Source organism: Neopelma chrysocephalum, unplaced genomic scaffold (assembly GCF_003984885.1).
Source record: "Neopelma chrysocephalum unplaced genomic scaffold, ASM398488v2 Primary Assembly neopelma1_24, whole genome shotgun sequence".
NCBI lineage: Eukaryota > Metazoa > Chordata > Aves > Passeriformes > Pipridae > Neopelma > Neopelma chrysocephalum.
The window spans coordinates 50,516,212-50,588,300 of NW_020897693.1; the positions used below are offsets into that span (position 1 = coordinate 50,516,212).

Consider the following 72,089-nt stretch of genomic DNA (forward strand, 5'->3'; position numbering starts at 1 on the left):
AGCCAACCCTCAAACAGCTCCTGCCTGATCTGGGGCTGTGCCTCACTGCAGGAGGTGGACTAGCAACCTCTTGAACCATCTCTCTCAAGCACATGGCTGTGATCTCATGCTAAACTAAAATGAGGCTAATCTTAGCATAAATTTGCACTTATCCCATCTTTCATAAGCATAAAATGAAGGTGGAACACAGAGCACTTGCAGAAAAGCAGTGTAGCAGGGAAGATTAAATGTAGGAACTGACAGCAGACTTGGCAGCATCCACTCTGGCAACCTGCTTGGAAGGGAAGGCTCGGCCGAGGAGCTGCAGGTGAAGAGGCCCCATCACCCAGGCAGGGGGCTGGGGCAGCCATGGGGGAACAACCCTTCCAACCCCCTGCAAGGGCCCTGAGCGTGCTCTGCAGACCTGGCTGCCAATAAATCCTCAGCTGAACACCATCAAAAGGAAGATTTTAGAAGGCTGTGAATGCATCTCAAATGGTGTTACGACTATTTAAACTGTTCTGTCTGCCTGTATCACAACCAGGTAACTTTTATATAATTATTCTCTCCTCCTGAATAACTGAAGAGATATAATCTCTCTCTCCATATACACACACACACACACACACACAAAATATCTGTGTACTACAGATGCTCCCCTGCATTGGTGCACACCTACATCCTGATCCTCCCAGTTCTCACCAAAATCACAATGTTTTTAGATTCAGTTCTGATACAAGCGGATGGACCTCAAAAGTTTTAATTCAGATATTCTGCAGTCAGCTGCAAGCACATCAAATTCACCAAATAATTCAGGTAGTTTATTTCCTACAGATGACATACATCATCTAGGGAAGGAAACCAGATTGAATGCACATACACCCCCTGGTGCATTGCAGGCAACTTATTACTGCAATAATCACTCCTACTTGTCAATACAAGGATTGCTGCTTCTGTGCAGTTAATCACAGAAATAAGTTCTAATTCAGTAATCTCAATGCATACATTAAAACCCAAAAAGTTGAAGTATTTGCCAGTTTATTCGTATTAGTTTAAAAAAAATTGGCAGCAACACTATCTTCATGTTACAAAATGATTTTTGGCCTGTAGACAAAACCTGCTACCACTCACTTGATCATTATTTGCGTTGTCTCTCTTCACCAAAAAGGTACCTTTGGAAACAAGGCTTGTCAGTGGTGTAACTGCGCTTATTGTTGAATATAAAATGAGGCAAAAGACACAGTTGGTACAGCCACAGTTACGGGCCAGAGATCCGGTCCCTTCACATGTGATATCCAGAGGTTTCATTCCATTAGCAGTAAAATACAGTAGTCACAGCAGGGCTTTCTAACAGGGAAAGACGTGGCTCAGGTGCCTGCAGGAATGATTCATAGCAGGAGCCAGGGCAGGCACTTCTGGAGAGAGATGAGGAGCAAAGGGGATTCCTCCCTGCTCCCTCTTTTAAATGACATTGGCGCAGTTTCAGAGCAGAGCCATTTCCCCCACAGTGCGAGAAGTGGAACAGAGAACTCAGGATGGCAAGTGGGAAACGGCAGCGTACAAGACTTTCAAAGATAATATATGCTACAAAACCCCTATGGTTAAGACAATTAAGTCCCAAGACTGTTTCAAAGAGCTCCAGCTTCAAGATTTTTAATTATTAAAATCATGTCACTGAATCAAAAGAGGTCACTAAACCCAAGCTTCTGTATTCTGCTTCAGCTACAATTTAGAAGCGGGAGGTCTGTAGAGGAAGTATGGTTTATATGCTCAGTGTGGACCAGCTTGGAATGCAGCAGTACAAAAATTATTACAGATTAAAAGTTAGTGGTCGATTCTTCAGCACTCCTCCTTCCAGTCAGTTGTTTCAGTACATTCTCAGTCATATCTTGTTCTGACTTAAAAAAAAGATCAGGGCACGAGTTCCATTTACATGATTCATCAGGTGTTCTTCTGGGAGCTAAAAACAAAAATAAATTTAATTACTATTATATACTACTGCAGGCAACTTTCAGGCTGAATTATAATCAAATGTCATTTGGAGACATATGGCATAATATGGGATTGGCTCAACTCCATTATCTCAAGATGAGAAATAAAGCCCAAATATTGAAAGCCTTCAAGAAGGCACCTACCTTTGGTTAGTTATTCCTTTCAGAAGAGCCCATTTACTCCTCCTGACACTGGGTCCAAGTCTATATCATAGAAACAGGGTCTTGTAGGAAGTCCTGGCATAGTGCTCATCTGGACAAGAGGAGAGAGAATGTTTAAATGGCAGCAGCATCATTTTGTGCAAAAGATACTGAAGACTATGATGGCAACAGCCTTGCACATGAACAGATCAGCAGGATGCTGGTCATGGACCCTTTTGAAGCACATTGTGAGAACCAGGAACTCCTGGATGAGTAGACAGATCTGAGGTTTTTCCTTTTTATGATGAGGATTCAGTTTGGTTTCTGTAGCTGCCAGTGACTGAGCCCAAGATTTGGCAAAGTACTTTGATAACCAGCTGACCAGGTCACCGTTAGAGGAGTGTTCATGGACTTTGCTGTGGTGAGATAATTACTTGTGGCAGTTTTCTGGGTACCAAAGTGAGGATACATGTTTTAATACAACTTTGCCGACTGTAAAGTCTGACTTTGATTACAACTCTTAAAGAGTCTAGAACTAGAAGTGTTAAATAATTAGGAATAATTACTGTTGAGAGTTGAATCAGTTTGGGGTTTGTTTTGTTTTTTCTAAACTGGGATAAAGCTTAGGAAGAGATGAAGAGGTCCGTTCTCCTGACTGGAACATTTTCAGGAGGGCTGTGCAGTGGCAGAGCCCACAGAGCAGCCACCAGCACTAGGCCTGCCTCAGGCCAGTCCTCTCCGCTTGTGCCACCACCAAGCACCCAGTTTCAGGGATGCAGAATGCAAAGCTAGCAGGAACTACACTTGGCCTGATTTATTCACGCAGCTGAGAACATTTCCCCTTCCCTAACTCAGCATTTAGCCCAGCAGCACACACAGGCTAGACATGGATGCTCTACAAAAGTGGACAACTTGTGCCCATGTTTGGTAGTTTGTGTCAGTGATCATTAACTGCTGTAATAAAAAAGGGAGACCTTGAAAGGTCTCATTTTCTATCTGCATCACCCAGCCTCAGCTTTCACAGTCAGTATTGTTATGCCTGTCTCCATTAGATTAAAGATCTCTTTGGCAACCTGGTATTTTCTCCCTGAGCAAGTATTTTGCACGCTAATCAAATTACCTCCCCATCTTCCTTTTGATCATAAGCTAAGCAGCAAGGAGGCAAAGCTCTGCTTGTGAGGCTTTTTCTGCTGTTCTCAAAACTGTCTGGGGAGCTTTTGGAGTTCCAGCCCATTTTCCTATGCTGTTGACAAGTGCTAACTCCAGTCCCACAGGTCCAGCACCACTGCAGGTCTTTCACGGTTTATGCAGAGGCAAAACTCACTTCAGGTCTCCTCTTTCTAATGAATTCTACTGCTGCACCAGCTTTCTGTCAGAGCCACTGCCTTCCCAGATAGAGACTAGGGGGACCACGGAGAGGACCCTCAGTCCTCATTTTTGTGCTTAGCTGTATGAATATTTTGCCCTCAAGAACCTCTCAGGAAGGTGTTAAGAGGTTCAAAGTGCCCGGAGGGGTTTTCCTGCTCTCACCTGCCAGTCTCTGGTCATGCAGAGCAAGAAATTTCCTATTTATTTATGTATCACTGAAGAGTCATGGAGCTTTGCAGTTCTCCACCTCCAGACTCAGAGGGCCACAGCAGGAGCTGAGAGAGTGACATTCAACAGAGTAGGAGGTGCTGTAGATGTGCCTGACTTTGCCATTTCTTGCACTTTCTATTTTGAAATGAACAGTCAATTTTTCCTCCTTTCTTTTCATCCACAGTGGCTACTCTGCTACCTATTACTTAAAGGCAGTCTGCTTAAACCCCAGATTTTCATGCAGTACAGAGTAATTTCCATCCAGGCTACTAATTTTCTGTACAAGTATCTACAATGCTTAATGCACTCAGTTATTTTCAAAGCTGTACTAATGAACTTCTCCTCTATTATCCTCATCCCCTTTAATACCACATGTACTCAAAAAGAATTCACACTATTTACTTACATGAAAAATTAGCCCACATGATTATCATCAAACCCCTTGCAAGATTGCAAATAAAACTAATACCAACTAAACATGTATTATTTATTGCTCTTGTGTAACTTACAAAAAAATTGCTGTTTAGAAACTAAAAATATAGTTGAACAGAGGATTTGACTTCAATTCAGCAGCAGCACCAGAAAAAAAGCCCAACAAATCTGAGTCCAATGATTTATTTCATTTTCACTTCAAATCTAGATAACCTTTGAAATTATATTTACTGTAAAATCTCAGAGTATTTCATTGAAGGACAATAGTTTCAACTCTGAGCCAGAAAGGGAAAAACCAAAAACTCAGAACTTGGGAAAAAAATAAAATGTGACATCCTTTGTGATGACTTCAGATAACAAGAGTATGCACACACTGGTGATTAATTTCACCTCATATTTACCCCAAAAGCTTCTGCACAGAGCCACATATTTGTTGCATTTTCAGCTCTCAGTTCAATGGTTGCTGCCAAAAATTTATTCTGAGGCTAACACATCCCCTGCTGAATGGGTTTAAAATAGTGATCTGATTCAAAATGCTCTGGATTGCTTCTCAAGAGGACATCCATTCCCTGGGTTTGTAGACACCACAGAAGAGTGATCATATTCCTAACCAGAAGACCTACTGTTAACTCTAGCAGAATTAACACCATGATTTACCACATAGCCAAGTAAACATTAGGAAACTGGGAAAGGAGCAGAAAGGAAAAAGTCCAACTCCACAGAAACTGAAGACACCAGAAAAAGAGCCAAAATGTTTGGTTTAATGTCTGAAAACATCTTTCTCTTGTGTAGCTCATTAATGCAGTCTACCCTTTCCTTCTCCAATGCTTATGCAATAAATAATAAAAATAAATCATTGTTTGGATTAAATCTTGGCTTGCAAAAAATGCCATTTATAACAGTAAAAGGCATGTTATCTTCCATTCTATCCCAAAACACATATTAGTCTTTAGAATATGGACGAGCCAGACTTCCATCAGGATGAGGTTATTGTATTTATGCTGGGTAATCTGGAAACCCTTACCTACCATTATTAAGGAATTAAAAGAAAAGGTACCCAATATTTGGCTCTAGCAAGCATTTGAAGGAAGAATGGCTCCAACTCTTAAATCAGCAAATTTCATCATCTGAGTCATGCACCCCTAATGCTTTTGAAAGTCTATTATAATAAATATGTTGCCATTAGGACTTCAGAAAAAGCTTCAGGCCCAAAAAACAAGAAAAAGGCAGAGCTGTTTGCTCCAACTGCCTCATCCCCTAAAATACTCTCATTAGTTACTTAACATCTGCCCAGAAGAGATTCCCCAGGTAAGATTTCCAGCAGATCCTTTTATCCTAATGTTTTTGTCTATGGATGCAAACCTGAACTTGAGTTCATTTTGCAGGTGGCTCCTCTTTCTGCTATATCAAAGCTGTTCCAGGATCCTGTTTCCATTGTTGCTACTGTCTCCCCTCTCAGCTGACATTATGCCAATCACGTCAAAGAACAGAAACTAAAAACTCAAGGGCACAGTGAAATGAATTGTTGGAATTGATGTTGAACAGCAAACAGATGGTCAGCAAAACCATGAGAACCAAATGGGAGGGGAGCCTGATAAATGATTAATAGCACAGGTCAGCTTCTCTTTGGAGGTGTCTCATCCAAAGCTGTTTGCTTTGAAAGCTTTGGAGGAGTTGCCTTGTTCTACCCTGATCCACAGGTGCACGCAGAGCTCACCTGCAGTACTGCAAAGTGCTTTCATCAGGATTGCAAAGTCCAATGGCAATCAGGTGGGCCAAGGATTTTTTCCATGCCCTCTGCCAGATGATGTTCCTAGAATTCACTAACTACAGAGTTCACTCTCTTCTCAAAATCTATGAAGAGAGAGATGTGGGACCTGAGGGATACACCAGGGGAAAAAACTTAAGGCATCTAATACACTGGACTGCTAAAACACACCAACTATAAGGGACAAGGACTCTCCTAATTTAAGGTTCTTAAGAGTAACTGATTACTGGAATGCACATCAAGTTTTTTCCCCTCACCCCAGTTGAGGGTTCATCCTATCACATACCGTTCCCACTAGTGGATACAGGAATCCAGCTCCAACACTGGCCCGAATGTCTCGGATCGGCAGAACAAAACCCGTAGGTGCTCCTTTTTGTTCAGGGTCATGAGACAATGATAAGTGAGTTTTAGCCATGCAGATTGGCAGGTTTCCAAATCCCTGGGAAAAGAGAGAGAAAAGAAGAGAAATTAGTGGAAAAAAACAGTAACTTTTCCTGTACCCAAATGTAATTGCTCTATTCTGCCATTCTCTGCAGATGTCAGACATTTTATCAGGACATTTCACTCCTCACCAACTGCTTCACCCACAGCCTGTCAGATCCACTGACCATTCTGCATTCCCATTCCTTCTCTTTCAAACTCTCTGTCCCCCACTAAGTACTAAAGAAAGAACCACCATGGCCCCCAGCATATCCAGTGAGAAAAACACTATAGAAGTGTTAGATATAAAACCATGATAGCCAACATACTTTCTACTCTCTTCCCAAAACATTAAACAGCTCAGAGTTAAGGTTTTGTTCAGCTGAGGTCAGTTAATTAGAAATGTTTGGTCAATATAATTGCAGGTCATGAGGAAGTGGCAATTACACTCCTGTGGGGTTTTGATAGGCTTGTAAAGGAATATACAAGAAGCATGAAAGCAAGAAACTATATAAGGCAGTAGTAAATGAACTGCAAAAGCAAAATTATTTGAGCATCCTGTAACCAGCAAATGGCCAGTTCACACACTGTCTTCTCTTCACAGACCTTCAACAATGCAGAAGCAGGTAAAACCACAAGGATGTCATGCTAGAGAAGAGTAAAAGCAACATAGCAACCAGAAAGCACCACTGCTATCAGATGATGTGGAAAACTCACTTGCTTAGTGTAGATGGCGACTTTCTCCTGTGCTTCTGGAAGTAGCTCAATGTCTCTTGCCCCATAGACCTGCTGGGCAATAAGCCTGATCTTATCTACAATAGGGAGCTAGGAAAAAAAAAATACAGGCAAGTCAGTGTGGCCAAACTACAAAGACCTGCAGCATCACAGCAGCTTCACACCCCTTGTATGTATTGTGCAGTGCCCAACTGCAGATGTCAGACTTTATCCCACTTGCTGTAGAACAAAGCTATACAGTAATTTGAGGGTTTTCAAAACAGGTTTCAATATTTCAGTGGTTAGTCAACACAACAAGAACTAACTCTCTGTAATACTGCAAGTTCCTACCTCCATGTTATAGAGGAGCCTGAAGTTGCTGGGTGCCTGGGATGCTCTCTGAACAGCTCGGGCCAGTGCCAGCGCTCCTTTCCCTCCCTCTGCCCAGTGAGTGCACTCTACAGCATCAAATGCTCCTGCCTCCTTTGCCTTCTGTACTACAAGGGCCAGTTCAGCCTTTGTATCCGTCCTGTAAGGAGAAAAATCTGCATGTTTGTACCAGAATGCACACACAGTAAATTAACTGTTTGTTCCTGACAAGATCCAAAACCCATCCAAAGAAATCACAGAACCCTGCCATCAGGCAGCTGCTCATGGGCTATCCGGGGTGTAAGTGATGGTAGATACTAGCCATAAAATCCTAGGCTAATTCAAAGTAAAGGAATACATTTGAAATGACTAAGCAGAGCTCCCCCACTTATTCAGCATCTTCCAACAATGCAAGATGCTGCAAACAATACATCAACAGAACTGAAAACAGGAGTTTGTGCCAAACAACATACAAAATGCCACAATTTTATACCCATGCCTCACTTCCAAGTCCCAGCTCACTTACTTGAAAGCATTGACAGCCACAACTACTGGGACACCAAACAGCCGTGCATTTTGGATTTGCTTGTTTAGATTACTGCAGCCATTTGCCAACAGTTGAAGGTTCTGTAAAGAAGACAGCAAGCAGGAAGTGTGTTTTATCAGGGGCAGTGGAACTTTTATTCCAAATCCACTACATCCACAGCTAATGGTAAAAATGTCAAAACAGGAATGAAACCACAAAGGCAAATACCCAGTGGTGCTTTCTGAACAGTCCAGACCACTGTATGCTGCTGATAGAGACAGGAAAAAGAATTACTACTACTAATAATCACTGGTTTCAGCTGTCAAGCCAAGGTAAGAGAAACCACTTTTTGTTATTCTTAGTAAGTTAATACCTGTTCCCATTAACTCCCCACAGTAAAGCCTCAGTCTCCTCTCTGACACATTCCTCCTTATGTATTAAATATCACCAGCAGTGAATTTCATTACACCCTTTTGAAGTCTGTGGCAACAGCTTTCAGTTTACATGTATTTACATTTTGCAGCATCAGAGACTATTCCTGGAAATTCAGACATTTCATCCCTTCCTATGCAAAGAATAATCCAAGCAGAACCTCCACAAGTAAAAAAGCTGCAGCAATGTAAAGAGAGCCAGACCAATTATCCAAGTGTACACAACCAATAAAAGCACAAAGACAGAAGCTGAGACTTTAGTTCACTTTCCTCTCTTGCTTGCAAAGGTGGGGGGGATAAAATCAAAAACTACAGAACATAATTAGAGAGGTACTCTGAATATTTTCAGACAATGTTTCAGCCAAGCAATTATTCCATATTGAGAAGGCTGGGGACACAAGGCTGGGGACACAGAGTAGATATTACTATGAAAAATGGAGCACACAGACAATTGCATGAGTTAAGGAGAAACAAAAAGACTCTGAACACTGGCTAGATCAAGTACAATAAATATTTGAAAGAGCAGAGCCAAAGTAACATCATTAAAAAACCCCATAACATTACAGTTTGTATGAGGAAGTATTTCCATGGCAGCTAAAGAAACGACACACTAGTAACCCAGGCATGCACTGCATGACATCTTGATGTCATGACCACAATTAGCTGGTCAACTGTCACAACACCTTGAGATTACCTCTTCTGTGTATTCCTTCGGTAAAGGTACCCCAGCAGTGACCTGGGGGAAAAAAGGAAAAAAAAAATGGAGTCCCGTAAGTTTTTCATCCATGACACCTATCATGTCATGGATTCATATGATTGATTCATATTAAGTGGCATCAAGATACAACATTCTACTCCATGCTGATCCTTTTTTCGTAAGAAAAAAATAAATGGAAGAATAAAAGACTGCAGGATGCACTCCAGATAAAATAGATGACTGACTCTGGGACTTTCACAAGTGCCCCAGCACATAGGTAAATAAAACAAGCAGGTATGAACCTGTAATAAACTGCAGTGAAGCTGCTGACAAGCAACAGAAACACATTGATTCCTTTTACAACTTGAATCTCAAGACAATTTCAAGTGGATCAAACTCTACGGGGCTTTAAGTGACTGGATCAGAACAACAGGAACGACCCCTCAGGTCTACGGAAAACCTTCCCCAGTACTTACTGCAGGCCCTCCTCCGTGCATTTTCAGAGCTCGGATAGTAGCAACCAACACCACCACGTGAGGCCGGAGACCAGAGTAGCGGCACTTAATATTAAAGAATTTCTCCATGCCTATGTCTGCACCGAATCCTGCTTCTGTAACTGGAGCAGGAAATAAAAGAAAAAAAGCTTGTGAAAGGTTGCTGGGTGGAAAAATCATGCTCTGATTACATAAATCAGAAGATTCTTCCAAGACAAAAAAAAAAGCCCTAAGATGCTCATGATAAAAAAAGGCGGATCCCTCCCTCCAAAACAAACAAATGGCAAAGAAAATACCCCACACTCCTTGCACTTACCAACAAAACCGTCTTTACCCACAAGCTTCAGTGCTATTTTGTCTGCCAACACAGAGGAATTCCCATGTGCAATATTGGCAAAAGGTCCAGCATGAACAAACACTGGTGTTCCCTAGAAAAGGGGGGATGTGGGAGAGAGAGAAAGAGAAAAATCAGAGTACAATTTCACAAATCTCCAGCATCTCAGGAGCTAAGTACTGAGGCACCTGAAGGTAAAGAAAAACATTTTTAGAAAACAGATCCTAAAGCCTTCTGATCAGACATTTGTTATCAGCAATAAGGACTACAGGGCAAACAGGATTATTATAATCTGCACAAGTGGAGGTATTAATCCGCTTAGGAAAAGGATGGTTAAATCCCAGCAACTTTGAATTTACAATCTTTGTCATTCTCCTTCATCCACACCATTTAAATCCCCCAAGCACTTCCTGACATTAAAGACAACAGAACAAAGACACAGCAAAGTTTAGTGCATTTCCTCAGGGTCATCCCACATGCCAACGGCAGAAGGAAGCCAGCCTTCCCCCCCAGCCCTGAGCCTTAGACAGGAAACCACAGTAAACCTCCAACTCTAAGCTAAGTAGGCCCACGCTGATTGTGATGAATGAAATAAACCAGTTGTTTCTTGGCTCTGAGAATGCACTTACAGCAAATCATCTGTGCTCACCTCTAGAGTCTGCATGAGGTTTGGCTTAATAGCATCTTTCATCAAGACAGCCAGAGCTCCAGTCACTCCCTAAAAGAGAAAAGGACAATCAATTTCCACGTGTAGCGAGACCTTGAGACTGTTCCTATGTTGTGTCAAGGCTCTGCTTTTGTCCTGGTGGGCTTTCAGGACCAGAACCAGCAGTTGCTCTACACAGAACAACCTCTAGTCAGGGCAAGGCAGGAGAATGACCTTTACATTCCTGTAAGAGGATCTGTGATTTCTGGTGGGGGCAGCCTCTTGGCTGTGACCTTGCTGGGCCATCCCTTTGTAGCAAAGGCATAAAGAACAATTAACTGCTGTTTCAATGCTATGGAAAGGTTAGTAAATAAGACCAGTGAGAGAGTAACTTTTCAGTACATATGGTTTACTGTAGCCCATTCAGTGGCACAAAGCAATGTTCTTGGGTTTTGAAGGCAGATTTGTCTTGGACTTTTTTCCTTCTTCTTTTTAGCAACTCAGCTCCTCAGTTCTACACACTGGCCTTAAAATGTCATAACAAGCTGCTACATCCTGCTCAAGTCTCCTGTGCAAAAATAACTTTTAAAGTGAACCTTTGCGCTCATGAGAACAACCAGGCAGACATAAAAAGCAAACACTGGAGCCCAGGTTTCCTCTGAGGTGCAGTCACGTACCCTGATGAATTCTGATTCTAGTGAAAGATTATGATTTCATCCCCATATGCTTTGAGAAGACAAAAATGAGGGTGTGGTCACTTTTGTGACTGACACAGTCCAGTGGAAATCAAACCAGCTGTTACCCAGCACTTGCATAAGTAACTAAAATTGCTGTCACGAGTCCTGAGCCAAACGTGCACAGCAGTTATGAAAACCTTGAACCATGATCTCTTTTTCTTTCCTTTCAATTTCAAGTGGATTGCAGCACTCAATTACAGGAAAGATTATTTTTTTATAAGACATTCCGTGCTTTGTTTCATTAGTTTCAATCTTGCCACATGAAAGCTTATTTAACATTTAATGGATAAGCTTTAAAATTCAGTCATCTCCAGAATAATGAAAACTACAGAGCAAGATTTCCATGGTGACATTTCAGGCCTGTGTCACTCAGCAGCACATCAAGGCATCCCATCTCTAAAAACCTGTTGTCAGTTTTCGATTCCACGCTTCTTCCCAGATTTTTTTGCACTTCCTGGTAGCACACTCATGACATTGGTTTTATCACATCAGAAGGACCCAGGCTGGTCTCTGCAATCACCACATTTCTGCTTCCTTAAGGAGTATTTCACATGGCCCTAACGACACGAGCCACTGGCTGTCATCAGTGCAAACATATAACACACAAGAAAACCTGTTGGACAGGTGTGATACCACCCTCCATTCTGCAGTTTCAATGGACAAAAAATTAAACATAGTTAGATTAAAAAAAAGAGTAAAAAAAAATTAAATCTTGAGATGAAAAACCTCTATCACTGGATTCTACAGAAAACTCAAAGCAACTCCCAACCCAATGCACCATCTGCCGTCACTGCTGATGGGCAGTAGGAGACTCCTGTTTTCCAGAAAAAGGGTTTAACTCAGGTACTTAAGGTTAAACTGGCAGCATGCTAGGTGTAGGAATTAAAATCTCAAAGCTGCCTATAGAACTTTGGCACATGCCCTCCCTCATTCCCAACAAATGTATCACACAGGGATTTACAGATAAATGGTTCCCAGCCTAGCCCTTTTCCTGCAAGGCCAGAGTCAGGCCACAAATCTGCTGTTTCTTAGCTTTATCTTGGGAGGAAGTAAAACAAAGAAACAAAAACCCTTAAAACACAAGAAAACAAAAATCCCACAGCAAGACAGCAAGAGTTGGGTAAGCCTTAGTGCTGTGTCCACCTTGCCGGAAACACAAGTCAGGATACCCACCCTCTGGATTCTTCTCTCCCACTGGAAATGTTCATTCAGAAAATGCAGCACAAACCTCATTAACACCACATCATGCAAATTTGTAACACCCTTGTCTCTTGCAAAGCAGGCTGTGAAGTATCTGCTATACAGGAGAGCTCTAAGCACTAATACTGTATCTTTATTGACCAGTCCAACAGTCCTGAGCCTGTTCTCTGTCTTGGGGCCAAATGGCGGGGCACAGTTCACACAGAGGACTCAAACCCCCTTCCCTTCTCCAAACAGGGTTGCCATTTCAAAATGTTCAATGGAAGAAGTGTCTGGGGCACAGGGCATTCCCCTGAAACCACGCTGGAGCACCATTTGGGAGAGTGCTAGTGGACATGCTCCACGAACATGCCAAGAACTGTACTGTAATTATTGTATGGGCAGCTGCAAGACAGTGCTGCAGCTTGCAACTGCTGCCTAGGATTGCTTTACACACTGGTAACAGGCATCACCAGTGCTGTGACATTTGGCGTTTCGTGCAATGGAAATAAAGGATTTATGTCCCTCACCAAAGGCTGCCTTATGGAGAACACACACTTCTTTGCAAAGGCTTTGGCTTTTACAGCATTCACAGCCTCCCAGAACAAGGTATTTCACCGTCTTGTAATTAAGTTTGCATGAGGCTTTGTTCCTGCTCAATGTTTCCCTCACTCCAGGGAGCCTGAGAAACAGGATGGCCAGCAGGATGCATTTTGAGTTCTTCCGATTCATAAACATGCTTTTTATGTGGAAGACACCACGTATTTCCCCAGTAATTCCTATGGTGCCAGCTTCAACCTGACACACAGCACATCACAGGACATCACACAGGACCCCTGTCCCTGCCCAGGTCTCACACACACTCTCTGGACAAGCTGGTAGCCACACTGAAGCAAAAAACTTCCATTAACTGCGGGGGCTGAGATTTCATCTTTGATCTTCTATAAGTTAAGATCTTTTCTGCACAGAACCATCTTTCTGCTTTTCAATCCAAAGACTTTCAGAAGCAGTAGGAAGAAGCATTTAATAACTGCATGACTCTTACAAGGTCATCTGCTGTAACTGGTTGTCCTTTTTTGCTGGAGGCTACGACCATTCTGCCCAATCGCTTTTTCATATCATCCAGCCCATCAGTCAGCGCTAGGACTGCCATGATTTCACTGCTCACAGTGATGTCAAACTGAGCCTGCAAGAGATGAATAAAGAATGTGAACTCATCGAGATTCCCCAGCTGCAATTCTTACCTCCAGTAAATTCTTTATACAAGGTCAATCATCACCATTGTAACAAAAAAAGAGAAAAAAAAAAATACAGATATACAAATATATAAGAAATCCAAAGCATTGCTCTAAGAACACAATTAATTTAATTTGACTGTTTTAAACTGGATCTTTTTTCTGCAAAATTAAGTAAAACCTATTTCTTCTCTTGATATTACGTGTCTCTCCTGGCATACACATTAGTGATTCATGTAAGAACACTTAACACTACTAAAAAATTATATTTTTGAAGGCTGAGCTTACTAACTCATCTGATTATCACTAAACAATACAGTAAATGACAAAAAATCCCAACAAAACCCCCGGATTCTATACGAAATGAAGGGTATAATTCATCTGACATAATGCAGAAACCTCCATCTTAGGGAAGTTAAGCACCCTAAGGACATTTCAAGACAATAGAAAGAGGCTTTTCTGAGCACAATTCATTTGAACTATTAATTTGACAGTTACTTAAGTAACTGTAAGGATGAGGGGAGTCACAGCCCAATTCCCTATTTTAATCTATTGATTATACAGTGAATCTAGACAAGCTAGTCTAGTTTTGGCCAGATACACCCCACTCAAAGCATCTGCAGTGGTCAAGATGAGCCATTGCCATGTGTCATCTTTAGAAAGGCCGCAGTCATCCCAGTCTGGGAAACCAATATTCATGAGAGAACAGGAAAGGAGGGAACAGACAATAAAATATGCACTGATAGCAAATTTAACTGCTTGGTTTAAAGGACTTTCTGCTTTCTCTTTAACAAGATACTGGTAAAAGATGAAAATACCCAGAGTTACAGAAACTTGCCGCAGGAACACATTTTTCAAAGTACTTATGCAAGGAAAGGGAGCAATTACCGTTCGTGAGAAGCCTTTCTCTGTTGGAGACTGTCCAATAGTGATTTTCCTAAGGAACCTGTCATTTGTATCCAGTACTGCAAGGAATGCAGAGAGATAAGATGTCACATTGCAAGTCATAAGTCACATCTATGCCCTGTGAGAAACACTCAGCCAGTTCATCCATGAAGAGAGGACAGCAGTTTGGGATACCATCCTCTCCTCAAGAGTGGCAAATGCTTCTCGACATGATTCCTCCCCAAAACTGAACAGCAACGAAGTTAAGACACCTAGAGACACATCAGACCCTGCCACTGCATCCAGAGGGAGTCTAAATCCCTTTGTGTGCACTAACCACAAGACCAAAGCTTCTCTGAAGAGCAGAGCTGTTAGTATTATTCAAATTGATTTTTCACCATCATTAGTCAGTGTGAATTCAGGAAACTACTACAGCCAAAGGGAAATAAAATTATCATTTTATAAGTTAAGTGATAAAACGGTCAGACTACCATTTAGTGAGAATTGTTTCACGTAGCTCCATTAACTCAAATTGCCTTGGAAACACAAACTATCAAACAGCGCCTTAAATTTGCTGTGTCTTACTATCTGCTTGGAATACTCTAAGTATTTTGTAAAGTATGTCTCATGAGGCAAACTACTTTAGCCTCATTACAGGTTATGAAGCAAATTTTGGATAATACATTTCACACTGTATTTTAATAAAAAGAAGAAAAAGCAATACTCTTGGAGTCTAGCTCAAGAAAAAATGTCCATTTTGAAATTTCTTTTGCTAGTGAAATATTAAATCTGCCAGACCAGAGACTGATGTCACCTTCAGGTATTTTAAAAACCTTTTAAAAATCTGTCCTTCGTTTGCTGTCAGTCCCCAACAGAGCAAGTGGGTAGATTAAAACTGAGTTTAATCCCAGATCAGAACCCTCTCCTTTCTCACAGAGCAGTCAGGTAAAAAGACTGTTGGCTACAGTTGCCAAATTCAAGTCTCTCAGTGACTGACAAATCCAGAAACACAAACTTGCACCAATTAGCAAAGCCTTAATCTTTGTGAATTCACTGCAGATTCAAACCCCTGTGTCAGACCCTTTAGAAATGGGATCCCAGCTGCAGGCATCTATCCCAGAGGCCAGCCCTGTCTTCTTTCCTATTTTTCCAGGAAACACAATTTCAGCTGTACTTGCAAATGTCTCCTTTGACACATGGTTTTGTTTCTTAACAAGTCTTTCATTTAATGTATCTTGTACCTCTTTGCCATGTTATGGTGCCTGGGTCGATGTCCAATCTCACAAATGCATTTATTTCTTCCTTTGTCAAAGCTGCGGGATCAGTTTTGTTAATGCCCAGTTTCTATGGGAAGAAAGGACAAATAAAAGAAAAAGGGTGTGGTGAAAAAATTCACATAAATGAACCTTTTACTGCAGCAATGAAGCTTTGGCAGCAGCATCTGCATATTCAGAAATAAGGAAGGGCTGCCTTTTTGATGTCCCTCCTCCCAGACCCCACAGCAATGTAAGATGATCTGCATCTGGAAGCAGAGCTTGCTGCCAGCCAGCTCGTAAAGGGCAAGGCAGACAATACAGCCCATTAGGGCAGGTTGTCACCAAGCTTTGTGCAAGGCACCTACAGAAAGAGTAAGAGAGAGCTCTGCAGCTCCTTACACGCCTTGTTCTCGTCATTAGTCTCACATGCTTACATCCATTTCTCATTAGTTTGCCTGGGGTCACTGCACACAGCCGTACGTGTTTAAAGCCACTGCTTTCAGCACGCTGGTTAAGCAGCACAAAGGAAGAATTAAACAATTCAGTCACAAGGCTGTCAGCATCCCAGAAAGCCGATCTTGAACATACTGAGAGGATGGGCAGTTTGCCAAGTTGCTTAATTGAGAGAAGAATTATCTCAAGAAGCCTGATACAAGCGCAAGCTTAGGAATGGGGAAAACGATTCAGTTGATTTATGAACGAGCAAGGTTGTTTTAATTAACACGACAGTCAAGTCGTATTTTCCCCCTGAAGAACAGCAGGGAAGAAGAAAGTCTGTTCTCTTCCTCTTCAAGCATATAATTTAGAAAAAGAAATAAACAACAATAAAGATATCATCTTTCTGGAGTATTAGCATCCTGTCACATCTTGACATTTAATAACCAGAAGAGTGGTCAGGGTAGAGTTCCCTCAGCAGTCTGTCAGGAACACCAAGCAGTATGACATAGCTTCTTGCTCAGCAGTAGAAGCAAACCACGCATTGTCTAATGGTTCAGACATTATAGCCAATTAATATAGCAGAGTTTTAGCTTGCTAAGTAGTCTGGCTATTGCTCCCAACTTCCAAATGGGTAACTGATCCAGCCTGAATACTCTGCAAACAGGCTTGTGCTTTGAATGGGCTCAGCAGGGCCCAGTCTGTGCTCCTACTTGAAGGGTTCAAGCCCAGTGCAAAACTATGCCTCTGTTAATCCTCATTTTTTCAGAAGTCAATGTGAACTAGCATGTGTCCTTAATTTCTGAGGATAAGAGGAGCTGTGGGCTGCTCAGAGACTGCCACTCAATGACAGGGCTGCTCATCTAACTGGGAATTCTTTTTTATAGAGAGGAGGTGTGGGCAACGTTTTCCTTGTTTTCTCAATCCGGATGAGACAAAAAAATTCTCTCTGTTCCCTTTCTGCTGAATTTTCTAAACTGCCTTTTTTGTCCTGCATTATCTGTATAGCTGTCACATGGGAACCATTAATCTCTAGCTGTAAATGTGTGTAAGGTAGACAAACCAATTCTAGTCCTTTCTTAAACTGCATTAAGGACACTGAATTGACACTATTAATAAAGGACACTAATCCCTTTGCCTCTTCCCACCGTGTTACTCACAGAGCATATGACAGAGTTATATCAATGATTCTTCCCCTTGGGGCTGCATCTCACTGTTTTCTGTGCTACCACTGCTACTCTGCATGCTTTATGTAAAAAATAAATGCCAGCAGAATGACCTAGTGGACAACATGAGGGTTTCTGTAACATACCTCTACTTATTTAAAAGATGAGTAAATGGACCAGAACCAGAAACCAATGAGAAACCAGTGATCTTACCTGTAGTCTTCGGATCTGAATGTCTGAGAACTTCCTAACACCATTGACAGAACCCACCAAACGGTTGTAGAGAGCCTTGCAGAATGAAACAGGTAGTTAATTAGCACTGCTGGCACACCTAGAACAGCCCGATCAAATTGGGCTGGGATCAATACATTGTAAGAAAGGGTTGTACCTGGTCAGACTGAGTCAGCTCGTGGAACATACGTGTGTCAATAGCAGCAGCGACCAGGTTGTTGGCTGCAGTGATAGCATGGATGTCACCAGTGAGGTGAAGGTTAAACTAGAGGAGATAAAACATATCAGTTACCTCATCCTGCTGCAATTTTCACTTATTTCGATTCATCGTAGACAGATGGAAAGAGAAGTATTAATAGTACTGTTAAAGTGGGTGAGGGTGGAGGGGGAGAGATTGCTCAGTGAAGTATGTGGAAGAGAGGAAAGAATTTCTCTAAAACAGAAAAATGCCTCCCCACATTTAGTCATTTCACAAACTTCTAGAACAAAGCTCCCAAATAAAAAGTTGTTTGTTTTTTCTTTTCCCCCTCCATAAGAACAGTTCTCAGAAGCTCCTTAACACTTGATAAGACTGTGGCATGGCACATCTGCATTCCTCCTCCTTCACCTTCTTCCTGACTCCCTCATTTGCAAAGCAGGCTTCACACATACATTAGCTGAACTTGCTGCTGCTCCCAGAAGGGAATCTGAGCTAAACTGGAACTAGCAACCTTGTGCAGCACTAGCAGTGGAGCTGTGGTTGCACAGAGCTCTGCATAAGGTAACCACCCAAACACAGTGTCACAGGCAGAACTTGTACTACACAGTGACACTGCTAGTAGTTTTCCTAGTTCTATCTCATTAAAAGATAGTTTGAGTGGGTTTGCCTACATGAGTTATCTGGCTGCACTGTAGCTGTGAAGCTGGTGAAAGCTCTAGATTGGATATTAAAAGAAAATTTCTCCACACAATGAGTTGTCAAGCACTGGAACAGGCTGCCCAGGGAAGCGGTGGGGTCACCATCCCTGGAAGTGTTTAAAAGACACGTGGACACAGTGCTTGGGGACATGTTTTAGTGGCGGGCTTGGCAGTGCTGGGCTAACAGTTGGACTTGATCTTAGAGAGCTTTTCCAACTTAAACAATATGATTCTGTACTGTCAAACAGTTTAGGATATACAGCTTCCATGACACACCTGCATTATGGCAGGTGAGTAAAAGGTGTGGTTAAAACAACCCTTTTCCTCTGTAGCAAAGCAGCAAAGGAGAAAGATGAAAAGGAAACATTAGAAAAGATGATATGACAGAAAACTTTACAATAGCATTTTGTTGAAGCCTTGCTACTTTTGTTGAAACCCACAGAGCTAAAACAGAGTGCAGTTAGTCACACACTGATTATAAATCCTAATTAATAAATGCTAATTGTTGTCTCATTCTGCATAAACGCAACAATAAGCTATTATTATTACCTTGGTTCTGCAGTATGAACTCAAAGTTTTTCACTTACTATTTTTTTTTCCTAGGATTAAAGCTGCATGCAGAATTATTAAATGATATATCAAGGTCATTATTGTAACTAGTGACTCCAGATACTTTAATTTTACGAGACATGCATTGATTAAAACACCCCCACAAAACTATGTGTATTTGTTCCACATAGGTCATAATTAAAGAAAGCTGTTTCAGCCAGTTTGGTTCCTAAAGTGGGGCTGTTTCCCACTGCTGCATGCAGTCAAGTATTTTGGCTTGCTTTATTAACACTCTCAAAGAGGAGGAGATTATTTTTCCTGTCACATCTATCATTGACACATGTTCTTGGCACATGACTAATTCAATATTCTGCCTCCTTTAACATTTTTATCTTTTATGGACTTGCTGCATCAATTAGAACAAACAGCCCTTTTGATCACTCCTGCTTTTCTTCCTAAAATTGCCCTGTGTCAATCTATAGTGCACAAGACAAAGGTAGAATTCTACAGGCAATTACTCTGAGAGCTGAGGGAAGCATGAGAGCATATGCTACACGTGCCTTTCAATTCCCTGCCTCCAAACTCAGAATTTTACTTGTTGCCAAGCCACACTAGAAACATGCTCCACTGCCAGGCCCCCAAAGACTGAAGTCTTGACATTGCTGATTCCCAGTTTCCCTTTTCCTAGTTCATGTTAGTGATCTAAAACATAAGAACACCAAAATAGCTCACAGAAAGAATTGGTGACCACCACAGCTGACAGAACTACTTAAAATGCTTCCAAAAGGCATTAAGCCATTACCATCTTCATTTCAGTGCTGGGAAAATGAGGCATAGGATGTACTTTGCTCAAGGGTATGCAGCAATTCAAGGTGGAGATGGAAAGGGAACAGAGGAACTGGGAATTTGTAGTTCTATGAAGTTCCTCGACCATGCAGGCACACTTCTGAAATGCCCTGAAGATGTTTGCCTGTTTTTTTAAAAAAAGGCTTTCCTAAAATCAAGCATGCAGTTCTTGAGAGTGCTACACCAGGCCATAAACTTATGGACTTTCCAAGCTATCTGACTGCAGCATCTTTTCGAAGTCTGGGAGCTGTATGTGCAATGAGGTCTTGTATAAGGAATTACCTCTTCCATGGGGACAACCTGACAGTAGCCACCACCTGCAGCTCCACCTGCAGAGAGACAACAGTCAGAATATACAATTCAAGTGTCTCCAGCCCAGAGTGCTATTATATGTGTTTACTTAATGGCTTTAAGAGGGCAGCTACCATCAAGCAGCTTAGTTCAATTCCCAGTACAGCACTTGAAGACAAAACTGAAGAACTTACCCAAACTTTTCCTTTCTTAAAATAAATGCAATTGTAACTGGGAATTATGTAAAACTCCAGTGCAGCAGAATAAAACCTCTGAATGCCATCCTTCCCCATTTAAGCCAACTGCAAGCAACAGAACAGCTCATACCTTTTATACCAAAAGTTGGCCCCTGAGAAGGCTGCCGAACACAGGCAAAGACATTCTGGTGAAGGTGAGCTCCCAAGGCTTGAACAAGGCCAACAGTGGTGGTGCTCTTCCCCTCTCCCAGGGGGGTGGGAGTTATCCTGCAGCGACAAAGCAGAAGAGACACAATTAAACCCTTGTAGTGGGTGAGACTTAAACAATAGGGACAAGGGTCATCCAGTGATTGCAACTAATGAGAATTCAAATTCTGGACTGGGTCAGACTTCAGCTAATCTTCATCAGCCATGAGGTTGGCAAGTTATCACACAACTGCTGATGACTTTCCTCTGAAACACCTTTCTAGTTCCTGCCAATGGCAGACTACTAGACGAGGAGAACTTTGACTGGGAACCAGCCTGCCCTTTATAACCCTGACCTGCAGAGCAAATCAATTAATCTCCTGGGGAGAAATGTTAAGCTACATCCCCACTGTTTGCCACAAGCTACTTCCCAAACCACTACATTTTCACCGTGTGATTTACTAAAACCCAGAGGACCCCATACAGTCATTCTACCGAAAGACAATACAACAACAGCTAATAATATTCCTTTTCATCTTGACATCAGGTAAGTCTCAGCTAAGGAAGTACCTACCCAGTAACAACAACGTATTTGCCATCTGGCTGGTTCTTCAGACGATTCAGAGCTGACAGCTGGACCTTGGCTTTGGTTTGGCCATAGGGCTCCACCTCATCAGGGAGCAGGCCAACTTCACTTGCAACTTGTTCAATGGGTTTGGGTACACAAGACTGTGAGATTTCAATATCACTTAAAGAGAGAGAGAGAGCAAGGTGACTTCTCACAAATTTCCCGCTTCTGGATGGCATAAACTACAGACACCTAATCTGTATTTCAGAAGTGAAGCTTTAACCCCTCTTAGTTAAATGAATCAATCCCACCAATATCAGCTACACTGGAATAGACACATCCTCAGACTTGCCTTTTTAAAAATAAAAGAAAGTAAAACCCAAACCAAACAACACTCACACACCCCTCAACCCTCCCCCACCCCAAGAATGCCTTTTTGTAGGCAATGTGTTATGATCCCTTGTGGTATTTTGCATATTTTCACCTGCTCCTTGGGAACTTGACACCAACAACTCCTACTTCAAGATGCTATCTTTTGCCATGTCAGATTGAAAATATCCAAAAATACAAGTGATTCCTCTGTGTTTACAGCTTCCTCATGAGGGAAAGCAGAGTGGCAGAGACTGATCTCTTCTTTTAGGTGACCAGTGACAAGAGATGGCCTGAAGTTGTGTCAGGGGAAGTTTAGGTTGGACATTAGAAAAAGGTTCTTCACCCAGAGGGTGGTTGAGCACTGGAACAGGCTCCTCAGGGAAGCGGTCACAGCACCAAGCCTGACAGAGTTCAAGAAGCATTTGGGCAACACTCTCAGGCACATGGTATGACTCTTGGGGATGTCCTGTGCAGGGCCAGGAGCTGGACTTCGATGATCCTTGTGGGTCCTTTCCAAATCTGAGCATCCCGTGATTGTTTCACTATTTGCTGAATCAATTATCTAGCAATATCATCAGGATGATCTGAGCCTACATTTTAACAAATGGCACAGCACCACTGCAGGTTAGCTCTGCTCCCTCAGGAAAGCCTCACAGTGCTTTCTCTCTACTCTCCAAACTTCAATCCCAGCCAGCCAACATATGCCCTGTACTACAAAGCACCTGGGAACAGATGTGGATACTACACTGTATAAATACTGCCAGTAGCTTCATTTGAAAGCATTACCTTGGTACAGGCATCTTTAGGTTAAGCTGGTTGTATTGGATGGCCCATTTTCCAGGCTGGAACTTCTCCAGAAAACGCTGTGCACTCTCCACTGTGCTCTGAAATGAGGATGAGGATCCATTACAGCAACCACCACTGTATGAACCATGCTGGCTAACAAAGAGATCAGAAAGGTTTGCCCCTCTCCTCTGTCTCACTTTGGGATTAAACCAAAGTACTTTCATTAAAGCACTTGTTAATAACCCAAAATGAGATTCTGCTTGTAGTTTTCTTAGAAGGAAAAAAACCCAAACCCCACTATATTTATATCTCTATTGATCTTCCAGTGTGCTGGATTTTTTGGGATGTTCTGTGCTAGGGTTTCTTAAGCAAAGCATGGTGAAAGAGGGAGCTGGCTTATACTGTTACTCTCCTTTTTATCCAGTCACCCCATGAATAGTTTTAGAATTACAGCCATTATCATTATATGACAAAAGCATTTCTCACTGTTTTGAGTGACCACACTCAAAAACCTTAAAAACCCCCCCCAAACCAACAAAAAAAAACCAACCAAAAACCTCTGTCCTAACACTTCCTTAAAGCCCATCTTTTTCCTCAGTTAACTGAATCCCAATTGTCTGGACTAGAAGTTGGAAATCCTAGATAGATCTCTGTAAGAGCAAGAAGGAAGCACCAGTTGCTTTGGTAGCGTGCTGGTGGGTCAGCAGCAACATATCCCAAAGCCAAACACGGAGGAGATGACCACAACATCACAGTCTGCCCATGTACCTGCATTAACATGGCCACAGTCATGGGCCCAACGCCACCAGGAACGGGGGTGATGTAGGAAGCTTTTTCCTTTGCTGTATTGTACGCCACATCTCCCACAACTCTTTTTCCACTGGCCTTTGTGCTGTCTGGGGATTTAAGGAGAAAGTAAATTTACACATCACATTTCACCAAAACAACAGAGGATACAGCACTAACTGAAGTTGAAGTCTTTTCCTCTGCTGGAGTAAACAAAGTAGAAGCTGAGTATCCAGGAAGCTGCTAAGTAAGATAAAAAAGCTAAAATAACATCACAAGACGAAGCTGTTACCATAGTTAACTCAGAGAGTATCAACAGCTCGTGCAACATATCCTCCCATTAAGCACCTTTTATACTCAGCCACACAGAACTCCCTTTCCTGCGGAATGCAAGTTGTTTCTTAGTGGAACGTGGCCCACAGGGCAGCCTGAAGATGACTCCAAAACAAATGCAGAGGGACCAAAGCACAGACCAAGTTTTGTATCTGTGCAGTAATAAAACATAAATGGGATGTACAACAGAGATGTCACCTGAACCATCCCCTCGCAGCTCTTGCTGTACTGCTCTGAAGGATTAGTATAGCTTACAGTGTGAAGGAGATATGAACCAATGGTCTAGAAGGAGGTGAGAGAAAAAACATGACTGACTTGTTCCAAAACTCCGGGTTTACATTTGATCTGTTCCATTTTGGACACCTGGGTCTTAATATTGAATAAAATCACCTGCCTTCAGAGGAACTGAAGACATAAAGAGCTTTTCAATCAGTCATTGCTATTTTAACGATGGACCAGTAAATACTGCAGTTCACAGGGATCAGTCTTGTCAAAACAAACCTCACAGGTGGCTTAAAAGAGAGCTTCAGTAGAATAATCTTCTTTCTCTCTGGCAAAAAAGTTTGCTACATCCTGCTGCACCTCATGATCTGACAATTCAGAGGCAGATAGAGCCCTTTTTTTTCCAATGGTGACCTTTAAGCTCCCCCATAGAGAAAAAGATAAACCGTGTTAGTAAACTAGCACAGTCATCCAAGAAACCCACTGATTATAGCACATGAAAGCATAAAATTTAAGTTTTTCTCCTGGAATGGCAGATTCTCATTTCAGATAAAGGTCTCTAGGGAACATCTAAGCAGCATGAAAAACCTGAAGATAGATTTTAATGTTGTTTTATTGAAATATTATATTGCATACAATGTGTGTGTGTTTGAACAGAACACAATCAATAACTTTACCATACATTTGGTGAGGGGGAGGAATGGAAGAGAAACCAAACTCCTAAACAGCTGATTATGTTAAAATCAAAGGGAGAACAAGAGCAGCTCCTGCCTACATTAATTTTTAGCTGCATTGTTACTGGCAATTAGCAGTTTGGATGTTTTGCTCTGTTTGTGTTTTAAAGCAACACTTCTTCTCCCTATAGCTCAAAGCCTGAACAACATCACAGCTGTTAACGAGTGTTTCTACAGCCACTGTCAGCTTTGCTGCCCAGAACTGCAGACCAGTTTGGCCTTCTAGCCTAGAGACCACTTTAATTAAGGCTGCAAAAGGTAAACAATGTAATTTTATTTTCTTCCAAGGATGCCACGCAGGCTTACTGGCCACCCTGGCCAGGAAGACTCCAGGCCCAAGAATGAAGCAAAGAAGCAGGCACTCCAAACACAAACAGCCTCATTTGTTACACAGACACAGATGAGCAGAAGCCAAACAACCTCCCAAGTCCCTGCTTCTGCATCTGCACTTCACACCAAGCAGGGCTGAGCACAACTTAGGAGCTATTAAATTATCTGTAAAATATTCTTTGAAGGACAGTTCACATTCAAGATTTGCCATCTCTCCCCATAAATTCAGCTTCCACAATATTCATCATCCCACTTTTAAAAAATACAAACAAGTTACAGGGAGTATCAGTGACACTATAACCATTCCCAGTGCATGTGTCTTCTTTGGCCCTGTAGGTTTTCTTGCCAGCTGCATGACATGAAAGAGAACATCCAAGGACTTTGAGATCAAAGAAGTGAAGGACATGCCTACACACATGGAACGAACAGGCATGGTGATCTCCAGAGACAGCTGCATGAGAGACAGCCTGACTGCAGCTTCTGGACTGGAACTAATTCACAGCCCTACTTTCACCAGGCAAGGGCTGCGAACATCCCCATGACTTCCAAGGAAACTTGTGCTAATGTACATGCAACTAACAGGTTTCTGGTGGATACATGACTGCAAACACACAAGACCATCTATGACCCTCATCTATAACACGAGGCCATCTTGCTTGAAGTGTGTTTCTTTTTCTGGACACCACTGGGAAGGGTGTTTCGTAAGGGATCCAACACAATCTGATCCAGTATGCTGGTGATGCCAGCTTGATTCTCAGTGCATGAAGGTACAAACACAGAAGCAAGTCAAGGCTTTCTACATCCTTCTAGCTCCTCTGCTGTTTGAAAGCCATGGCACTGAGATCCACAGAGGCTGATCCTCCTTTGCTGCTCTCACATCCCACTGTTCAAGGCTCCCTGTTAGCAAGGGCTGCAAAATCCCATAGCAGAGGAGGACTTCGAACAGAGTTGCTTCTTCTATCAGGACCCAGAGAGGGACACTCCAGAGGCACTGCTACCTCTGGGAATATCCTCAGTCTGCACTGCTTTCCCTTTCTGTAGCAGAGCAATTTCTACAGGTCTGGAATAAGGCATTCAGAGCATTTGCTGGACTAACCCTCCAACTGCAGCACTGGGGAGAGAAAGACAAATACAATCCAGCTTGGAAAGTAAGATACACCTCTAATAAAGGTTTCAGGAGATCCTTTCTTCCTCTCTGTCTACTTGGAGACCTGGAAAAAATTCAGCTGCAGTACATATGAACACAAAGGCATACGTGCCTAAACTGCCTATTCTAGCCTCCAAACTGGCACCCTTGGGAGTATACATGCCATCCTCCATTCGAAAGCACAACAGCTGCATTTGTATGGTGCTACGTGGCTATAATTTGTTTTAACTCCAACTCGGCAAGACTGCATGAAGTTAAGTGTCCTGACATGTCATATCATTTGGGATCTGCCTGAACAGGGTACTCTGACTAGCAAAGTAAAGGCATATCCAGAGATTGACGTGTCTTCCAGCTGCAACTCACAGCTAGACCTAGGAGGCACCCAGGTAGGTGCACTTACACCTGTGGTAAAATGTATGGCAACTGTGCTCTTTCTCACCCCTTCACATTCAAAGCATTACCACAGCTAGCACCAATATTCTATCTGTACAGGGATTTAGCTGGAGAAGCTGTCAAACTGGCTGCTGTTCTTTCTGTAGCCCTGCAATTCCGGCACCGATTTCCCACAAGACTCATCTGAAAACTTTTTTGCAACCTATCAGAGGGGAAGAAGGTGGCAAGAAAAACTCAGCAGCTTCAGAAAACCACAGGGAGAAAAAAAAAAAAAGGTCTGTGGCATCTATCATTTTGAAATGTGACAATTTCCACGGTACTGTACCAAGCCCTGATCCCTGAGTCTCACACTGCCACTGAGCGCATTCCGTGCAACACTGACTAGGCTGGGTGCACTGGAAGCTCAGATGTCAGTGCACTGCCCAAGGCAGACTAATTGCAAAGGAACAGGGACGTGTCCTCAGAGATGCAGTTCACATCACGCCTGAAAAAAAAGGTCATACCATCATATGTCAGAAACACAGTGGCGGTTTTACTTGCAACGTGTCAGTTGGGGAGACTCCGAGCCATTCTGCTTCATGCACATCAGCAGTGACCCTGTGGGTTTTGGCAAACGGCCCAAGTTTGGGTAGCTTGGAACAAATGCACCCAGCAACAAACAGCAACAGCAGATGACTTTTTAATTTTAATTAGAGGACCAATGTTTTCAAATGCAGCTCAATGTCACCTTTGAGGAACAAGACTGCCGAACAGAAATTTCTTTACATTCTGTTAAATAATGGCAACAAAATGACTGATTAATTATGAAAACTACCTTTTAAAAGCCTTGTGGGTGTAGCACAGAGAGAGTGACTAATTTTCCATATCATTCAATATCTGTAATTTGGATTTAAAACGAGATGAAAACAGAAATTGCCAGACTGTCTGTACCTCCTCTATAAGGAAGGAGTAGCTAAGTGAAACCCTACCCTAAAATCCATTATGTTAAAGCACTTTATTCTATGCCAGAGCCACTGTCACCAATACTCTTGCAGAATCTGCTTTGTTTCAAGATAACAGCCATTCAAGCCTAAGAAATTAATGCTGTGATTCAACAAACCCACAGCTACTTTAAAAGACTGCTTGTCATTTCTGTATCTCAAACAGAACAGCTTCATCAGATCTAACTGCAAAGTGATGACAGCAAAGCCATACACTCACAAGTGACAACAGCAGCAAGACTTTAGTGTGTAGTTGGATATTCTGTTGTAATATTTCCTAGGCCTCCTCTTTCTTCTATTAATCATCAGCCTTGTTGAAGGCAGAATCAAAACTGCCACTGATCTGCTTTAGGGCAGTACTTCAGACCAGCTTTTTTTTACTTTGGCATCTCCAGAGATTGCCATCATTACTTAAGACAGAAGATAAAGAAGTCCACATGGACTAGAAACACCAAGGAAACAGTATTCATGAACTTACTTAGCAACTGCATTTATATACAAATAAACACATCCTCACTCCTTATACATTACCCACGCACCTGGCACATGGTTAATTCCACAGTCTATTACAATTGCTCCAGGCTTGATCCATTCACCTTTTACCATTTCAGCTTTACCAGCTGCAACCACTAGGATATCAGCTTTGCCAACCTATTAAAACAAAAAAACACCAACAAATAAACAACCGTGTATCACCAGCAGTGGAAAAATGCAGAGCTGCTTCAGCAGCAAGTCAGATCAGCTGCAATTGCAGTGAAACTGTGCTCACCCACCGCCATCAGAGGGATGGAAGGGCATTGTCAGCAATTAAAAGTAGCTGGCAGTTCCTTGGCAAGGACAAAATCCTGCAGCCAGAAATTATGGCTTATTTTCACACTCCTACCCTGAACTATTGCTAGTCAACACTTCAAAACCTCCTCTGAATTCCTCCATGATTCCCAAGTGGATCATATAGACTACATTTAGATAAAATTAAAGCCTTCTGCATATTCTTCCCTTCCTCCCTTCAAACATCCCTGCACATTCAGTGCTAGAAATATACCCAGCCCTCATCAGACAGCAGCCAAGAACAACCCCTGCACAGAACCAGGCAGCACTTCACTTGTGGCAGCACTGTCTTGTGGTTTTCATGTCCAGGACTCTGTAACACACAACTCCAGGGGAAGCTGACTGTATTTCAGCACTAATATGTGTTCAGGGAGTACTGAATTTGACAGATCTGGTCATGAAGCTGGTGTTAAAGACTATGACTAAAGCTTGTTGTCAGTTCCTGCATTGCTTCATTCACGTTTGCTTCGGAAGCTGCTATCGCTTGGAATTTTCTTCTTTTAATCTTCAAGGGAGATAAGCTATTTTTTAGATTTCATTAAGAATCAGCACTTCAATTTTTAATCAACCTAATGATGGTCTTATTGAACAGCAACTTAATGGCATGAAGCATTGCAGCGTTTCTGATCTTCGTGAGTTACATTCAAATACACCTACTCCCTTTTCAGCTTTAATACTTGCCTACAGAGCCTGGCAGTGCTGATGGCTCTACAAAATCCAAGTAGGTGGCAGCACAGCAACACACTATTTCTGCCACTCTCACTGCTAAAGAGGAAAATGGTACCAACTCCCGGTGATAAAAAATAGACTGAAAAAAACAAATCAACTGAGAAATCATTTGGCCTAGCATTTCTTAGCCATTAGAGCAGAAGACCACTTGGCCTTTTTGGTAAAAAAAAAAAAAAAAAAAAAATCAACCAAAAGCCAAACACATATGCTGTCTTGCCAGCCCCTACACAGAGATTAGGAAGGGATAATTATATCTCAGCCTTTGCTCAAAAAACCCAAAAATAATAATTTTATTGTTATAATTAAACCCCTCTAATTAAGTGCCAAAAATAATCAGGATGCTATCCCAGCAGAAGTATTTACACAACCATGCAGTGAGCAGCACCGGGAAACTGTTTCAGATGAAAGACACCCCAGACCTAATGACTCAGAGTAGCAAGGCGCTGAGCAGCAATGCACATCAAATACCTCCAGCCTGTTCCTACCTCCTCAGCCAGGGTGGAGGTCTTGGAATGGCAGGTGGTGACGGTTGCGTTATTCCAGAGCAGCAGGTCGTGCATGGGAGCACCAACAATCTTACTGCGACCGATCACTACGGCTCTTTTCCCTGTGACCTGGACACCTGCGCCACAGAGAGTCAGGAGAGAGCAAACACAGGTCATTGTGCATCTCAGTACAAACTAACTCAGATCGCTCTGGAGTCTTTTGGTCCGTTTAAGTCCGGCCCTGGTACTTCAGAACACTATTTTTCTTCTTTGTTGCGTGTGAGCTGGGAGGGAGGAAGGAAAAACTGTTTTAAAACTAGTTCTTTTACTACTCAAAAGGAAATGTGACATCTCGACAGAAGCTTCAATGTGAAGCACAGCCTTGCAATGTGTGTAGTTTCTCCACTTATTGAAGATCACTGCACTCATGAATAATGTATGGAAGCCTCCTTACCTGTTTGCCTGATAAGTTCCATGCATCCCTTTGGCGTACACGGAATAAAGCAGTCTCCAAGGTCCCCTCTAGAGAGTTTCCCAGCATTGATGCTACTTAAGCTGCATTTTGAAAGAATAAAGGCCAAGTAAGATTCCCAGCCCCACAATCACCATTGAAAAGAAAAAACAACAAAAAGGGTTTCTTTCTGGAGTAGCTGTCGTGCTCTCCAGGGGTGAAGTCAGTTTACCCATCCACATCCTTCTCAGGTGCAACAGCATTGGTTATCTTTTCCGTGTTGATGGGTTTGTCGGAGTCGAGTGGCAGCTGCACTATAAAGCCATGAACAGCAGGGTCTGCATTCAAAGAGGCAATGCACTTGAGCACCTACAACAAGCAAAGACCAAAAAAACTAATGGCTGACAAACTGAAACGTGACTGATGTAAAGGAAAAAACATCATTCTATCTGGATTAACAGATACACACTTTACGTTTAGTTTTTCCACTCAACAATATACATCACTCACATTTTTAATTAAAAAAAAAAAAAAAGCTGTTAAAGCCTCTAAATTTTACATTGTAATGTTTTAGTTTTCTTAAAAAAACCCAAACATCTCAGCAGGTTCCAGCTCTTTTCTCGTGACTTAATATCTATGGGCAAGTGGTCTTTTTTTATCCAATGACAGGGCAAATATAGGTTCATATCTTGAGCTCAACACCAAAGTTATATGTTTTTTCATCACTTGGTTATATTACTTACATCAGCTTCTGTTGCTGTGTTTGGCAGTTTTATGTGATTGGCACTGATCCCAATCTGCAAATGAGAATAACAACAAATTATCTCATTTCTGAATTGACATTTGATTGATCTGCCTAATCTTTTTATCCAGCTCAATCACAGCTGCGTTCTGTCACATTTCCCAGGCCTATCTCCTGTTTCTGTGGCTACAATCCTATTATTTAGAAACACCATCAAGAAAAAGATTAGTGCTTTGCCTGCTTAGATTGGTCCCTTCTTTAACTGTCCTATTCACCTTTTGACATGAACAACATCATCTTTGCTTGACAGCAGATTGCCTTGAAGTGCCAGCAGAGAAGATGCCAGGCATCACCTAGGGAAATGGGGACTCATTTTTGTTCCTGTACCACTCAGTGACAGACACAAGGCAACTGCATAAGGCCACAGGCCAGGAAAGACAGAGCATCAGCACTTCAGACACATGTAATCTGTGATGATCACATACAAAGTGGTACCAACTCATGCTGCTGTGACCAGTGCACCCCACCTGGCTCTCAGGTTACACAAATACAGAGTCCTTATAACAAAGAATTCAGGCCAACACTGGTTTCTCCAATATGGGCAAAGCTTAGACAAAACTATTTGATTTGCCTCTGGATTTTCATAATCAGATTTGACTGACTCTAGGGAGGTAAAAAGCAGTACTAAAAGTCTGGGTATTACCTCAGCAGCAGCCTTCAGCTTCATATTGATGTAGAGGTTCGAATCATCCCGATTTCCAACCTAAGGATGAAAAGACAGTTGAATCACAGCACAGAATAGAGACCCAGACACAAACTGAGATGGGCTTAACCCTCAGCTTCCTTGGAGCTACATCAAGGAGACAGAGGTATTCTTGGATAACTAAAACACACTGATGGAGGCTATAAGTAGCTGGAGCTAAGAGGGAAATGTTCTTTCAAGTAAGAGGCAGCTAAAGACAAGTTGTCTGATCTCCTGAATAAACATTTGCACCTGTCGAAAAACCTTAGAAACACAGTGGTCTCCAAAGCAGAAAATACTCCCTGCCATCTGATCTGAGAAAGTTAAATCCTTAGCTAATTAACATGATCAGCAGGTGCTGATAACATTCAATTATCTGATTAAGACTCTCAGATAAGTTGGGCCTCCGATACCCAAGAATCCTAATTTTATGCACATGTGTGCTTTGATGGAGACATTTCTTCCACTGCTGTTTCAAACCTTGAGAATTTTCCTGCCAAACAAAAAACAAAACAAGAACAAAGTGATGCACAAAGAGAAAGCAGCAAGTGGAACAAATGCCTGTAGTTTTTGGCAGTATTGGGTGCTTCCAGTACAACTGCATTTCAGGAGACAGCTTGCATCATCCAGTATGCTTTGTTAAAGGTAATACTCCTTCTAACCTTAAGAAAATGAGGGGCAAATAAGTAAAAGCTGATAAGCAAACTCTTGAAACCCTGTTCCCTGGTACTTGGCAGCCATTCCTGGTTCTCAAACAGATTTACAAGCTGCAGGGGTGACTGCACTGACTGATCACCCAGGAAACACTGGTTCTTCCTCCCTAGGTATAGACAAAGGGGCTGTTTCCCCTCTAAAATCTGATGGGTTTAGGAAAAAGTATGCCTCATACAGGGCAGAAAAGAAGGAAGAGTGCGAGCATCAGTAGATGTCAGCAAACACAACACAGATATTGTGCAAATGGGAATGTTCCTGACTACAGGGCAAAACAATAAAGATTAACTGACTTTGTTTTTTTGACTCAGAGGACACCAGATGCCTCCCAAGAAAAGAGCCCATGTGCTACGTATCAGAAACAGCTCATTGTCCTGACTTCACTGAAGGATAACAGCAGTGAGTATCAGTATTGGAGATGAACTCCAAGCCCAGACTGTTTGGGCACTTACAAAAGTGTCAGACAGCCAAAGAGCTTTACAACCTGTAAAGGACTCTGAGACAATCCAGGATTGAAGACAGCACAGGCCAACCATGAAAAAAATCCAATAACCCAACAAGACAGCAATTTTTGAAGACAGTTCATGAGGTCAACAATTCAGCAACTGTCATCAAAGCATTCCTTATTAAATTTTATTTTAAAAACTTTCCTACTTCCTTCTAAGCACCTGAAGACAAATCTTCTGTAGAGACATCCCTCTTAAAGCCAGTGGAAAACAAAACCAGAAAAAAAAAACCAAAATACAAACACAAATTTGTTCCTGGCATCAAAGATGAGCATGGCCTTTGTGTGCTATGGTGGTATTAGCACTAGAATCTCAGACAGGCACCAAAAGCTCTGCAGGAGCCCAAAACACTCAATAAGGACAAAAGTCACTTCTCTAAGCAGCCACTTACATTCCTTTGTGGACACACAGTTCCTTCCTGTTACATGACACGTGCTACTGCCACTCACCTTCTGAGATAAGCATAAAGGCTTTCTATTTTTTACAGCTGCAAGGGCAAAAAAGTTCTGCCAAACACAGGCCAAACCCCTGTACTGACTGAGTGCTTTTTATCTCTGCAAGCGCTTCTGTGTAGACTCTAACACTTACTCACACTTCTGACAGACATCCAATTCAGAAATGGGATTTTGTTTCATCCCCTGCACTCAAAGTCATGTTGGCCGAAGGTAGTTTTGGTTGGGTTCTCTCCCTTTCTCTGTCCCTCTTATGTTTCCATGTTCCAACATAACAGCAGATCATATTCCTTAATAAACACCCCACTTGGAAGTTTTCTGCTACAAACACATCTCTGAAAGCTGACAGCCTTTGGAGCTCATTCAAGTGCAGAGACCTGGAACAGAGTCTACAAGCACTGTTAATAGGCAAGCAGCTTACTTTCACCATTTCACAAACACAACACTCAAAAAGAGAACAGGGTCTGATGGAAGAAAAAAAAAAACCAACTGAAAAACCCAAAAATGTTTTTGGGCCCCAGTACTTTGGGAAAAGACACCACAGAACTGTGTTACCATCCCACAGAGAACTCTGGTCTTCTGTTCCTTACAAAATGCTTCCACTGCAAGCCAGCTTTGATGAAGCTCATCAGCTGTGCACTTACCATTGCAAAGCAACTCAGATTTTCTGTAGCTGTCATTAAAGAAAACAATACCTGCAAAATTGCGAGTCCCGGTCTGAAGCCTGGAAATTTCTCTTTCATCTCAAGAACTTGCTGCTTCAGTCTGTCTCTCACTTGCCTGAAGAGGGGAAGAAAAAAGAAAAAAAAACAAAATAGAAGTTAATCAAGGGACTGACTTCTAATACTCATGATAAGTCATGAGTTGAAAAGGTGACAGATGGGCAGATTGGCAAACACATATTTATGCCTTGAGTACACAAGTCCCAGCAATCTCCAAATAAGATTGATGTCCATAAATGATTAAGACACTTTGGAACCAGGTTCATTCAAACATATTTAAATAAATTTTTTTTTAAGTCCATATTGTGCTGCTTCACCCTCCTGTTCATGGTCACAGGATACAAGGGTTAAAAAAAAGTTCAAAAATTGGCATGGAAACCCCGATGGATTTCAAACTCCCTTCTCAAAAGGAGCTCCTCTTTCCACATATGCTGTACTGAAATTACCTGTCTTCCACAGGCAGCAGTCAACACTGTCACACATACTGTCCTGGTAAAGGATGATGAATCTACAGTGGTAAAAATCTGGAAAATAACTAAACAAGCAGGAGGTACTCAAAGATACCCCTCTTCTGCAGCCGGTCAATACTATGTGTTTCTATTTCTTGCCTGCCTGGTCTAACCCAAGCTGGACTGGCTGTAGTGCTACATGCACCTTCCTGCCCCCAGTGTGCTTCTGAGTGAGAAAATGCCCCCAGCCCAAGGGCTTCCAAACAAGACCAAGAGTTTGCCATGGGAGCACAAAGGAGAATGGGAGGTGGACAGAGGTGAGGAAAGGTAGCTAAACCCTGGTGCACAGCTCAGATCAACTCTTCAGTAAAGGCAAGTTTAAGAATACAGTTGTTAAAACACAACTTTGAAACAGAGTATGAGAGGATTCACTGATTAATTACTCTAGCTTGGATGTAAACTCATAGTTTATTAGGGAATGTTTTAGAGATGAGTACCCATCACTGACAAATGAGCCACAGAAAGCTCAAAAGCTACTCAAAAGTCACCACCTTCCCCCACCCTTGCACTGCTAATTTCTCAACCACTCTCTGGCCCCACATGCATGATCCTTCACCAGGGAAGGTGGAGGGGAAGAGGTCCTAGTGCCAGGCCCAACTTGCTCTTTCAAATCAGAAATTCTGTCAAAAGCTCAGGTGCAGACCAGCACCACAGCTCTGTGTCCTCACCAGAGGCTGTTGGGATTCAGAGAGAACAACTGACCATCTTATGGGCTCATGGCACTTAAAGGAAGCTGTAGCACTGAATTGCACATGTAAGAGATACTCAGAAGCAAAAGGCAGGTAAGCAAAACCCCACAGGACATCAGAGGCTTGAGAGGTCTGTCCTCCACATGATCTCCAGCCCATGTCCCACCCATTATTCTCAGAGATGAGAAGGTGCCACCATCACAATTAACAAATCCACCCTGTGCCAAACACCCTTCCATTTAAAACACAGGTGGTCTCCTCATGCTGATCTACCCTCAAATGAGTGTCACCAGATCTGCTACCTCCCAAGTGGAACCAGATTTCCCAGACTGGAGGATGTGCTGTGGCTGCCAGTTCATTAAAAATGTGAACAGCAAGGGTACAGGGACAGAGCAAGCAGCTGACACCAGCTGGGAGGCTGCGATTCCTGCCACATGGGGAAATGGCAGGACGACAAAAAAGCCAGTGAAGCCAATTCTACCCTGCAACTATAAGCTCCAAATCAGAAATGCCAGAGGCAGGAAGACAGGGAAATGGGAGCAGTACACGCTCTGCTGCAACCCAGCAGCACTGATCCCAGGGGATGGCTGCAGCTGGCCCAGCCAGAAGCAGCCCTAAGGCTGTTCCCAGTCTCATGTCAGGGGGAATCACAGTCTCCAGCTACATCCCAAATCATACATCTCTCCTGCTGCATCCCAAGTCACACAGTCAGAGCTCTGCTGCAACTAAGGAGCAGCTTCAGAGTATTTATAGGTGTCTGGCCAAGTTATTCAAAGTCTCTTAACAAGCTTCAGCAGAAGAGGCTGTTTCCAGCCTTAGTTAAGAAACAGTAATTACGAGGCTTCCTTTGGCTATTACCTCAAGATGACTTGACACCAAGACTGGCTGATGAGTTCAGAGAATAGTGTCATAGCAAGGCTTGTCCTAGCAATTCTTCATGCTTAAGTGACAAAAGTTCATCTTCTGGGCAGCAAAATCACCAACTGTCTCTCCTCACAGTCCGGCTGTAAGCCCCTAGCAAAGGCACCTGAGCTGGATCATGAACAGCCTGTAACAACAACACAACAATCTCGAGGAGCATCAGAAAGCCCCTGCACATGGTCTGTGAGCTGGGGCTGTGGGCAGCTCTTAGAGGGAACTATTTTTGAGAACAGTCTCTGGTGTTTCAGTAAGGAAAAGGCAGCACTGGTGTGCACAAACAAAAAGAAATGCAAACAAACATGAAATGTATTACAATTTATGATGCCCTCGAAAGGGACAGCCAGCTGGAAAGGGTCCCAGGTCTGGGTATTACTTTTACTCCAGTCCTCTCAGCTGAAGAGTAACAAGCCCACCCAATTTCCCCTGCCCTCTGTGAAGCAGGGCTGTGGTGTGCTTTTACCCCCAGGAGCCACATCTATTCACATTGCTGTCATTTTCTGTAATTAGGCACTAGCTCACTTCCCCTTCAAGCTACAGAAGAAAGGTAACACACAAACACAGGAAAGTGGTGCTGTCAGTGCTGATTTGCTTTAGGAGCCTTGAATCAAGAAATCACGTGTTAGACAGCCACCTAGCGTTAGGCACCACTGCTCTCCAGTGACCACAAAAGCCACAGGGGCAAAGGTTTGAGAGAAAATTCAGGAAAAATGAGGAAATCCTTGTTTTAACTCCGCAGACTTACAAAAATCTTATAAAACAATCTTTGACAAGACAGCAGCTATTTAGAGATACAGTCTGCAGGTCTTCCCAAAGATAAAAGTTCATATTGATAAACCAACACCACTTTTTTACTAGCTATATGAAAATTCTTTTAAGTCTTCAAACAAAAAATTTGCAATTCTCTGTGGCTGTTTCTCCAAAAGCCTTCACTCTGTCTCTGAGACCCTTCCTGTGCCCATATGCCCTTCCACAAACAAACTCACACAGCAAACAAGAGTCCAGGGTCCACACAGGTCAAGCACAGCACATGGCTCTAAGCATACAATGCAACAGCCAGCTCCAAAGATTAAAGAACTTGTTAGCCTTTCTTTCTCTAGGCTGCAACAGTGACTTGAATTTAAATTCATTAAGTGAATTTCCCAGAACAGCAAAGGACAAACCACACTCCTCCATCTCTGCTGCAAACAGAGAGAGAAGCACAGCTCCCACGCCAGGCAGAAACTCCCCCCTACACCTATGGGATTACGTACTCACATTGCTCATCTGGTGGCACTGTACTGAAGGTGACACCAGGCTGTGCTTCTGTCCCTTCTGTGAGTAATAAGGTCCAGGGTCTATGTGATACTGCCAGACACAGGACCTGGCAAACAACTCCTCAGAGATAGTGATGTTCTAGGAGATGCCTGTCCCCAAAAGTGGAGGGTTTGGCCTTACTGCCTGGATCATAGATTCCCCAAGGGTTTCAGAAACATGCAGCAGAAATGCTCTTGCTGCAGACCTGCAGAAATGGCTGTATGAGGCTGATGGTCCTCCCCAGGTCCTGCACCATCCTGGTCACAGCTGTTGTCCCTGCAGCCATTCCTCCTTACAGCCTGCAGCACTGCCACTGCTCACCTTCTGTTGCTCCCATGACAAACCAACACTGTAGTGTGGAGAAACAAGCTTTCCCTTCTCCAAACCACCGTGGCACCATGTCCTAGCACAGGACAACTGCATTACCTTCAAACACTGTGAAGAGGCTACAAGCAACCACACCACAAAACACCCCACTGGCACCCTAATGAGACACAGAGGAGTCTTTCCTCATGGGAGTCACAGGTTGGCTGCGTGAATGAAGTGACATTGGGATGGAAAATGCCTTAGGAAAGTCCATCGCAGCTGGCAACTCAACAGATGTCTCCAGGTGAGGGAAGACACCACTTAGACAAGAGAGCTGGAACCAGTTCACAAGTCTCCCACCCTTCTGTCTCATGCTCCACCACTGCATGATCCTGGCACACTGTCATTATCTCCTAGAACTGTCTGTTACTTTCCACCACTTCCACGCTCCCAAGGCTTTTAACCACTTTTTTGGTTGTGCCTGCTCAAATATTTTCATCAGCCTTCTTCAGACCAGATAAATACATGAAGATGGTTTTGCTTTTTTAGATGCTTTTTCATCATGTCTGGAATTTTAATCCAAGGTGGTCTACAAACAAATCTAATGTGGGTCTGAGTTGCAAAAGCAATCATCTGTAGGGGATGGGAGAGGCAGCAATTGAGGCACTTCTAAATGTGGCTGGCTGCCAACAGAACAACAGTTTAACATAAAGGTGAGTCTTTAAAACTTAGAAAGTTTGCCCCAAACATAAGTAATGATACCATGAACCAGCTTTCCATGCTGCAACATTAATGACTCTAACCAGGTCTGCTTCCCAAAATGGATACTTCGTACAACATCCAACTAACAGGTGATTTAATTAGAGGAAAACACATGAGAAACAGATAAAGACTCAATCCACCTTTGTGGGGCTGCAGGCATTACAGACAATACTCTAGGCCCTTCTACAATGCTCTGTCTTCACAAGGAGCGATAGTGAGATTTTATTCGTTCTCCAGAGGAACAAATGTTCTTTCCCTTCCATCCAACTTGGTGCACAGATCACAGCACTGTGACCTTATTGTCCACCAGACAGTGTTTTCTCTCAGCTTATCACCTCTTCAGAGCAGGGCCCCATTTTGTTTAAATTCTGTGTCTGCACAGCACCAAACACAAGGGGCTCTTGCTTATAATTGGGGCCACCCAGTGACACTGACAGTTCACTTTAATTTAGCACATCCATAGTGTGGTATCCTTCAGTGCAAGCCTGAAACATTCTGGGTAGGATCTGGTAAATGAGATCTCAGAGATAGGGGAACTTTTCAGTTCAGACCAGATTTACCTGGAGTTTTAACAGAAACTCCAAAAAACTTTTGAGATCCAGTCTGAAAATGCTGAGTTGTTGTTTACTGCACTGTTACCTCCAGTTATAAGCTGAGCCTGACCATTGCTATATCCAGTTCTTTAAACTCAAAGCACTACTTCCCCCATCCCTAGTGGCTGTGAGGGCTGTTAAGTCTTCCCTGCCATCACAACTCATCAGCCACTCTGCCAGACCAGGAATGTTGGTCCATTCCTGGTGCTATCAACCAATTCAGGCCAAGCCAGAAGTTTCCAAACTTGGGCTCCTTCAGATGGTAAAGAGTGAACACACAGCTCACTGCAATGGACATAAGCTGTAAAGAAGAGCCACAACTATGTTTTACTCTGAGTATCTATTTCAGACACAGAAACAAAGGTTGTTTTTTTTCAGGGAATACTAGCAATAAAAGGTGTATAATACTGTATTTTTATTACCTTCAGCGCTCCATATTCTGCATACTTAAAGCACTGCTTCTCTTCCCCTTACTAATCATTTGTTTACTGTGCTGTTACACAATAACTTGTCTCTTGCAACGCATTTGCCAATAGGGCAAATTTAACTTGTAGCAAAATCTAAGGACTAATTACTAAACAGCCAATCAGACAAGTAGAGGAAAGTCACCCTGAGGTAACTAGCCAGCTCAGGCTGATGCATAACCCATCCAACATTTAATATAATTCACAGACTGTTCCAGCACAAGAGTTTGTGTGTACTGAGAGAAGCAGCCTTTGAGAGATGCATTAACATCAACACTAAAATCCTATACAGAAAACAACGTCTTCTGTGTTCTCCTTCCCATCCACAACCTAACCACACTCACTATCCTCACAGGTAATACTCAAAGCCACTGAAAATGTCAATTTTCCTTTGTACCTCTTTTAAGTCTTCCAAGACTTTAGGGTGGGAATTAACTTCAGCAAGTTTTCCTTATTTATAGAGGCAAGCAAACTCTCTCAAAGTATTTATTATCTTTACAAGAATTATAATGCCACTCTCTACCTGATTTTTGTTTAAATAGCTGGCGTGACTGTGAATTAGGTATTTCTTTTGCCTGTCTCTGGGGAAGGGGTGCTCAGTGGCTGGAGAAGAAAGTTCACAATAATTATGAGTTGAGATTTGAGACACACACAAAAACACAGAGGTATGTAGATGGACCACTACTTGTTTGATTCACCTCATTTGTCAATATTTGACTGACTTATAAACAAATATTTTTGCTTGATTAAAGGGTAAAGTAACAAAACCCACCCTCTAAAATACAGTGACTGAAAAGGTTTTGCAGTTGATGAAAGTCAGGGACACTGCCTTTCTACAACAGGCAATTCAAGTGAAAATTCTTAGAAAAACCACGTCTGTCGCTTCTGCTGCTGCTGCCAGGCTCTTGGCCAGGAGGTGAACTCTGGATAACGAGAATTCTCTCGACCAGCACTTCTCTAGAGGGTCTGGAAGAAAGGTACACGTGTCTGCAGGGCAGACAGCCCAATTCCTCAAGCCTCCTTCAAATACTCCACTAGGAAAAGGCAGAACTAGGCAAGGCCCACTCCTGCAGAGCAAAAGATGTTTTTGCTACACTGGACATAAATACAGCAGAAATAAAGGAACTGAAGGACAGCTGCAATTATTTTTTTCATTTTGTGGTGCCTTCAGGTCAAGAAGACTCTGGAAGACAGACTTGAGCCAAACACCTTAGAGATGTACTGGAAGCTAAGCAAACCTTTCTCCTATATGTGCCTGTTAGAAGCTCATGCCTCTTCTCAGGTATTTGCACATCATGAATGTCCCCATCTCTGAAAACTGCTTGTTTATAGCTGCTACTATAATACAGAAAACAAACAGATATAAAAAAAATTCACCGCTGTATCTGTAAATTTAAATAAAGTAAGTAATGCAACATGCACAGCCAAGGAAACTAAAAGTTTTAACGTGAAAGCTCAAAACACATTCATTGTACCCTAAGTAGCATCTTTCCAGTTTCTAATCACTTTTAAACAGCAATAATGTGTAGCTTGAAAGGACCCACTGCACTTCAGGGTCACTTTCTAAGCAAGAAAAGAAACCTCCAACAGGCAAATCACTTAACTCCCACCAGCAGCATGCACAGGCATTGCAGTGTGCTGGCTTCAACACTGCCAAAAGGATCAGGTGGAATGAAGCACATAAGACTGAGAGACTGCAATACACAGCTGGCACCGGCCCAAAAATTACCAGGTAAAAAATATGCAGGCAGCCTTTCATCATGGATATTCATATTCAAGGCACATTAGGCCTACTCTTCAGAACTCCACTGTCAGTTAGATGTAGCTGTGTCACCCATAACAATATCTAAGAAAAGGACTAACAGCTTTTCTGACATTACTTCATACCATTTCAAACTTACCCCTTCTGTCTGTATTCCCTGATTATAGACAGGAGGTACCCAATGAACCTACCTAACCAAACTCTTGTTTGCACAGAATGTAATGGAAGTATTATACTGCATTTTCCTAGGGTTAGGGAAACTTATTTGGCTTTCTTACCAGATGTGTATGTAGAGCGGCAGCAAAAAAACCAAACAAACTAGAAGACACAACACAGGCTCACCTACACTCAGGGCTTACCAGCTAAGTAAATGCTGAAAAATACAAGGAAGCTTTTTCCTTTAAGGTCTGCCAAATCTTTCAAATAGCTTTGTGTTATCCCACACATGAATTAACTTATTCTGTTTTTAAGAGGAACGATCAACGCCTGTACCCTATGAACAGAAACCATACCTAAAGCACATGTTGCCAACTCCTGCATCCCAAACAGCCCTGCTCACACACAGAGAGGCTGTAGGTCAGCCGGCGGCTTCACACCTGCCTGGGCACTCATCTCATCTCCTCTCAATCTGATCTCAGTCTCATCAGCACAGCGATGCTGAGCGGTCGCCACCTGCTCTGTGGGGCTGGTGCTGCCAAAGGGACCCCAGCAGACTCATCGCTGGTTTCTGGGGAGGAGGGGGCACTGACAGCACTTTACATTCTCCCGAAGACCTTTAACACTCTACTACATCTCACAACTCCCAGTTTCCAGCCAGGAAGAAGCGAGCTTTGACTGCAACGTAGTTAAAAAGCTTCAGGGTGCCTCCAAACCTGATTCGCCCCCACAGAGCCAGAGCAAAGGCCCCCACAGCCCCAGCGGAGCAGGGGCGCTCCTCGGCTCCCCAACCACACCGGCTCCTTCCCGAAGGGCAAAACCCCCGCGGCTCCCAGAGCTTCCCGCCCGAGGGAACCCGGCCCAGCGCGGCGGGCAGGGCGGGCAGGGCGGGCGGCCGGCCCCGGGTACGTACGCGGAGACAATCTTTCCGCTGAGGATCTCGGCGGGGGCCATGGCGGAGGAGGGCGGAGAAGCAGCAGCCGAGCGCGGCGGAGCTCCCAAAGCGACTGCGGGACGCGCGGCCCCCGCAGCCGCCCCACTCCCGCCCCACGTGGCCCCGAACTTTCGGCGGGCACCGGCCCCGTCCCCGCCGCGCAAGCGCTGCCCCCGCCCCGCCCCGGCAGCGCTGGGGGTGGCCCGGGGCTCCCTCACGGGGGCGGTGGGGCCGTGTTTGTTCCTGCCGCTGCGCAGGGCAGCGGGGCTGAGACCCGCGGGGAAATGGCCGCCGAAACGGGCTCCCGAACGCCTCCGGGGCGCCGCTCCCCGCCTCTCCTGGTCCCGGCTCTGCCGAGAGTGGAGGGCGAAGGCTGCCCCGGAGGGAGCTGGGGCTGAGGGGTGCGCGGGGCTGGGCCCTGCACAGCGAATGCATGAACGTATCTTTAAGAAAATCCTGAGTCAGTATAAGAAGAATCTGTATTTCATGTCCTGTGGTACTTATAACAGGTTATGCTAAGACTAGAAGCTAATAGCTTAATCATAGAATCACAGAATGATTTGGGTTGGAAGGGACCTTAAAGATCACCTAGTTACAGCCCCCCCCCCCCATGAGCAGGGACACCTTCAACTAGACAGTTTGCTCAGAGCCCCGTCCAGCCTGAACACTTCCAGGGATGGGGCATCCACAGCTTCTCTGGGCAACCTGTGCCAGTGCCTCACCACCCTCACAGGATCACAGAATCTGCTGATCTGAAGGAACCTATCAGGATCATCAAGTCCAATTCTTAGCCTTGCACAGGACTATCCCCAAGAGTCACACCATGTGCCCAAGAGAATTGTCCAAACGGTTCTTGTGCTCTGTCAGGCTTGGAGCTGTGACCACTTCCCTGGGGAGCCTGTTGCAGTGCCCAACCACCCTCTGGGTGAAGAACTCCTTACTAATATCCAACTTAAACCTCCCCTGGCACAACTTCAAGTGATTCCCTCAGGTCCTTTCACTGGGCACCACAGAGCAGAGCTCAGTTTCTACCCCCTCCCTCTTCCCCTCACGAGGAAGTTGTAACTGCAATGAGGTCTCCCCTCAGTCTCCTCCAGGCTGAACAGACTAAGTGCCCTCAGCCACTCCTCATACAGCTTCCCCTCAAGGCCCTTCGCCATCTTTATTGCCCTCCTTTGGACGCTTTCCAAAGTAAAGAATTTCTTCCTAATACCTAGTTATCAAGTAAAGAATTTCTTCCTAATACCTAATCTAAATCTACCCTCTTTTACTTTGAAGCCATTCACCCTTGTCCTATCACTACATACCCTTGCAAAACATCTCTCATTCTTATTTGGATAATAATAAGTTGTCCTTATTTTTCAGGATTTCAACATGTTTGTCCAACATAAAGTCACCAAAACAGTGGTTAGCCAAAAAGAGGGCAATGAAGAGGAGGCTTAGATTGTGGCCTGAAGGTCATAGGAGCTGTCAAGAGTGAGAAACAGGTTCCTAACATTGGCCTGCAAGGGATGTATTTGCAGTAAGTGATCCCATTAGAACTGGTGAAGGTGCAGCTTCCAGTCAGATCCATGCAGTTGTCCATGGGTACTGTTATTTGTAGAACCAAGGCTTTTCTTTACTCTGCAGGCCAGTGCAGACGTTCTAGGACCTTGCTTAGAGAGTTGGTGGTTTTCTCACACATATGGCAAACAAATGATTAGGGTCCAGCCAGAGGTGGAGATGGAAAAAGCAGTTAAATGTCACTGAAGCAGGCTTGCCCAGGCAAGATAACTCTGAGACCCAGAGAACTGTTAAGGAACTCATCAGTGTTCCTTGCTAATGTTTAGCACATGGTTAGCGAGCAGGTCCATGACTCAAGAAACTGGTGATAAAAAGTTCAGGGGCTGAGAACTGGCAACTTGGAATCAATGCTGGGCTGGCCCTACAACATTAGATTGCTGTAGGGGAGTAGTAGCACATCCCTCCAGCAAAGCAGTGCTCTTTCTGTTTTGGGACCTAACAACATCTGACCCGTGTGTTGGCAGTACAGCAAAGAAATGGAGTAACCTCACTGCAAATGAACAAGCTGTGGAGCATCAGGGTTGGATGCTAAAACAGCAGTGTTCCTGCTGAGAGTTTGAGGCTTAAAAGGCCTGTGTGAAATGCTTTCCTGTAGAATGCACAGGTTAGGAAAAATAAAGTGCCTGTTCCCAAGAGTTTGCTGAGAAAGCATTCAATCCCACTACTCAATAATGTAATTGATTCAAAAAGGAATTTGGGGAACTGTCAGATTTTGAGTAGGCAGAAGCACAGGCCTTGCAGCTTCCATCTAGGGCATAAAACTGTGAGGATGGAAATATAAGGGTCCTTCTCTCTCAGAAGCTCGGAAGCTTTAAGGTTGCTTTTCCAGTATTCTAGGAGGAGAATATAAACCATACATAGTTCAAAAGTTCTCTCAGAATAAGGCTTTTCTTCTTTTTATAGCCTAACAAGTGACATATTTTTTACTTTTTCCTGCTTTTTTTCCTATTGAGGGTAGAGATTGTTACCTTGAGTGATTACACTACCTTAAGTTAACAACATGTTGTAATTGTAGGATTAAAGGTCAGAAATTTCTCTTTAGAAGTGACTTGACAAAGAGTGAAAACATTGTGTTTTAGGACTTTTATATGCTAAACAGAAAAACATGGGAATAAATAGAAAAGTCTAGAAATAACTTCTTTTCCCCTTTCATTATGTATTCCCTGTATTTCCTGGAATGCTCCAACAGGCACTTGCAGTATTATACAGTCAAAACTGAAATACGCAATTAACAGAGAGAAGGGATTTTTCTGGGCTGCTTAAAATTCTGTGCCTTATTTGTTTCTTCTGGTGCCTTTATCTGAGGCCTGAATGAACTCTTGGAGGGGGAAACGACCCTGTGTTTAAAAAAAAAAGCAAAAGATGAACCCTTTCAGTTAAGGACAGGAAAAGCTCCCAAAAACAAGTTTTGCCAAAAAAAAAATGATTTGACACTCAGGATGGTAGTGTAAAAATATCAATCAGGAAAAGAAAAAAAAGAAAGGCACTTTATTTAAAATATTCAGGTGACCTTATTTGAAGAGTGAGCAGAAGAAGCCATTGCCATCAGGAGCTGTAGATTCCTATGCAGAGCTGCAAACTTACATGATTTACATGTGTGTGTGAGCAATAAATCTCCCTCCCTGCTTTTCTTAACACCCCAACTCCTGAAAAATAGATGTGTCATGATGATAGATAAAACTCTGAGAATTATTTGAATTTATTGTAGGAAAGGAACTAAGAATAATTCCAAACAACTTCTTCTACTATTTCTTTACTTTTGATCCAGATTCTCACTTTCAGGAAGGGACAGACTTACGAATCTTAAATTCTTATGCCAGAAAATCAGACTTGCTAACCTCCTTTTATCATAGTAGGAAGTTCTTTTGTATTTCTAGCTTGTCTCATGTGGCAATCAAGTACTAAAGCTGAAATTGTTCCTCAGAATTTGTGCCCATCGTGTCTTTAGGTAAGAACATGTTCTTTAACATTTATTCTTAACCGTCATCCTGAGATCAAAATACTGGAAAAGGAGTGGGAAAGGAACAGAAAAGGGATTATGTGATGAGAAATGGCCAAACAGATCCTTCTACTCATCTCATATCAGAGCCACATCCAGCCCCAAAATACAGTAAAAAGGTTAAAGCTGCTATTCACGTATAGGAAATCTCAGAGAGACACAGCGGCAAAGGAGACAAACATTGTGAAAATGTTTTCAAACAGCAAAGATCAATGTTTTAAGCATTCAGCACCAAAGCAGACTTATTATCTAACGGTTGTTAGAATAAAGAAGGATAAAAGCAGTTTAGGATGGGCTGAAGTATAAGAGAGATCTCTCTGCTCTGAGTGTTGCACCAGCACAGTTATTCTCCCTCACCTCCCTGCCAGCATACTTGGGTTTGATTTGGCAACTCCCAGAGTTTGATTGTTTACCTTTGCATCCACCCCCTCTTACCCAACATGACAAAAGTCATGGAGGTTGCTCTTTAAAAAACCTATGAAGGCTGTAAAATGCATGCCAGAAACACTTGCAGTGTTACCGGTGAGCCAACAGCTGTGCCTCTGGCAGCACAGGGCCGCAGAAGCTGTGATTTGTCATGAGAAACTGAGCCCAAATCATCAAACTAAGGAAGAACATTAAGCTTTGCTTTACCCCTTAAGTGGGATGGTTAGGATAGGACATTGGCTCCAGTAAAGGAGGAGGAACAGAAAAGTTGGATTAGCTTTATAAACCTTGGTCAGAAAAGAGATTTTGAGGAAACCTGTTTGCAGGAGCACGCCGGAAAACCGATATTAGACTTTGATTCTTCAAATTTTTACAGGGAACTTTTACCACTTAGAGGTGCCCCACTGAACAATGAATGACATTACCCAAGAATGTACCTTATTCGTATGTACCATGATGAGGAAAACAACTTTGTAACAGATTAACAGTGACACATATAAATAGATGCTATTGGTCAACTCTCCCTTTAGTCAGAAAATGACTAAACTTTGACGTAAAGCTTGAGATTGACTCAACATACGTGCTTTCAAACAGCCCTTTTAGCTAAGCTGAGTTGATGAACTGGGAGATAACTTGAGCTGTGATTTGTTCCATCATAAGGTGTTTCCCAAATGTAGTTAGCCCTTAATCTGTTTAGCCATGTCATGTGTTCCATCCATTTTAGACATGTCACTGCAGTAAGAAGGTGGCGATGCAGCCAGATGTTGCACAGTCACTGCAAAAGTAGCTCTCCTGGTTTAGGATAGTATTTGCTCTCTGGCCTTTTCCTCAGGGTTCCTGATCCGATGGCTGAACTAGCAAAACTTGTGGTGCTCTTTGTCCACTTCAGTGCAAGGGCAGACAGATTAACCAGATCACTTCCAAGAGCAGTTTTAACTACAATGAACTGATTTTCTGTAAAGCCAGTGAAGGTACTTTAATCGTAGCTATTTCTGGCAGGGCGGTAGAGCTGGTTGTGTCCCACAGAGTGGCGGTAACAAACAGGCCTCTCAAGTGCTTTCCTGCCCCCTGTCTCAAGCTTCCTGATCACTTGGCTACCATAAGGGAGTTTCATATTGATTATCTGTCACTCTAAAGACAGCAATAACCAGCTCAGACTGTCTCTGACCTTCTACTTGTGTTACTATGCCAGTGACACAAATTTGTACATATTTGAGTGGATTTTCCATTGGCTGCTTTTCTTGTTGCTCTTTTAGCTGACTTCCTTTAACTACATCACCTTGCCTTTGCACAGAACTCTTCCAGCACTTCCCATTGACCTCTTCGGGATCCTGCAGAAGAAAGATGTCTTGTTAACTGCTTGAAAACTTTTTCATCACACTTGATTCCACTGAGAACTGTACCCGAGTCTGTGATAAATATGGGCTCTAGGTTGTCCTGACTCTTTGATGTTAAGAGATAAAATTCAGAGCAAAGAAACAATTTTCTAAGTAGTTCTCTCTCACATGTAGTAACCATTTCTGATAATTCTGCAGTATGCTGGGGCACTTCCTGCAATAAACAGCCTAATTCACTGTCCCAGCCTGCCTGTGAGTGGTTTATTGCCACATTTTCCAGAAGGATTTATTGATTGCCTAAAGCAGAATACAAACATAAGCAATAGAGCTGTGATTAACTACCTTGCCATTTCCACATCCTTCTAATTCTCTCTGGCTAATAGTTTTTACTTAATGGCTTGCAGCTACATGGGCTGTTTCTTCTTTTTCCAACTGCTAAATTTCAGTAGAAAACAATGAAAAAAACATTTCCAACATTTTCCATAGAAATACCATACCAATTCCACCTTTCTAACTGCATAGGGAGATGCACACACTGACACAGGCAGAGGTAGGCAGGGAGAAAGGTGAGTTTCAAGGCTGCAGGTAGATTGTCCAAAAAGGCAATGTTTCCATTGCAGTTTAATCCACACTGCCTCCCAGATAATTCTCCCAGCCCAACCAAGGACATCCCTGGCAGAGCAGGATTACATAGATGGTTCTATGCCATCTCTGCAAGAACTTTCACAGGGCACTCTCTCAACCAAGCTAATCCTGCCCTGAAGAAACAGGAATATAGGGTGAAAAGATCCTGTTAAGTCTATGGTGGTGGAAGTCCAAGAAACAAAGTTTTCTACAGACCATGATTCCAGGAAGTGGTCTTTGGAGGAAAAAATAGGTAAATTTGCTCTTCATATCCAGCTTGACACACCGAGCAGTGTTTGAGGATGCACACAGTTCATAGTATGAAGCAGGCTCAAGAAACTGTACCTTCATTGTGCTTCTACTTATAGCATTCCGATGCTATATAATTGCCTCTAGATCATTGAACTGTCTATAACAGATCAGACAAAAGGTTATCCCATCACAGGGTCATGGCTGTAATGGTAGCCAGATGGAGATGTGTAACGAAGACTATAGGAATGGGGCAAACATGATGTTCCTGCTCTCCAACCATTTACAGCTGAAAGAATTTCTAAGACAAACAGAATAATGGAAATGGGGGAGAAATAAAGTTAGGGACAAGCAACAGTCTGAAGCCTGTGCCTTCTGTTCTCAGAGGTTCATGAGAGCCATAGACAATTTCCTTTTGATATATAATATATAAAATGTATTGATTTTTCTCAAAACACAGGATCTTGGTGTTCTTCCCCTTTTCCATAACACCTCTTGGCTATGTGAGTCTGTTGGTTAGTTTTAATGGTAACAGGATGAGGTACCTTTGCATGCTGCGGTGTTTTTTTCCCTTATTTGATATGCACATGCTTTTTCTGTCTCTGAAATGTGGATTTATGTGCCTATTGTGCTTTGTTTTCTCCCTATTGGAGTTGTTCATAATTAGACTTTAATTACCCCCAGGTTGCAAGCAACAGGACAAGAGGAAACGGCTTCAAGTTGTGGCAGGGAAGGTTTAGACTGGATATCAAGAAAAATTTCTTTATGAAAGGGTGGCCAGGCAATGAAACAGGATGCCCAGGGAAGTAGTGGAATCACTGTACCTGGAAGTGTTAAAAAATGTGTAGATGTAGAGCTTAGGGGTGTGATTTGGTGGTAGACCTGGCATTGTTAGGTAATGGTTGGACTCGATATTAGACGTCATTTCCAACCTTAATGATTATATGGTTCTTAGCATTAAAACCAAAAATCCATATTTATCCCCCACTGCCCATGTTTGATGACTCTTGTTTGCAGTTAGAAAGGAACAGTAAATTGAAGGAGGAAGAGGCCTAACTGAACTGCTCTGGAAAAGCAGATCTTTGTGTGATGTGCTGTTCATATAAGCACATGTCCACACATACATGAAACAAAAAGATTTTTGTTTCCTTGAAGGTCTCCTAATTGCAGTATTTGGAGCTGAGTTTCAGATTTGCGAGAGCACAGTTTGAAAACATCAAAAAGTGCTAATGCACAGACTAATCAAGTATCTCTTTCTTTTTCTTTATCTTGTATCTCTGAACAGTATGAACATAACTGATCTCAGTGAAAGCTTGTTCCACAGTCATTTATATATGTACTTGTGTCTGTGTGCATGTATTTCCCAGTTTCTATGCCTTATATTACAGACCATTTTATCCCAAAAGTTTTTCAGCTTCTAGTCAGAGTGATCATGTTTCTACAGTTTCCTTTTGCCTAAGAGCTGTGTGATTTGTCTGGTATTTAAAACAAGAAGTGCTCCATCTATAAATGATGCAGACCCTGGTGGAAGCACCAGGTTCAGAGACACGTGACTAATGTTTGCCCTGAAGCTGTGACGTGTGTCCCTTCCCTCGTACTCAGATGCATCAGAGAAGAAAAGCAGTAAATTAACCTCACAAGTCTGCAGAGCTTTAGTGTCTGTCCTGCACATCTCTGGGAGAAAGATTTCTCAAAAGAACAGCAAGGTTTGCTCATATCTGCTGCTGTGAGCTCTCTCTGAGCTTTCTGATTCACAAACCAGCTGGAGAACTCATTGGGAAGTCTGTGCCACGTCCTTTGCTGCTGTCTCTGAGAGCTTTAAGTAGTCCAACAGGGCAGTGTAATGTTTTGTCCTATATCAGCCGTAGCTGGCAAAAAGCACCCTTCTGGTCCCCTCCAGCCATCCTTTTGAAGCTTTGCATTTTGACATCTCTAGTCTGAGCAGCCTGATGCAGGTGCTTGCCCTTGAAGTAGTTCTGCTGTGCAGCCACACTGCTTTGCAGAACAAACCATGGGGAGCCTGTGCTCCCAAACTGTGCCTGGGGAAGAGACAGTGCCTGGCACTTGCCTGGGCCACAGGAAGATGCAGAGCCTGTAGACTTGCTGTGGAACAGGAATATGGTGAGCTCAGCAGGGAGGAGTCTGCTTGGGCTGTGATTCCTCTTTATCGCTTACAAGCCTGGAGAAGGAAATGAATAATCCTTCCAAGAGGAGCTGTGCCAAGCCAGGATGTTTCTGGTGTCTCTTGTACCTGCCATAGCAGTGTAGGACTGCCAGAGAGATTATGAAGGAGGCTGAGGCCCTATACTAATCATACAGGATCAGCAAAGACTATATCGTAGCAACAAGTCAACAAGACAGTTTGGGCCCTGAGACCTTTCCTGCAGTAACATTGACACTAATGCAGGCATTGGCCCTGTGGACATACATGGTGGGATGTCAGTATAGGATAAGATAAGCAGTATGGTCTGAGTCACTGCCATAGGGACACATTTGGGGCCTGAGCCTTCTTTCCCTTTTCCTCTGAGAATTCAGGAGCATTCCTGGAGCTTTTTGAAAGGATCTGCTGAACGGTGTAAATAGAGGAAGCTGCTTTCCTGCCTGCCCTGGGATCTGAAGAGGGGTGCCTTGACATTTTAAGCAGGAACATTTTCACACAGGACTCCATGGTAATTTGGACTTTTCTTTAAAAAAGCCTAATTCTGAGACAGCACACTTGTGTCCTTCACTCAGGCACCGCAGGCGTGAATGCTCATGACAGAGAAGTGCTACGGCTTTGCATGACGGTGCTTCCTAAAGCCTGAAGAATCATCTTGTGTTCAGTGACTGGAAATACAGAGACATAAGCAAATAAATAAGACCTTCTTTTTCTATTTATATGGATCAAGTATTCAACTGCCTCTACCTATTTCAGGGAGAAGAGAGATTCAGATATCACCAGCTTAGGAGGTTATCATAGGAGGTTATGGTTTGCTTGGATTCCCCGCCTCTCTTTGTGTTTTTGGTCTGTTACCTGGTGTCAGTGATTGAAAGAGGCTGAACTCCATGTACCACAAATATACGTATCAATGATGGCAGATATACTCACCGACTTGCTCCTGGAACTAGGAGAACTCTTGAGTATGAGGGAAATAGATTATGGGAAATCAGCAAGTGTCAATTGTTGTTGTACTTTGGGTGACCTTGGGTCTTTTAAAAGAGATAAAAAATGGACTGCTTGTTTACTGATAAATATGAGCCTGTTTCCAAATTTGCTTATTAACACTTTCATATGAGAAGACATTTCCTAGTTGAAATAGTCAGTTTAAAGGTAAGTTTATAGCAGTTTAATTTGAAATGTGCTTACTAGCCAGGGTTTCTGTACAGCAGGGGTGCACAAAGCCTGCTGAGACTCAGGACTTGGAAGAAAATGTCTTTTTCTTTAGCTCAGCCTTGGAAAAAACTGACATTGCAGAGAGCTGCCCACAGCCTGCATCCACAGTGGTTCTGAGTGCCCAGAAATGGCTTGGAATTCAAAGGATCAGGCCTTGAGGATGGAGAGGAAGAAAGAAGCCTTTACTGCTCCAACCATGTGGCCCTGCCCTGGGATGGTTTGTGCTTCCCAGGTGCAACTGCACTACTGTTCCAACTTCTGCTTTCCATGGAGGTACACAACTCTCTCTGCAGGAAGGAGTATCCCAGAATGTGTTGGATAGGACAGGGGTGGTTCTGGTTTTATTGTTTGCGTAGGAATATTTTTCTGGTTTGGGAAAGCACTTTTAAATATGTTTTTGGCCAAAATCCCTCTCGAGCAATTCTTGCTTAGATGGGTCCAAGTGCTGTTGAAACCAGTGAGGTTATTTCTGTGCCTGTTGGTTCAGGAAATTTGTGTCTGCATCCCCTTACCAGTGGATTTCTCTTCAGGTGTGACACTGTTTATCATCATTGATGTTAGTGACATTAGTGGAATTTTTAAGAGTGAAAAGGACAAAAAATAATAATTGGTCATCCTATAAAGAGAAACCACCATTCTCACCCAGGCCAAGGCCTTAGATTTTGCTGAAAAAGGAGGCTGTCAGGGGCATTACTAACATAAATATTTCAATTGATTTTATGTAAAGAACTTTTTATTTGCACCAATGACAGAATTAAGCCTTTTAAACTGAGCATATTCAGCCTTACTACTGCTATATATTAGGGCTGGATTACTGGAAGTTGGGCAAAGCCTTCTCTGCACACCTGGGAGCAGTCTCTGCTCCTGTAGCACTGGCATCTCCCACACCTGCAGCTGAAGAACCATAAATTCAAACCAGAGAAATTACTCTATTTTGGAATTGAATCGACCAATCTGTCAATAACCTAAGGCACTAGTCACACAGGAAAGGATTAATTTTGTGTGCTTTCTCTTGCTGCGTGTGGGGAAGCTGCAGGGTGGAACAGGGGTGTGAATCCTGAGAGGTCACGGCTCTGTGTGGTTGCAGGCCTGAATCCGGGCACAGGGAGCTGTGTGTACATCTGCACTGCCCTCAGCTCATGTCTCAGCAGCTACAGCTCCTTCCCCACCTCACTGCTCCCTGTGTGAGCCATTCCACAATTACCTTTGGAATGTAAAAACTGATGCTGGTAGCTCAAAGTGCAATGTTTATTACATCTTCTTTAAGTGGGATTGTTACAAGGGGAAGAACGTCCGTGCTATTAGGTAAAATTGCTTACAACCACAAACACACATTGCTTTAGTCTCAGTGATTTACCGTTTTCAGTTGCCCTAGTGCTGCTCAGTGAGCAGGAAAAGTAGTTGGGATATGGACCTTGGCTTTTGTCCTAGCTGATTCCCACTTGTGCCCATATTGTAGATGATACAGGCTTAGACTTGGAAGATTTATTTCATGTTATGACAGAGGGATTCTATGAAGGAGAATTGGCAGATCTGTCTGCTTGACATTGGCCATATGACATCTCTTGAAGGCCCTGGGAAGTAGGGAATGGAGGAGTCTGGTGGGCAGCCAAACAGCACTGCGGGATAAATGTGGCAGAGCCTGTGCTGAGCATCTGGATGAGCTCAGGCTTTCCTTCTAACTGTCCCAAAGCTCACCATGACATAAACATTTGCTTCTGAGCTTGGACTTAACACTAGGCAGCTTGACTGCAAGATGAATTTGGGCTTAAAGCTGAGCAGACTGACTGACTTAGAGTGAGCCAACAATGGTACACAGATCCATACCAAACCTCCCAGTTCATACTGTCTTGTAGCAGTGAATCTACCTTGTATGGGAAGCTGTGGTTTGAATGTGTTTCAAAATGGCTTTTTGTGGTCCCTGTGCTTTCTTCTTCCCAAAATCCCCCATGGCCAGTTCTTATCTCTGTCCCAGGAATGTGCTGAGAAGATATCAAGAAGTCTTCTCATTGGACCTTTAACCCCTTCCTGCGATTGGGTGTCCTGTAAGCCCCCTGTCCCCGTAATTGGTCACTCTCTGAATCCTCCAAAACCCTATAATGTAACCACCTCATCAATAAACTCTCTCTCGCTTCCTCTCCAAGTCCTGTGTGCTGTCTGTCTGTGGCTGCCATGGGACCACGTGGATGGGGGGAGAGGTGAGCACCTAACCCCTCCATGCGTCCAGGACCCTGATGAAACCCCTGGAGCTGGAGTAACCCCTTCCCTATCCACCTCAAGCCGTCGGAAATGGTTCCTCAGATGGAAATGGAACTAGGACTGGTGCTGCCCCACATCATGGGAGGGGAGAGAGATCCAGACTGTCTTGTGCTGGTCACTGCAGGCCTACTGTGCCCAGTCAGGGAAAAGGTACCTCCTGTGGCTCCAGCCATTATTGTACTCATGGCACCAAGATTTTCTGCAAGGAGACACCAAATGTCTCTGTTTGTGCAAGGGGATGCAGTCAAATATATGGATGCAGTCTGCAACTGTTGACATCCTCATGCGAGGATCAATATTCCCAATGGGCAGAACCCATGGGTTCAAGGTATCAGCATGGGGGCCCCTCCTTCCTATCCACCTATATAATCACTTGCACTTCATTCTGGATTATTTTAGCCCTCCACAGCTTGAGCTCCAGTTAATTATGTATCTATCCACTGTGAAGAAACTTAACTCTACCTGAGACTAAACCAGTGCAAATACATTTAAAATTTCTTTATAGTCATTTTCATATTGGAAGAACAAAAAGGCTGGGGACAAGTAGCCACTCTTGATGTCCAGGCTTTGTTGCATCTTTGAAGCCAAGCAAGTTGTGATGGGGGAAGAAAGAAGAAAATTCGTGTAAGTGGGAGACGTTTAAGGAAAGCACTTTCTGCAGTGACATTTCAGAGTGGTATTTTTCTTCAGTTTTTGGGTTGCATTATGCTGGTTTTTGCAAAAGGTGACACTAATGAGGACATGCTCTTCTGTTGACTCAGTGATGAGTGTACTCTGGGTTTATGGAAGATGTGAGGACGATTTGCTCTAATAGCTGCCACCTTTGGCATTGGGCTTTCTCTAATCTAAAATTTTAGGTGTTCAAAGCCTTTTTAGCAGGAGTTTTTTCCAGGTTTTCATGGGAACAGATCTCTCAGGTAAGTACTGCATGTCCCTTCATTAATTAATCAGAGTTCTCCAGGGTGGAAGGACAAACATATGAACCAGTGTCCTGTTTCTACAATGCTCCCTATAGTTTTACAATTGGTAAAGTCTGAAGGGAAGTGTCTTAATGTGTGAAGAAATTAGAAAATGTTCATAGTTCAAGTGTCCGTGCCTCCCTGATACTTTCTAAGGAAGACAGAGTGAACTCTGGAGCCCTTAGCACTTCTGATGTGGAGCTTGCTGTTACACATTAGGAATTTGATTGCATCACTGGTCCCTTCAGAAATTATTTATTCCCAGAATCATCAGTTGGGAACATTTGAGACATTTATGTCATAATCTCTTTGGTAACAATGTTTCCTGACCTTATTTTAGCAAGTTTTGCTAATGTCTTCTTCTCAGTCCTAGCATCTGGGTCCAGTTGTTCTCTCTGCTGTTGTGCCAATACTCGAGGCTGGAAGGGACCTTTTGAGAACCTCTGGTCAAACTGCTCTACTCAAGCAGTGTCAGCTAGATCAGTTTGCCCAGAACTGTGTCCAGTTCAGTGTTGAAGACCTACAAGGATGCAGAGCCCATAACCTCCCTGGCCAACCCATCCCAGTGTTCAGCCAGCTTCACATCTCCCTTATTATTGTTGCTTTTCCCCTTTTGTCTCAGCCATTGCCTCCTTGAACCACTCCTTATGCTGGACTGTGCACTCTGTGCTCTGTCCATCTTTAACACTTCTACTTCTTTCTCCTGACACTCACCTCATGTTAGGAAGCTCTGAGCCAAACCAGAATGGTTGGTATCTCACCACAGGACAATATTCCTAGAAAGCTTTTCTTCTTGGCACAGCTTGAATGTATAGGCTTGGACGGGTCAAGAAATCATAATTTGTTTTATAAACCCAGAGCATTGCCTATCCACTGAGAGTAACTTCTGTGCTTTTTCAGCCATAAGCAATCTCCTCAAATTCTTGAATACTTGAATTCAGTAGGTGCCCTGAATGTTATCAAGGCAAAAAGACACCTGAATCTTGCAAGTTCTTAAACAGGGGAAAGCTTTACAGAGCAGAATGAGCAATTAATTAGTACATAAAAAGGACAACATAACCTCCTATCAGTTGCTTCATACTTTTTCATCACTGTATTTTAAGAAGTTCAGAGCATTATTTTGTTTTCTTTTGTGGGATTTTTTATAGCAACGTTGCTATCAGCAAGGAAAAAGACTAAAATTCAACCCAGCCTGATTACTTTTTAATCTGGAGTTTGCTGAAGACTTTGTACACTCACATTAAGTGCCCAGTGAAAGCTAACATTTCTGATGGGAGGAATAGGGATTCTCCTGAAGAGACAGGCAGAAAACACTACTCATTACAACAAAGTCGCAAAATTATGTCCCATGCCCAGAATTAGCTGATCTCAAATACTTCTTTACAGTAGGTTAAGAAATGAACAAATAGAGTTGAGTGATGTGAAGAGTACCCCTACTGAAACCTATACTTGGGCCAACCATTTGAACTTGAGTTTACCCAAGATATCAGGCTAAAAGTCCCTCACTGGGTTTTGGATGCCACTGTGCTATGGGACCCCACACATGGTCCTGAGGTAGTGCTGTTCCTACTGTGGTGCTGTGATGGAATACGTGTGACATCCCATCCCAGTGACGTTGGTGGGAATCTTGCCATTTGTTCTGTGACTGTCAGTGACTTCTGTTATCACAGGTGATGCAATGTCTGTGCTACAGTGATACAAACGTCACAGTGTTGGTGCTTGACCCCGTGGCAAAAAACCAACCAAACAGTAGCAGCAGCCACCAGCCAAGGCAAATAAAGTATTGGAGGCAGGCAAGTTGCTTGGAGTTGGTTTTTTTTAACTTTTACAAAGTGTTCTGGATTTACACAGGACTTCTGTTCTTCTTGTTAATTAGCTCTGAAGAAGAATTTGTCAACATTTTTTAAGTATTGAGAAACATCTTAGCTATAGCAGAAATCCAAAGTAAATGCTCCTCACACAGCAAGAGCGGGAACCAGTACTGGAGAAATATGAATGTCACAAAGAACTTCTTTAATTTTAATTTACTCTGTGAGGTCTAGATTGGGTTATTTGTGTTCTGTGTCCATTGGCATGCTATTCCCTGTGGGCTGAGACCTCTGGAAGCCAAGGGGACAGCCAAAAGCAATCACTTTGGATGTGGTTTTAAACTTTCTTAATATGGCCCTGACTCTGCACAGGTATGGCAGGTACTGCATCCAGTAATGGTGGAGGTGAGCACAAAATGAAAATATGCACAGAGCAGAAGGGACATTTTAAGCTGCGTGTAATGAATGTCACAAGCTCACTTGGTGCTTTTCTATGAAACCCCAACAGCTGTATTTAAACAATCCTGAAGGACTCTGCTGGTAAAAGGCAGTGCTGTCACCTCCCCTTGTGAGTGAGCGATGGATGTGAGCTGAGCCTTTCCCCCACCCCCTCATGACAAGTGGCAGTGACAGCACATGCTGAACCTATTCAGACAGTGGCAGTATTCCCAGTGAAGCACATGCTCCCCTGAGCTTCAGGAGTGGAGGTGGCTAGACCAGACAGCATTTTGCCCAAGGCCTTTCCATGCTCCCAATTCTACTTGGAGAGAGCCAGTTATTTATGGAAAGCAATGTGAGTTCTCCTGTATCGGTCTCTTCCCTGCAAACCGTTGGCATTTTAAGCAATTTTTTGGCAATGCTATGTCCAAGTGGTAATATAGTCAGAACTCTCTCTTGGAAGAATCTAGATATCCTGCAGCTTAGTTGGAGAGTCCTTTGCACCATTCCAAAAAAAAAAAAAAAGAAAAAGGAAAAATGTCAGGCTGAATTCAACAGCCTGTAAATTAAGCACAACCCACCACTCAAGCCTGTTTTATGAATATTTACAGGTTTCATTAACTTGAACAAGAACTTTGTGGATCTGACTGTATTCTACCATTTGTCCTATTTATTCGTGGAATAAATCTGGTAAAATAGAAAATGTTAAAAGGCAAATCAGTTTCTCAGTGTCTGGCGTGAGATCAGTAGACTGAGAATAGTCGACAGAGTGGTTTTCTTGTGAAGTGACCTGCCTTTGGTTTTCTCCCCAGAACCCCTCCTACAGCTGTAAAAATGAAACAGGTTACACACATTTCCATCAGAGTATTTGGTTACTTCATTTGCACTTCAACATGTAAAAAATGTGCTCCACTGTACACTGAGTTTAGTGACCAGATGGCCCTTGCACGCCAGAACCTGGACAACGACAGGACCTGCGGTAGATGCAAATAAATTGTGCAGCTAAAGCTGTTATTCAGACGTGTGACACGAAGGGGAGCTCTGGTAACAGAGAAGAGAAACTTGCCCTACATCACTGAACGGGAAAGGATGGTGTAAGGCTGTTTCTAGCATTAGCCTTGTCCTACGGCTTTATTTGCAAAAGCTAAGTGTATTTATCTCATTTGTTAATAAAGAGCTCTTTTTATGCAGGCAGCTAAAGCTCATACAGCTGGTGAGATAATCTCCTGTGTCTGTGCTATGGAGCTCCTGCTTGTCTGGATGAAGACAAAAGATTTCTTTTTGTCTTTCTCATCTTATAGGTTTCAGGCACAGTTTTACTTACAAATTAGTTCAGTTCATATGACATAGTTCATGCCAAGTTTAAAAAACAGGGTACATGCTTTATCTGAAGGTGAGATCCTCTGTTATAAGATGACCTCATATGTATCGAGATCATATATTTATTTTAACAAAGGAAATAAAATACTCACATTTAATTACTTCTTTTCTGTTTTCTGATGGGCAGAATAAAGGCAGAAGGAAAGTTAAGAATAGCTTAAATTTTGGGGAATTGTAAAGTAATTGTCAGGGAGCAGGAAGGGCTGGTTGCTCCCTAAGGGAAGGTGAGCTGGGAGCAGAGGATGATTCCAGCCTGGTCAGTGTCTTCACTGGTGGCTGGTCATAGAATCACAGAATGATTTGGGTTGGAAGGGACCTGAAAGACCATCTAGTTCCAAACTGCCTGCTATGGGCAGGGATGCCAGCCACTAGATCAGGTTCTTCAGGGCCCCATCCAACCTGCCCTTGAACACCTCCAGGGATGGGCATCCACAGCTTCTCTGGACAGCTTGTACCAGTGCCTTACCACCCTCACAGTAAAGAATTTCTTCCTAGCATCTAATTCAGCCTCTAATCTTCTGCCCAAACACCTTCTGGGTAAAGAACCTTTCTTTAATATCCCAACCTAAACCTCCTCTGACACACCTTCATGCTGTTGCCTTGGGTCCTAACACTTGTCCCAGAGCTGCAAGATCTGTAGTTTCTGTTATCTTTTATATTACTGTACCCCAGTTAGCCCAGTAGCACTTCTCTCCTCTGACTGTCCAGATTGTTTAAGGAAGATGCTGCTCAGTGTAAGGGTCTCACCAAACACTTTTATTTGTGAAAGACATGTCTAGAGCACAAGATGTGATGGTTCCTTGTTTAGTTATTACTGTCTTCATCACATCTAGGAGGTCTCTGACATTTTCCTGTGGGTCTTACAATCCTCACATTTTGTCAGGTGGAACTGTGTGATTGGACAGGTGCTGTGGTAGCAGGTAGGTGTCTGCACAAAAACCTGGTTAGTTCTTATGGCAAATAAGAATTTTACCCATGAATAAGGTTGCTTGTGTCCTCCCTGTTTTAGATGCCCTGCATGTCCAGTCACACACCTCTTGTTTCTGATACAAAGCCATCCATAATTGCTTGCTCCTGTTATATGTATTGCACCTGCCTACTTAGTCATTCAGATGCTTCACTTCATGATTTTGGCTTTTGTGCAATCTAGTCATGCTCTTTATACATATGTAGACACATTAAGATCATATGGATAATTTCAAACCCACAATCTCCCCAATTAAATTTGTATATCATTGCTTAAATCAGAATTTCACTGGGTTTTTTTCTGACTAGATGGTTGGCTCCTCTGTTAGATCAGCTTACTGAAAAAGATCCCACAGAGTGGCAGAGTTGGTTTTGAAACTGAGAGCTTTTGTAAGCTGAGAGACTACTGTTGCTTTTCAGGGCAAAAAGATCATGGGTCGTCCCCAGCTGCTCTCATTTGCACTGGCCAGTGGATGTTACCAGACTTACTAACTGTGGCATGACTCAACCAGGCCTGATCCAGATAGAAGTGACTTTGGGATACTTAGTAAGTGATGAAAGCCACTCTATTATGGTATGACAATGGTCAACTTCATCAAAAAAACAGCCAGGAAATAACTATCAGTGACTGGTTGGATTTTGTAATGTGCTCAAATAAATTAGAATTTCAAAATAGTTGCAGTAGCACTCGCAGATTCATACTACATCAATTATAAAAAGATATGATAAGGACTGGTAATTTGTTACCTGGAGACTGTACCAGCCACCTCATACATGCACAGGTTGAAACTTATTTTCTCTCACTCCAATGAGTGCACCAAAAGAATAGCAAATAATTGATGTAGGGAAAACATCTATCAAATATCATATTTAAAAAAAAGAAAGGTCACAGTCATACCTATACCTAATCATGTTTTTTTACAAAGGACTTTTTTAATACGAAACTGTGATTAGTTTAAAAGTACCTACTTCTGGCACTTGTTTCCATGACAACAAGAGCAGCAGCTAGAAATTACATGATTTAAGTTCTTGTTGGTTGCACAGGCACAGGAAACTCCAGATGTATACAAGCACTGGGACCAGTCAGTAGACTGTAGTTAGGAGAAGAGGAAGGTTTCATGGTGTGTTAAAATCCCTTAACATAATTGTAGGAACTCCTTGCAGCTAATATTATTGTTATTTTTTAACACCAAGAAAAAATTAGGATAATTTTCAATTTAAAGCTGAAATTATTAGTAAGAAGTAAATTTTGCTTTGGAAAACTGCACCTCTCAAGCAGAAAATAACATTAGGCTTGAAAAAGAGACAACATGATTGTATTATTGTGGCGACATTATTTTATTCTTCTGAGCTGTAAAACTGCCTGATAAGAACTTATTTGCCTTTTATCACATCCTTTCCTTAATAGCATCCCATTACATCTAATTTTAATATGTGCTGGCAAAACATCTTATTATATGTTTATATTTACTTTGAGTGAGTTACAATGAATAGTCTCAGTTTTCTATGTGATTTGCCTAAATATTTTCTTGGACCAGAAGTGTTTTGCAATGTAAAATTTAGGCATGAATTCCTCCTTAGTTGGACAATACTGTAAAATCTGGAAAGTAACATAACCACCATGATGGTGTGTTATACCCCTGAGGAAGTTGTTCAGATGTCTTTCATTTATAACGGAGGTGTGGCTATTTGTGCAGTCATTTAAAAAATCTTGTTTCAGTCATGGGCAGAGGAAGACACAAGGCTTCAGTGCAGGCAGAACCTCAGTGACTGCAACTATAGGTACAGGTACTGCATCAAACCATCAAATCTCACCTTTTCAACTTTGATTATGAACTGCAAAATTTCTGAATGTTTGCAAAGTATCAGATCTGAGCAGCCCTGGACTAAGTATGACAGCTTCCTGCTTCTTCCACAAATTCACTCTCCTAAGAAATGCAGAGCATTCCCTCACCCATAAAGTGTATTAAAAACATAATTTATGAATCATAACACCTATGAATCAATACAAGGTTTAGAACAAAGTTCTACTTAGAAAAATATCTTGTTTCTCTGGCTGGTCAATAATTGATGTCCAAGAAAAAAAGGGTAAGGAATGCTCATATGACTCCTTCTGGCAATCAGTAAACTAAGTTTAGTTTTTGTGTGAAGGTATAAAACCCTTTGTCCTGTATCTGCTTACAGGTACTTAATCGTGCAATCTTTTTTTCTAAGCTCATTCTTCAATAAGTTGTTGCATGCCACATTTAACAGTATTGAGTTAATTGGGCTGTGCCTGTGTGAAGGCAACTATTTTTTCCCAAAGGGAAAAACCCACAAGGAACAAAGCCTGGAGACTGCAGGTACCTCATGTGTATGCTGCTTTGGCAGGGAGAGGTAGGATAGCTTGTAATTGATGCAATTTCTTGCAGTAACAAAATGTTCCTGACCGTCTGTTGATCAGTTTTGCAGCTATTACAGCTTTTAACAGTTTGGTTGCATCAGTGGTGACACGTGGTGCTCTAAATGAAAGGGAACCCACCCATGATGTGTCTCTACCAGGAGTTAGGACAGAGTTCAGGCATCACTCAGCTGTAGCTGTTGTTGTGGGACTGCGTGGAGTGGCTAAGGCATGTGCACTGTGATGGGACTTGGAGTATTGTTACCCCGGAGTGACAAGATGTGGATCGTCCAAGCTTTTCCTGAGATTACTGGCTTGAATGGCATGAGTAATAATTATAATGAGTGACTTTTTTTGTTCTTTTCCTGACAGACAGTGGGACAGGGCCAATAAGCAAGTTTCAGTGGTGTTTCAGAGCAGATGAGTTGGAGAATCTCTTTCAACAGAAGTCTAGGACTCTTCCTGGGGACTTCATTCTGCAGTGGAGGCTGCACCATGAGGCAGGACTGGGAGCACTGGAAGTCTCCCATTCTCCTTTTGGTACGGAATTCTTTACCTGATCACAATCTCTCTTGCCCCTTTCCCTACCCCTGGAATGGGAAATCAACAAAAATAATGCTGGCACCCTTTAGCAGCAGGACATATGAAGAGACAATATAACAGGTTGGTACTGATTAAATTCCACCTAAACCATGGAAGGCAGCAAGGGTGGTATACAAGAATACTCTTTCAAATACCATCAGAGTATGGATACTTTGTAATTTTTGGTATTGAATGGTATCATGTGCATTTAAGAAATATTATGCTACCAAAATATGAATGGATTGCCTCTCACTAATAGAAATGACTGTGAGAACAGTATATGAACAATTTAATTTACAGGTTCCTCTAGGGGGAGGCAATTTGGACAACAATATTAAACTCTCAACACTCACTGAAGATGTATCTTAATATGCATTTTCAAATATTTTAATTAAAAAGTAACTGTTACACACTGTCATGTATAGTCCTATGTCCAATCCATAAGCTCATTCATTTTCTTTGGGAAGATCTAGCTGCAAAGATATTCTAGCCCTGACATAGGCTATGCTGCAGCTTGTTTTAAACAAAAGTAATTATTCTTTGAAATGTTTTCCTAACTTAAACCATCTTATCCCTGAGAAGCCAAGAAATATGAAAGAGATGTGTAATTTTAATTTTGTTGATATTTGCTTATCCCTAGATACCATTTTCAGCCAATTTTGTTCTAAAGAGTGCTCATTCATATTTTATTCTGGATGTCCCTATAGAGAGAGAAAAAGAAGAACAGCAACAGCTTAAGAAGAATCTGAGAAGCCAGAGGCAGGTTATCCTCTTATATGACATTAATGGCAAGAGGATCTGCTGGGATTTCTACTAATAAAGGTGAGGGTATTCGAGTCCCTCTTTATTTGCAGAGATTATGATGGGAATCATTGCAGTGACTTGCTGGGGTAGGTTTCATGGCTGTGCTCCTCTGTGCTGCCAAAGGAAAGAAACTTTTGTCTGTTATAAAACTCTTTGCAGAGGGAACACACTTTTGCTGTTGGCTCTGGTCAGATCCACCATTCATTTGGTAGGAGAAAGTGAAAGAACTTTTGTGCCCAGCTCAGAAACTCCAGCAAATGTAGAGCTTATTTCTGTGTCATTGGGTGCAATTGACTTTCAGCTGAAATAATAATACTTCAGGGTGACAAAGACTGGGCACACACTCCCCGCTGTGGGGTTTTGAAGTCTTAGCTATTAAGGAGGTAAGTTGTGATATCCAACTGTGAGTGACATTCAGGTAAAGTCACAGGTGAATTTAAATTCTCATGCTCCTGCTTTGTACTGGCACTCAATAAACACATCCACAGTCAGTAACATGTAAAACATGCTCCTAATCCTCTCTCAACTGTTAGTACCAGCTCCCACCTGAGACCAGTACTTTCTAAGAATGCACAAGTGGATTTAGTTGTGTGTTAGCATCCCAAATCTTTCTGTACATGCAGTATATCAACAGTCATGCTGTGCCTGGGACCAAGACCTCAGTGGGTGTGATGAAAGTCAACAGCTCCTCTAAGAAACCAGTAGTATCTCCTCTATAAATTTAAAGCAATTTGTCTCTCTCCACTCCTACCTGAGGTGAACTCTAGGTAAAAAAACCACAGTGACAGAGCAATGCTGGCAGAGCATCCGTGGTACATTTTTTTTGTGCTGAAATTAAAGGTTCTAGGAAAACCTGGTGCTCTCTAAGAAGTGTTATGCACATGGATTCCTCCCTGCAGCCAATACGTTCCTGTAAAGTAATTTCCAGCTGGTAAAATGTCCCTAGAAGAAACATCCTCCTGCTGTTCAGGTCTGAGTAATCAAAGGCATCTCAGAGGTACAAAATAACTTTGTTGACTTGCCATTCACTTGTTATACCCACAAGTACATGAAAGTTTTGTGTAAATAATAAAAGGTGTTTGCTGTTGAGTGACACTGGTGTTCCCATATTACATTATATAATGTTCATTACTTTCATTCCCTGAGTTGAACCATAAGTAGGACACCAAAATGTGTCACTTTCTTTGGGCATCTGCCTTTTCTAACTCTATGATTCACGATACCTTGAAAGAACATTGACTGGGGAAGGCCAGCACTGCGCTCTTGAAAAGGGATTGGCTGCTTAGGAAATTAAACTTAAAATTACTAGGGAAGCTAAAGTGACTTCACCTTGAGAAACAGAGCAAAGGAACAAGCAGCAGCAGCAGCTGGCTTTGTTGAACAACAAGTAATACAATGTAAAGGTAGGAAATTCTTCTTATCTATCTCTCCTACTGATTGCTATCAGTTGGCTGCATCATTGTGGAGAGCTATGTTATTTAGCAAAGAAGGAAAGCATGATGCCCTTTTTTCCTTGTGAGAAAAACAGCATTAATTTATGGTACCTTGAACTGCTACATGTTGATGTTCAAGGGAGTACTTACCGAGGGAAAAGTATTTGTTGTTCTCAAGTTCAACAGTGGGTCACTTTCCCCTGTTGTTGGGCTTTAGTGCCCAAATACTTCCTGGTTAAAAACTTATGGGGGTACTGGATGATGCAGATCCTGAAACTAATCCTTCAGCAAGGAACACAAAGAACAAGTGCCAGCCTTGACACAGGCATGAGCAAAACATTGTTTTTCTCCCGTAAAATAAAATAAAAATAAAATCAAAATACTCTGAAATATAAAAGGGGTTTTATCCTTTTTGGAGATGCACAACTTGAAGGGAAACAGAGTACCTTCTATGAAAATTGTATTGTGGGAATACTGTTGTATTTAGGAGTCACAAAAAGATTTAAGAAGAAAAAAACTACCAAGTTACAATCTTTGTCTTATAAAACAGCAGTAACATGCACTATTTAACAGGCAGGAGAAAATGATTGCTGTTTTTCTAAGTGAAGTTGGTAGCTGGTGACCATTTTCACAGCCTGAGAAGAAATGCCTTGATGTGGTTTGGTATTCTTGACAGGGATGAGCTGGTACTGACCAGGCAAAATACTGAATGGAACAATAAAATTTTCCTAGAGACAGGTAAAATATTTCCCAAGGTGTAATTCCACAAAATTCCACACAAAGAGGAGAAAGGAAAAACCCTAAGTTAAAACTCTGTTTGACTTCAAGGACAAGACCACGACTACCCGGATCTTACCTTTGTTGGCTGAACTCCTGAGCAACAGATTCCTGACAAATTGAGACAGAAACAGTGAAGAAAAAAGATGAAATAACTCTGTGGCAATGAGTATTCAAAAAATTTGCAAGATGGATATCTCTAATTTAAATTGCCACTTCCTTTAGGTTTTATAGTAAGTCCTCAAATGCAGAACTTTGTCTCTTCCATTTTATCACTGGGTACATCACTTTTCTGCAGTTTTACAGTGTAAATTATTTCCAGTAGGATTTGAAGTGCTGCAGTTACATCAGCTTGAAAATTATGGCATACAGAACCATATGCCTTTTTCTAAAAGAGTCTTTATTTCCATTTTTTGCTTTACTTGAGCATCATGAAAATCCACAAGCATTGTAAGCAGCCCTGCAGAAAAGGACTTGGGGGTTTTGGTGGATGAAAAGCTGGACATGAGCCTTACCAGTTGACATTCAGGGTGAGTATTGATGTGGAGTGTGGTCTTTTCTGAAGAGGCTGTGTTTGCACCATATTCTTAAAGGCAAAAATGTTATTAAAAGCCTAAACCTGAAAAAAGATTATTTTCAATTTATTTAAAAATACACAGATCATAGACTGCTTTAGATGTGTGAATTCCTACTTAGCCTGCCAATAGGGAGTATTTTTTCAGTGCCTTTTGATGTTATTTGCAGCCTATTTTGAGCATCTTCACAAGGTGACCAGCAGCCCTGGAAACCCTCAGATCACCTTGTCCTTCCTTTCATGTGCCTGGAGACTTCTGGGGTTACATTTCCCCAGGCAATTTGTGGTGCAATAATCAAATTTTCTCTGTCATTCTTTATCATAGTTTGGGGGAATGCTGGACATCCGCAGGACCTGTCCCCAGGAAGGACTTCTGGGGAGGAGGAATACTACAGCCTGTCCTGCAGTGAAGGCAGAGACAAAGGATTTTCAGGATCAAACAAGCCAAGAGATGGCCAGATGAACTGTCAGCTAGTGCAAGCTCGAGCCAATCACACAATCACAGAATCATTAGGGTTGAAAAAGGCCCCCAAGATCATCCAGTCCAGCCTTCAGCTAAATACTACTATGGCCACTAAACCATATTGTGAAGTACCACATCTACTTATTTTTTGAACACTTACAGGGATGGTGACTGCACCACTTCCCTGAGGAGTCTGTTTCAATGCTTAACCACTCTTTCAGTAAATAATTTTTTTTTTAATATCCAACTCCCCTGGAGCAGTTTTCACAATGCTCAAAATATTTTAAAATGCACTATTTAAAAAAAACCAAAACCGAAAAAAACAAAAACCAAAGCACGACAATCTTGAACATATGCATTACTGAAGATCAGCAGCACAAGGTTTGGACACCCAGCATAAGGAAGGACCAGGCATTTTGCTGCCTCATGACACACAGGCTGTTTTCCCCTGTTTGTAGCACAAAATCTGGTGTTTGCTGTGAGGAGGATGCTGTGGGCTCCCTTTGCCAGCATAATCTTTATGCCCACTCTTAACTAAGCTTGAAAGGCTAAGGAGTGCATGTGAGGAATGGGAAAATGAACTAGTCAGATTTGAATTAATAATTTCTCCTTTCTGAGATTCACATTTGATAGCAGAGCTGTGAGCCCTGGAGCAGGCAGTGGGTTTTAGAGACCATGGAGATCCTCCTACCCTTGTTTGCCCTGAACAAGGCATTGCTGTGGCTCCCAGGGCAGGCTGCAGACTGGCAGCCCTGACAGAGTTCATCTTTTCCTTTTTCCCCCCAAAACACCTCATCTTGTAGCCATGGCAACATGCTGCCAGGAGCAGGCAGCATCTCTTCGTGCGCCACAGCATTCCTCTCTGGTCCACAGCATCCCTTCATGGGCTACAGCATCCCCTTCTGAGCCACAGCATCCCTTTGTGGGCTGCTCCCACATCCACACCAGGGATATGGAGACACTGGATGAGACTCCACGTTAAATCATAGCAGGGGAATGGGTCTGTTTTCTTTGGAAGGGTCGTTTTCAACATTTGTATTTTCTGCTGTCACAAACAGCCCTGTACCACAGTGCACATTTTGTCTGTCTCAAAAAAATTACCTCTCCAGTGAGATGTATATTTTGGGGTGAAAAAGGAATCTGATCCTTCTCCAGCAGCAAGGTTAAAGGCATTAAAGGGATGGAATCATGCAGTCTGGGATTTTGCTCCTAGGCTTCTTACTGTTGCTTGTTATTGCAGACATTTGTTATACCCTGCACTAGTTGGGTTGTCCTTTAAGATATATTCTCACTCTCTTCACCCTCCCTTAGCGAAAATATCTTAATGAAGATTCTTTGTGAAAGCCTTTACTTAAGTTTTCCAATATGTTATTCTTCTTTATTCACATGAGCATCCCAAACCCTTTCCTTTCATTGCCTTGGGGAGTCATCCACCTGAGGGCCTGAGGAAAGAGAATATGTAAGAGAAGAGCAAACCCCCACACTCTCTTGATCCTTCTTAGGCCTGAGAGAGGAACTGGGGGCAGCTGCCTCAAGGCATCACCCTGAGGTGATGGGTGGAAACCAGGGGTGCATCCTGACCCGAGCCAGCAAGGGAGCAGCCTTGTGTGAGGCATGGCTCCATCCTTGCTGTGCACCTCCTACAGTTCATCTCCTGCTTTGCTTTACCCAAAAGCATTGCTATAATCAGGAGCTGCAGCTCCACAAGCCTCCACACTGATCCCTGTGGAGTCATTCTGGCTTTGCTGGAAGAGGCAATGCTACGCCTGCAGAGCCATGTGTTCCAAAATCCAGAAAAAAGGCCACACAGGAGCCTCAGATCTGCATTGCTCATGGTCTGCAGTGCTGATATTTTTGTGTGCCCAAGTGCCCACCCCTGGGTTTCACACCAAGTGTTGTTTCTAATATAATGATACTCCTGGAAAAGTGCGAATCTCTTGATTCAACACATCCATTATGACAGTGAAGATGGGGAGACCAGACTGGCTGAAAAAGAGATGAAACTATGATGACACTTGTAAAACTGAGAGCAATCCATAGACATCATAGAATCATAGAGTATGCTGAGTTGGAAGGGGCCCATCAGGATCATCAAGTCCAACTCCTGGCCCTGCACAGGATATCCCAAGAATCACATCATGTGCCTGAGAGTGTTGTCCAAACACTTCTTGAACCCTGTCATGCTTGGTGCTGTGACCACTGCCCTGGGGAGCCTGTTCCAGTGCTCAACCTGGGTAAAAAATCTTTTCCTGATATCCAGCCTAAATCTCCTCTGACACAGCTTCATGCCCTTTTCTTGAGTCCTGCCACTGGTCATAAAAGTGAAGAGATCAGTGTCTGCCCCTCTGCTTCCCCTCATCAGGATGCTGAAGACCACAATGAGGTCTCCCCTCTGTCCTCATCTCCAGACCAAACAAACCAAGTGACCTCAGCTGCTCCTCACACAGCTTCCCCTCCAGACCCTTCACCATCTTTGTTGCCTTCCTTTGGACACTCTTTAATAGCTTTGTGAGGTGAGGCTGCACCAGTGCAGAGCAGAGCAGAGCGGGACAATCGCCTCCCTCGACCAGCTGGTGATGCTTTTCCTGATGCCCCCAGGACACGGTTGGCCCTCCTGGCTGCCAGGGCACTGCTGACTCATAATCAGGTTGCCATCAACCAGGACCCCTCACGTCCCTTTCCTCAGGGTTTCTCCCCAACCCCTCGTTCCCCAGTCTGTACACACACCCAGGGTTGCCCCATCCCAGGTGCAGAATCCAGCACTTGCCCTTGTTAAACTTCCTATGGTTGGGGGTTGCCCATCTCTCTGATTTGTCGAGTTCTCTCTGCAGGGCCTCTCTGCCCTGAGTCGACAGCTCCTCCCAATTTAGTGTTGTTGGCAAACTTACCTAGTATTCCGTCAAGTCCTGCGTCCAAGTCATTAATGAAGGCATTGAAGAGAACTGGGCCAAGGATGGAGCCCTTCAGAACCCCACTAATGACCGGACACCAACCTGATATTATATTATATTTGAATATATTATATTATTCCAAAGAGAGGAGTCTATTGGCAGATTATCAGTGCCTTCTGGATCTGCATAGATCTATTTGATCTTGTAAAGGTGCACAAATGATTCAAACATTCATAGACTAGGGACTGTTGATGAGGCCTTCTTGCTTCAGCTTCCGGAATCATCGCGATCGCCAAGTATCAGCCTGATTTCAATCTCAGAGACATCTGGTGGGAGATCAGAGCAGCAGGCTTTGAATGTCTGAGGAGACTCCTGAGGCTTCCTTTGCCTGGTGTGCCACCAGACCACAGTGAGCAGGGCCAGGGCCACTGCAGAGGCGCAACACGGCCAGTGCTGCTGAAATATACAAAGGAATGTGGCTTCCTTCTTCCTCTCCTCCATCTCCTGCAGCAGACGGATCATCTCCTGACGCAGAAGCACTTCACGCTCCAGCATGTCCTTGGCTGTAGCCACATCCATCTGGTGATCCTGCTTCAGGCCAGGCTGGAGGGCCAGCAGGAAAAGGAAGAGCATGGTTGCTGAAGACATGGTCCTGAGAAGGTGTGAGAAAGGGGGTTCATTAGGTCTGGGTGGGAGGGAGTAGGGAGCTGAGGGCACCCAGCACGTCCCCAAAGTCTTGCTGGGCACCTGTCACCACTGGGAGTTACAAGTCCCTCTGCCCCCAGCTCTGAGGGCAGTAGTGTGCCCTGCCCCGAGGGGCTCAGCTCTCTCTCTGGGTTAGAAACCCCCGTGGGCATCTGCCATCCCCCATCCAGCCCAACCTTCTGCCTGCAAGTGTACTTGCCATTTGTCCGAGTCTGACTGCAGTGGGGCTGGGGCTCTCTGTGGATGCCCGTGGCGACAGCTTGCAAATCTACTTGTGCAACAAGCTGGTGATGGCCCTGGTGACAGCTCCCATTGTGACCCATCCTCCATGATGTCACAGCCACCGGAGATTCATCACCCAGCTGGAAGCCCAGTCCTGGGCATCACCACACCGAGTGCAAACCCACCCCAGGGTCTCCCTGGACAAAGCAGACAGACTCCCCAAAGCTGTGACTGAAACAAAATGCCAATCGTCTCCCTGGTGCAGGTGTAAAAGAACCACCACTAAACCATGTCCCCCAGTGCCACATCTACATGTCTGTGTTAAGGAATGGATTGATTATGAAGAGCTGTGTCTGAGGAACAGCCACAAACAGGTTGAGAGCCTGTGGACAAAAATGGAGGACCAGACCAACAAAGGGCACTTTGTGTTTGGAGTCTGCTACAGGGGCCTGACCAGGGGAGGCTGTTGGTGAGGCCTCTTGCTGCAGCTACAAAAGCATCAAGTTCCCAAGCTCTTATCCTGATGAAGGTTTGAATCCCCTGAATTTTCTGCTGGGAGAGCAGCACAGCTGGCTGCGAGCAATCTGGGAGACTCCTGGAGAGTGTCAGCGACAACGTCCTGGTCCAGGTATTGGAAAAAGAGCCAGAAGAGAAACGTTACTGGACCTGGTGCTCACATACACAAATAAAACTCATCAGAGAAGTTCAGACTGGAGCAGCCTGGGTTGTAGCGACCGTGCCCTGGGGGGAGTTTGTGGTCTCAAGGAATGGGCCTAGTGAGGAGTAGAGTCAGGACCCCGAACTTTGGAGGAACAAACTTCCAGCTGTTTAAAGAATCAGTGTATGAGCAGTGGGCAGGTGTAGTCTGCTTTGTAGCCCTGTGCTTCTGAGAAAGACTAAAGGCAGGATTTGAGTAGAATGTGTGAGGTTTACTTCAGTGAAGCGTTCTTCCTTTTCAGGCTTCCTTTATACCTGCTACTGCAGTTCTGTTATTTGCTTTTTCTCCATATATGAGATTTGGATTGAACATAATCACTTTTCATAGATGTGGCAGACACCCCTGCTGCTTTTCAGCCTTTCTGATAAATCTGAAAGCAATGTATCCTGCATGATATATGACTGTGTTGAAAACTGCTTAATCTCCAAATGCCTACCCTATTAGTTTTTGGAATAACCCTGAGTGACAGTGGACTAATTTCATCTACAGTGAAATTTCACAGATTATGAAGAAAAGGTAAGATGGATGAATTTTTCCTGAAAACCCTTGCTAAAATTATTACAGTGAACTAGATCTTTTTCATAGGAAACCATTTTGTCTTCTTTTTTTTCCCCAGAAGTCAGGAAATGTCCTTTTTTTCCCTTACCACCCTCAGTTTACCCCATTCTGTTGCTTTCCTGTAGTGCCCTCAAAAAAATACCTTATTCCCTTTCTTTGTAGTTTTTGGATTAAAGACAGTTGGTGGAATGCAATTGTAATATCAGTTCAGATACTGTTTGCTCTCAAATAACATATTCTTTACATAAGGAAAGTGATAGTAATAAGCATGTAATGGATTCACTTTGCTTTAATCTACATATATCTTTTTAAAAAACATTTTGTGACTCTAGAATAATAACAATCACAGTTGGTGAAATGTCATTGATTAAATTTTAGTTCTATCAGCTTGTGGAAAGATCCCTTCATTAATTATATTGTTCCAGAAAGTACTTACATAATATTTTTCTCAATGATTTTTTTGGAATTCTTTTCCTCCTCTTCCCTGTTGTATTATAGAAGAAACAGATGAGTAATTGTGTAATATAATTTTGATGAAATCATACTAAAGATAATAAGACATTTAGCAGTATTTTTGCCATTT

General features: G+C 42.9%; 1 protein-coding gene and 1 long non-coding RNA gene across 3 annotated transcripts; one reads left to right on the plus strand and one right to left on the minus strand.

Moving 5' to 3' along the window:
• Positions 1-1,000: 1,000 nt before the first annotated feature.
• MTHFD1 (methylenetetrahydrofolate dehydrogenase, cyclohydrolase and formyltetrahydrofolate synthetase 1) lies at positions 1,001-42,129 on the minus strand. Of its 2 annotated transcripts, none has more exons than XM_027674159.1 (28): positions 41,998-42,129; positions 33,603-33,687; positions 31,200-31,259; positions 30,498-30,551; positions 29,987-30,123; positions 29,758-29,858; positions 29,304-29,440; positions 27,801-27,912; positions 23,105-23,232; positions 22,337-22,434; positions 21,185-21,358; positions 20,555-20,691; positions 20,219-20,265; positions 17,802-17,909; positions 17,627-17,701; positions 15,798-15,900; positions 14,560-14,636; positions 13,482-13,622; positions 10,524-10,592; positions 9,857-9,968; positions 9,523-9,662; positions 9,044-9,085; positions 7,919-8,019; positions 7,375-7,552; positions 7,027-7,134; positions 6,176-6,328; positions 2,115-2,223; positions 1,001-1,939 (listed from the first exon to the last, which is right to left on the minus strand). In XM_027674159.1, exons 1-27 carry the CDS (start codon positions 42,036-42,038, stop codon positions 2,134-2,136), a joined length of 2,808 nt encoding a protein of 935 aa, XP_027529960.1. In that variant the 5' UTR covers positions 42,039-42,129; the 3' UTR covers positions 1,001-1,939; positions 2,115-2,133. The 2 variants fall into 2 exon arrangements, with proteins under 2 accessions (XP_027529960.1, XP_027529959.1); XM_027674158.1 differs by lacking the exon at positions 41,998-42,129 and adding an exon at positions 35,686-35,753.
• A 28,229-nt stretch (positions 42,130-70,358) lies between these two features.
• On the plus strand, positions 70,359-70,936 carry LOC113963212. Its single transcript, XR_003532686.1, has 2 exons — positions 70,359-70,699; positions 70,795-70,936. It is a non-coding gene; the product is annotated as an uncharacterized LOC113963212 (long non-coding RNA).
• Positions 70,937-72,089: the final 1,153 nt, after the last annotated feature.

What these genes read in the sequence shown, in the direction of transcription:
- MTHFD1 (XM_027674158.1), bottom strand. Translation starts at nt 35,738, where the DNA reads ATGACACTATTCTCTGAACTCATCAGCCAGTCTTGGTGTCAAGTCATC. An exon ending in CTAAAGATGCCTGTACCAAG is followed by an intron (nt 21,359 to 22,336) that starts GTAATGCTTTCA and finishes TCTCTCTTTAAG; the next exon opens with TGATATTGAAATCTCACAGT. An exon ending in AGCTGACTCAGTCTGACCAG is followed by an intron (nt 17,702 to 17,801) that starts GTACAACCCTTT and finishes TCATTCTGCAAG; the next exon opens with GCTCTCTACAACCGTTTGGT.